Here is a 72,089-nt window from a genome sequence, read left to right as displayed (position 1 = left end):
AACTTTAATATAATTTTGAAAAGCACAATCCCAACTAATTCTAACTTTGAATTCTCAATAACAATTCTAACTTTAATAACTTATGGATTCTAACTTTAATTCTAAAAATTGAAAAGTAAATCTAGTCAAATAAAATCTACATTTTAGTTTTGAGGTTATAGAAATATTATAACTTAATAATTCTAACATAACTTAATAATTCTAACTTAATTTGAAAAGCACAATTCCAACCAATTCTAAAAATTGAAAAGTAAATCTAGAGAAATAAAATCTACATTTTAGTATTGAGGTTATAGAAATACTATAACTTAACAATTCTAACTTTGAAAAGCACAATCTCAATCCATTCTAATTTAGAAAGATCAATAACAATTCTAATAACTTATGGGTTTCTAACAAAAAGCACAATCCAACAACAACAAAAAAAACTAGTCAAATAAATAAAGTATATATTTTTGCACATATTCAACATCAACAATATTACAAAGAATGATAACTAAGCTAACACAAATACATTGACAAAGAATATGAAATATAGCACAATCTCAACCCAAAAAAAAAAAAATGACAAGTAAATTAAACTAGACAAATAAAGTTTACTTTTTTTTTTTCCACAAATTCAACATTAATAACATTGCAAATGATGTTTAACAAAGCTAAATAGACGAGCATTAGGCCTAAAATCTACAAATAAAACTAAGATTAAAAGAATTTTAAATGCCCAAATTTAAGAGAAACTAACCTTCAAAATGGGTTTGGGGTAGGGGGGAAGGAGCTGCGCAGGCAGCGGCGTTGGGCGGCGGCGAAATGGGAGGCGGCGTCGGGCGGAGGGGAGGGGGGCGGCGGCTAGGGTTTGGGGAGGGTGGGTTTAATTTTGAAGAGGGATAGCTGAAATGGGAAAGAATCCCGTTACTGCCAATATATAGGAAAAACCGACGGACAAAACCGACTCTGTCCGTCGGTTTTTTCCGCACATTTGACCGGATTTTGACACCAAAAATTAAAAAAAAAAAAAAAAACGAAACCGACACTGTCCGTCGGTTTCTTCAAAAAAAAAAATGTTTATTATTTTTTTTTAAAACAAAATGAATTGTATATTATTTATAATATTTTTTAAAATAAAACCGACGTACGATGTCGGTTTTATATTATTATTATTATTATTATTTTTAATTAAACCGACGTGGGACGTCGGTTTATTTTGGCGGAATTATATTTTCAAAATTCTGCCAAAAAAACCGATGTTGTCCGTCGGTTTTCTGATTAAAATAATTAAAAATACAAACGACCCAGTGCGTCGGTTTTTTATCCGTCGATTTTTAGCAGTTTTTTAGTAGTGAGAATAGAAACCCTAGTTTTGTAAAGTTTCATACTTTATGGATTAGGAGGCGTGGGGAAGAACAATGATGTTCCCACACGTAGATAGTAACTCTACATACCTGGTAATACTCCAAACTTGAATTAAAGATTTGAACTTGAAGAAGTTTTCCAAAAATCTTGGTTCTTGAACCTTGAGATAGGTTTTCTTGAAAACCCTAGTTTATGAACAATGATTTCTTGCTTAGATTACAAGGATATATTTTAGAATTGACTTGGAATGATTAGAATAGGCTTACCTTAATGTTCTTGATGATGGGAGAGAATAGAAGGTCGTTCTAGGGCTTGGGGGTGTGAAGAATGAAGTGAAAAAGCCTTAGAACGAAGTTTTAAAATTACTTTCGGACCCATTTTACGCCAAATTTTACGTCCCGTATATTTTGTACGGACCGTATATCATACCGTAAAACCATTCCTGTGATTTGGACATTCTGGACCAATTATACGGCTGGAATATACGGCCCATATAATTTTTACGGTCCGTATGTTCCACCGTATAATTTTTACGGTTCGTATGTTTCCACCGTAAACTGACAGAACACTGTTTAGTAAAACGGGCATAACCTTTTGTATACAGCTCCGTTCAAGACCCATAATATACCGTTGGAAATATATTTCAAAGGGGTACAACTTACATCAAGGAAGTTTTCCCAAATTCCAAATTAATAAAGGGGTTACGGTCGTTTGAAATAAGACCTTCTACAAACTCACTTGCAAACATGCCCCGTAGAGTGGCTTTCAACTTTGTTTTGCCCAAAGGCTCTTCTCATGTCTTGATTGGGTTTCAAACACCATTTACACACTACTCAAATTGGGTTCATTATACCTCCGTCTTATGAGACAAATCTTAGCCCGAATGTACGAGGTGTTACAGTGGCCCCAGTCGTGGTCATGGTCGTGGTCGAGGAAGGAATTTTAATCATGATTCTCGTCTTGCACCAAATAATATCCTTCACCACCAGCAGTGTAAAAGGAAGGATGAAAAGCATAAAACTGTGCAAAAGAAAAATTCAGAAAATAAATGCTTCCGATGTGGAGGAAAGGGGCACTGGTCACGTACCTATCGTACGCCAAAACACCTAGTTGATTTGTATCAAGCCTCTCTCAAAAGGGCAGAAAATGATGCCGAAGCAAATTTTATTTCTAAAGATAATGTTGAGCCCATGCATCTAGATGTGACAGATTTCTTTGAACTCCCTGAAGGGAAAATAAATCATTTGATCGGTGATGGATCTGTAAAAACTTAGATATTTCATACGTGTCATTTGTATGTGGTTATGTTTCCATGTTTATATAATAAAATGTGTGTAATGTTTTGTCTAATCATAATATCTACTTCGATATTCACTTATCTATTATTTCATTTTGAAGAATCTATGAAAATTCCTCAAATTTTATTTGGATCAATGACCAATCATGAAGATATTTGTGTGATTGATAGTGGAACAACGCATGCCATATTCAAAGATGAGAAATACGTTTCTCACTTGCGTAGAAAAAGGGGAAATATTAATACAATTTCTGGCAATTCGAAATTGATTGAAGGCTCCGGAAGAGCTACTATATTTCTGACTAAGGGGACGAAACTTGTTATAGAAGATGCATTATTCTCTTCTAAATCCCCAAGAAACTTGTTAAGTTTCAAAGATATCCGTCGTAATGGATATCACGCTGAGACATTAAACGAAATAAATGATGAATATCTTGCCATTACAAAGAATGTCTCCGGCCAGAAATATGTTTTAGAGAAATTGCCAACTTTGTCTTCTGGTCTGTATTATGCAAAAATTAGTACAATTGAAGCACACTCGATCGTAAACCAGAAGTTTAATGATTCAAGTACTTTTATGCTTTGGCATGACCGAATAGGTCACCCTGGATCAATAATGATGAGACGAATTATTGAAAATTCAAATGGGTATCCACTTAAGAACCTGAAGATTCTTGAAAGTGGTGCATTTTCATGTGCTGCTTGTTATCAGGGTAAATTGATAGCTAAGTCATCACCAATTAAAGTTGACATTGATTCTCCTACTTTTCTAGAACGTATACATGGGGATATATGTGGACCTATTCATCCACCTTGTGGGTCATTCAGATATTTTATGGTCCTAATAGACGCATCTTCAAGATGGTCTCATGTGTGCCTCTTATCTTCTCGCAACCTGGCGTTTGCGAAATTATTGGCACAAATAATACGCTTAATGGCACAGTGTCCAGATTATCTCATTAAGGCTATACGCCTCCATAATGCCGGAGAATTTACGTCTCAATCTTTTGATGATTATTGTTTATCAGTTGGGATAAAAGTTGAACATCCTGTAGCACATGTTCATACCCAAAATGGCCTTGCTGAGTCATTTATTAAACGACTACAATTGATAGCAAGACCACTGCTTATGAAAACACGGTTGCCCACTACCGTCTAGGGATATGCTATCTTACATGCAGCATCTCTTATTCGTCTCAGGCCGACTCATTATAATAAATATTCCCCGTCACAATTAGTATTTGGTCATGAAACAAATATTGCTCATCTCCGAATCTTTGGTTGTGTTGTATATGTGCCTGTAGCACCACCACAGCGTACTAAGATGGGCCCCCAAAGAAGGTTAGGAATATATGTTGGGTTTGAATCACCCTCTATTATTCGCTATCTGGAGCCATTGACGGGAGATTTATTCACTGCCCGATTTGCAGATTGTCGATTTGATGAAACAAATTTTCCACAATTAGGGGGAGAGAGAAAAGAAATCAAAAGAGAAATTGCGTGGAGAGTTCCATCACTATCTCATTTTGATCCACGTGCCCTCATATGTGAACAGGAGATCCAGAAGATCATTCACTTGCAAAACATAGCAAATCAAATGCCAGACGTATTTACTGATTTGAAAAGGATAACTAAGCCACATATCCCTGCAGAGAATGTGCCTATCGAATTGATGTCCCAAAGGGACAATCTACTAGTGTCATAGCCTCTGAATCTCATACACGCCTGAAGCGTGGTAGGACATTGGGTTCTAAGGATAAAAATCCTAGAAAAAGAAACACGAAAAATGATCAAAATGACACTACGAAAGAATATCATGAAGATATTCAAGGTCTGACTAATCCTGATACTCCTGAAGATATTAGGGAACTCGAGACTCAAGTAAATAAAGAACTATCATTGAGTTCTTCTGGTGATGGGATAAATTTGAATCGATCGAAGATTATGGTGGATAATGTTTTTGCATATAATGTTGCCCTAAATATTATGAAAGACATTGACGATCAGGAACCCCAATCTGTCGAAGAATGTCGACGAAGATATGATTGGCCAAAATGGCAAGAGGCAGTTCAATCAGAATTGAATTCACTTGCCAAACGTGAGGTTTTTGGACCTGTAGTCCAAACGCCTAGTGGTGTAAAACCAATTGGCCATAAATGGGTTTTTGTGCGAAAAAGGAATGAGAGAAATGAAATTGTGAGATACAAGGCACGCCTTGTTGCATAAGGATTCTCTCAACGACCCGGTATCGACTATGAAGAAACATATTCACCAGTTATGGATGGCATAACATTTCGATATCTCATCAGTTTAGCTGTACATGAAAACCTTGAAATACATCTGATGGATGTGGTTACAGCTTACCTTTATGGCTCACTTGATAATGAAGTCTATATGAAAATTCCTGAAGGATTTAAAATTCCTGAAGCAATTAACTCAAAGTCTCGGGAGATGTATTCAATCAGATTACAAAGATCGTTGTATGGTCTAAAACAATCAGGGCGCATGTGGTACAATCGCCTCAGTGAGTACTTGGTAAAAGAAGGTTATATAAATGATGCCATTTGTCCATGTGTTTTTATTAAGAAAGCAAAATCAGTGTTCGTTATAATCGCTGTTTATGTTGATGACATAAACCTAATTGGAACTCCAGAAGAGCTCCAAAAGGCGATTGAATACTTAAAGAAAGAATTTGAGATGAAAGATCTGGGAAAAGCAAAACTTTGTCTTGGTTTGCAGATTGAACATTTGACAGATGGGATCCTTATCCATCAATCTGCTTATACCGAAAAGGTTTTAAAGATTTTACATGGACAATGCGCATCCTTTAAGTACTCCAATGGTTGTTCGCTCACTTGAAGTGAGTAAAGATCTATTCCGACCTCAAGAAGAAAATTAAGAGCTTCTTGGTCCTGAAGTACCATATATTAGTGCAATTGGTGCACTTATGTATCTTGCTAACGCTACAAGACCTGACATAGCGTTCTCTGTTAATTTGCTAGCAAGATATAGCTCTTCTCCTACACGAAGACATTGAAACGGAGTGAAGCATATATTGCGATATCTGAAGGGAACTAGCGATATGGGTCTGTTTTATACTAACAAAGGTAGTACAGATCTTGTTGGTTATGCAGATGCAGGTTATTTATCTGATCCACATAAAGCTCGATCTCAAACAGGCTATCTGTTTACATGCGGAGGTACTGCTATATCATGGCGATCCACAAAGCAGTCCATTGTTGCTACTTCTTCGAATCATGCTGAGATAATAACTATTCATGAAGCAAGTAGAGAATGTGTGTGGTTGAGATCAGTGATACATTTCATCAAAGAAAGATGTGGCTTGAAGTGTGATACAAAAATACCCACAACATTATATGAAGATAATGTTGCATGCATAGCTCAATTAAAAGGAGATTTCATAAAAGGAGATAGAACGAAGCACATTTCACCAAAGTTATTTTTCACACATGATCTCCAGAAGAATGGTAATCTTGATGTGCAACAAATTCGTTCAAGTGACAATCCTGCAGATTTGTTCACCAAATTTTTGCCAACTTCAACTCTTGAGAAAATGATATTCACGATTGGAATGCGAAGACTCCGACATCTGAATATTGGTCTTCGTCAGGGGGAGTGAAATACGTGTTGTACTCTTTTTTCCTTAACCAAGTTTTGTCCCATTGGGTTTTCTTGGTAAGGTTTTTAATGAGGCAACTCTCAAAGCGTATTACTAGATATGTGTACTCTTTTTCCTTCATGAGGCTTTTTCCCAATAAGGTTTTTAACGATGCACATCATCTATGGACATCTAAGGGGAAGTGTTGTGAAATATATTATGGATGTCCAATACACAAATATAATGCTTCTCCTCCACCATCTTAATGGGTCCTCCATTTTCCTCCACCATCTTAATGGTTCCTCAATTTTCTCATATATTGAATGCATATGTAGCACTATAAATAGAGACATAAGTTTTCATATGAAATACACTTGTAACACATTTTGGAAGAATAGTAAAAATCTCTCCTCTTTTGTCATTCTATTTCTATAGTTTTCATCCTTTAATATTGTGACTCTTTTAGCTTCATTTTATAACACTATGTTTATTTTATTTAATATTTTTATACAATTAAACTTCTATGCCGCATAATTATGAGAATGCCTACCCACGACAAAAAGAAAATAAGTAGTTACAAGCTAACAAAAAGAAGGAATAAGAAGGACCCCAAGGACTACGGCTAAAATGAAATGTGGTCCTGATTTTTATATTCGGCTATTCACTGCCGTCTATATTTCAAAAACCGGTTTCATACTTCAAGCCACTTTATTTTCTATATATTTTTTTCTTGAATTAGTATATGTTTTATCCACTCATAAATTTCTCGTCGAGTCGGTCTTCCTGGACAGATGTTCATCCTCGTCTCTGTACTAGGCTGTAAAGAAAATGCTAGTATATCCTCCGTATATTGTTCCCCATTTCAATTTATTTATCATACTTTTTTTTAGTGTAGCCCAAAATGATCGTCATACTTACTTATTTATTTAAAAATTTAACCTTAACTTTTTCGTTTTACTCTTAATAAAATAATTTATAGCCATAAGAATATTCATAGCTTGTTTTAAAACCACAATCTCTTATAAATATTTTTTACTTTAGTCAACTTTATCACATAAATTGAGACAGAATGGTAGTATTCTTCGGTATAGCGAAAATTCTAAATCAGCATGGGCCTTTAACCCAGCTTATTAGTTACCACCTATGTTGAAGGGTTAATAGCCTGTTTGGCCAAGCTTCTAAAAACAGCTTATTTTAAAAAGTACTTTTGGCTAAAAACAGTTTGTGTTTGGCCAATTAATTTAAAAAGTACTTTTGAGCAGCAATTAGTGTTTGGCCAAGCTTTTAAAAAGTGCTTCTATGTGTATTTTTCTCAAAAGTACTTTCAAAAAAGTGTTTTTGGGCAAAAGCTATTTTTTTAGCTTCTGAAAAACTGTTTCTGCTACTCTCCAAAAACACTTATTTTCTCCCAAAAGCTTGGCCAAACACCTCACTTTTTTTAAAATAAGCACTTATTGAAAAAATAAGTACTTTTGGGGAAAAAATAAGCTTGGCCAAACATGCTATAATTCGCTGGTCAAGCCTACACACTTTTTATTGATGAAGATGTACATATACAACAACAACATAACCCAGTACTGTAATCTCATAAGTGGGCTATGGAAATAGGATGTACACATATCTTATTTCTATCTTTGTGAAGTAAAAAAGTTATTTCCGATAAATTTTTTATTCAAAAGAAATGTAACCAAAGTAGGATTGAAAGAAAAATAACAACAACATATCAAGATGAACAAAGTTAATGAAGATGTACATATAGCATAGCCAATATGTCAGATTGTTTATTGAAGAGATATTATTACCGAAGATCAAGTCGCGGTCTTACTACTAAAAAAATTTTATTTTCCCACTAAAAAATGTTTAGTGTCTATTCTCACTGAATGTTAGTATGGAAAATCTAAAAAATAGTGTTTTCACACGAAAAGAATTAGAAAGATTCCCAATATTTCAATGGGAATCTATTTTTCATCATGCATTTTCCCAATGAGTTGGTTTGGGAGGAATATAATGAGGTAGAAAAATCATGTTTTATAACACAAATTTAGCACTACATGTCGATGGGAAAACCTCTATTTCTAATAGTGTCTATAATATTAAAATCCCACCAATCTGTTCATCCATCACATACTCTGCTAGAAATGCAGTTGATAATTTTTGGGTCTTTTTAGAATTTTTTTATCGACGAGCGATATTCCGCTCAATGAAATTACGGACATATTTTTATGTATACTTATGAATTTTCGACTGAATTAATCGCCGAAAATCCTGATAATATACTAACAAAAAGAAGGAGAAGAAGGACCTGCAAATGAAAAGACTAAGAGCGTGTTTGGATGGGCCTAAAAAAAGCTGACCAGTCAAACACTCAAAAAAATTGAAACAACTTATAAGTTGTTTTTAACAATTTATAAGTCAATACAGACGGGCTCTAAATCAAACGTGGTCCAGAAGTTTTATTTTCTGTGGCTCATCGATATTTAGCTTAGCCAAATTTGTTAAAGTCATCTTAATAAACGTTGTCCACTCAATACAAAAAGCGCGCGCACTTCTCGGCAGATGTTCAACCTCTTAAGTCTTATCCTAGCTAGGATGTACACAAAATAATACTTTTTCTTGCATATATACTACTACTATTCTGTAGGGTGAAAATTTCCACCCAATTGACGGCTTTAAAAGCCAAGGCCTGTTAGCACTTGACAAATTTATTCATTAATAAAAAGAAATCTGAAAATTCTGACTAGTCTGTTTGGAAAAGCAAACACAAATATTTTCTAGAAATAAAACAGTACAATTCAGAAAACGAGTAATTTCCACAAATTGAAATAAACAATTTGGAACCACAACAATCATCCCAGAAAGAAGAATGAGCGTAGATCGAAATTTAGTGACAATCAGTTTCACTTCTGATTTTCATTCCATCACAGTCTAATTCTACACAATAAGGTACTATACATTATTCCTTTTCGGATATATTTAGTCATATGTTACCTCCTCCGCCCTATAAATAATGAAGCGAAAAACTAATAACATCATAACAATATTAGTACCAGTGTTTTAAAAGGCGTTTTTGGGGTGAGCCTTGGGGCGGGGCGTACCAAAAATGCCCCGGGCTGATGGGTCGGGGCGAAAGTCTCCAAAGGCGTACGCCCAGCAATTCGGGGCGTACGCCCAGGCGTTTGGGGCGGTTTTTTTTTGTTGGCGCGTAAGCCCAGAAAACTTCTTCGAACTAAAACGAAATTTGTTAAATAAGTCCTTAATATAATGCCCAAATTCTCAAAAGTCAACATGTAATTACTCAAATGTTTTAAAAAGGAACTGAAACATTAAATTTAAAAGTCAAGATCTTTTTTTATTACTAGAATGCCTAATATATATTCTTTTCCAATTATTTATCGTGTCTTCTACTATCTCAAAAAAGTAACGAGCAGTCACTTGTACTTGTAAGTAGCGTATAATAGATTGTTCTAATTAGTTTTTTTGTGGGGGTGGAGCATATATATATATATATATCACTTATTTATAATTTTCTTGAATTTTTTATGCTATTTCACCTATTTAAAAGTATTTATTATAATTATATCATTTTATAAAATACTAAAAATTAAAACCCCATGGGGCTTACGCCTAGTCCTCGGGGCTTACGCCTCACTGAGGCAGACGTAAAACGCCCCGCCTTACGTCCTCACCTTTTAAAACACTGATTAGTACTATAATATAACGAACTTATATACTCCCTCCATTTCAATTTACGTGAATCTATTTCCTTATTATTCCGTGTAAAAAAGAATGACCTCTTTCTATATTTGAAAACACTTTATTTTTATGCAATGGTTTATAGTCACACAAAATATATGTGACTCATTTAACACCACAAATTTAAAAGTCTTTTCTACTTTCTTAAATTTTGTGTCCATTCAAATGAGTTCACATAAATTGAAACAGACGGAGTATAGTTACTTCAATCTATCATATCAAGCTGGATATTGAAAGGAAAACAAATCAAAGTAGGAGGGAGAGAGAGAGAGGAGAGGACATGTGAGGGGCACGTGATTGAAAAATAAAAGAGAGTGACGTGGGTTGCCAATCAGCAAAAAAACAAGGAAAGTACAGCTAGGAGAAAACCAAAGAACAGGGGCCACGTGGGAAGTACAAGTGTCGGCTACGGTCAAATGCCGGTGCCAAGTAGGGACGCGTGTTTCTCTATACTCCTTTCCAATGGCCTAAATATTTGACTCAAATTACACTCTCTGTTTTAGTCCTCCCGCTGACTTTCTCACCCTCATTAATGTTTTCAACATCACAATATCTTATGCTGTTTTCACAATAACAAAAGGAATATATAGTAGTTGGAGTATTATAGATTTTTAGAGTTTTCACAAGCTATACAACTTGTTTTACTCTTTGCTAGATCGAACAGAAATAAGGAAAATGCAAGTTACCAACAAGAGGTCAGGGGTTTGAGTATCCGATGTCGTCTCTTTGTTAGGGAGCGTTTTGCTATCAATATGGGACTTCTCATCGTAAATCCCGATTTAGTCGGCCCAATGCGGGTGCCGAACCGGATAGGAAAGAAAAAGAAAAGGACAATACAAGTTTGTTGATTTGGAGATGAATGCTGAGTGACTCACATGTTTTTTTTATTTAACTTATGTAAATAGAATTTGTAGCATCGAGCAGTGTATTTAAATCTGTTATGACCAGTAATTTGCTTAGTTTATTAATTCCAGTTTTTAAGGACGATTCCATGTAATTATCTTTATTTAGATATTGTGATAGCGTGAAAAACTTTCACACTGTCGATATACAAAAACTAAACTGTTTTCGAATATTTATAGAGCAAAGTCTAATGATTTGTTATTCTTTGTGTTTGTTAAATAATTATGGACGTAAGAGTGAATTAATGTTGAGACATGAGAAATGGTGTTGAACCAGTCAGAAAATTATTTAACTATATATCATGAATTGTCGTGCTAATATATATATATATATATATATATATATATATATATATATATATATATGTGTGGTTCTCCAGATGTTTACATCGAAATATATTGATGGAGTATCTCTTCTTTTACGTGATCTTGCGTAATAGTCAATGAGCAGAATGTTGTTGAAACTGTCAGAATGAGAGTTCTTATTTTAATTTTCTTTGGACAACTAGATTCTAATCCGATTTTCATTTTAAATGAAAGCTAATTAGGCCTTAAGTTCCCTCCAGGTGAGTTATTTATTTATGAGTTTACTATCTGTCTGGCTTCCATTTTTACTAAACGGCGATATATTTCATCAAACAAAATTTCGATTAAAATTTAAAAGCATAATACTATATTCCAATTTGCTTTCCATAAAGTTTGTATTGTTCACCAAAAAGAGACAAGATACTTATTAGTATCTAACGGTGACAAATTTGACTACATTTGATTTGAAGTGTGAAAGAGTACGTAGTAGATAACACCACAACAGTGTACTACGACCAAAATTTTATTATCACCACATTTAAAATATTTTATTCTCTCTATTCAATATCTATAATCATTTTCGTCTTATTGTCTTAACCCGTAGTTTCAAAACTAATATTGTTTAAAACAATATTTCAAGAAAGAAACTAAAGGAAAATCCAAAGCTAGGAACACAGAAGAAATGCTTATGGTAGCTACTAGCTAGATATATGCCCATAGTGACAAATGACTAGACCCTAACAATGGACTTAAAACTTTGTCAAACCTTCTTTACAAAAGTGGGGTCTACATTCTTTTTTTCAAAACTTATAAATTACCTCTCTTATCACCATTAAAAATTTAAATACATTAAAAATAGACCTTAGCTAGCTCAAACCCACAAAACTTCTTTGTCAAAGTTTAAATACAGCCACATTATCAACCTCTTGTCAAACCCCATCCTCCACCCCCCCAAAAAAAATCCCCTTTTCTTCTTCTTCTTCTCCTCCTCCTCTTCAATGGCTGATGAACTAAGAGATTTCTACTATCACCAGCCATATCAAGAAGATTCTTCAGTGGTTCAAAATATACATATGCTTGATCCATCTTTTATGAGCTATACTAATGAGTATTTACATGGATCAAGTAGTGATTATACTAATAATTCATTTGGAAAACCCTTTGGATTTTCAGCTCCATCTCCATTTTCTTCAATTAAAGATGATCATGATATTATAAAACAAGATGTGAATGGTAATATTAATATTAATAATGATGTTGTTGGAGGAGGAGGAAGTGAAACCCCAGTTACACCAAACTCTTCAATCTCTAATTCCTCTTCTAATGAAGCTGCTGGTGATCATGAGGATTCCAACAAGAAAGATAAGCAAGTGAAGGATGAAAGCTTAGAAGATGGTGAAGATGCATCTAAAAAAGAGTAAGTACTTCAAGATTTCATACCTTTTTATGAGAAAAGTTTTCTTTTTTCTCTCTCTTTTTGTTTCATTCTTTTGATTGATCTTTTTTCATGGAAATGATGATGATAAATAGGAACAAAGCAAAAAAGAAGGGAGAGAAGAAGCAAAGGCCACCAAAATATGCATTCATGACGAAGAGTGAGGTTGATCATCTTGAAGATGGATATAGATGGAGGAAATACGGACAGAAGGCTGTTAAGAATAGCCCTTATCCAAGGTGACTTATTTTTTTGCTCATTTATTTAAATTAAGAATCCTTCAAAACCCTAAAAGAACACATTTCTCTTCCATCAAGAATCCATATAAGATAGCTAGTCAAAGATCTATAGTATTTAACTAGTGATATTGATAGCATTTTTTTTTCTTTTTCTCAGTCCACATGCTTACCTACTAGTATAAAGATTGTGTTCCCACTTCCCTAAGTTATGTTTCCATTTTCTTGTTCAAGAAATTAATTAATCTCAGATTCTAAGTTGTGGATGGTCAATCTTATTTTCTGAACAATCGAAATTTTGTACTTCTGTCAGATCCTTCTTATTTTTAGATTGAGCTTGAGTACTTATATGTTCCTTGGTAGCTAATCTTTCAATCTATCACCAATGTCATGATATTCTTCTTTAAGACGAAGCATCACTTTTGTTTCTTTTCGTTTTTACCTTGTCGAACACACATAATAGTAGAACTATTTCATCATAAATTTCCTCTAATGATGGATTTCTTTTTATTTGTGATTGTAGAAGCTATTATAGGTGCACAAGTCAAAAATGCCAAGTGAAGAAACGTGTGGAGAGGTCATATCAAGATCCATCCATTGTTATCACAACATATGAGGGTCAACACAACCATCATTTACCATCTACTCTTCGTGGGAACGTTGCTAGGATGTTGAATCCTTCCATGTTAACACAACAATCACCATTGATGGCACCACATGCAGCTTTTCATCAAGAACTCATCATGGCTCAAATGCCTCATCAATTCTATGGCCAGGGAAATGCTTTTGGAAATTCCCAAATGTATCATCAAAATCTAACTCATCCACTTCATAATCAACAGATGCAGCTTCCTCCTCATGACTATGGACTTCTCCAAGACATGGTTCCTTCTATGTTTAATCTTAAACAAGAACCATGAGATTCTTGAGGCTTTGAGACTTGTGCTCTAAAGCTCTAATAATTAACCCTACGTGAGACTTATTTATTTATATCTATCTTCCTTTTTTTTTTTTTTGGTAATTTAGAGATATAGAGATGAACTATGAACCTCTTCCTTAATCATCTCATGTATTATATATTTAGTACTACTTCACCATCATATATACACTATCTAATTTTCTAATCTTTGAGCTTATTATATAGATGCCCTTTCGAATGCTTTTAAACTTGAGGTGTTCTCTCATTGGAGGAAGCAAGGGTTCTTGTTTCCTTTAAAGTTGGATTTGATCAACATTATGAGGTAATTAAGGCATGAATTCCTTTTGATCTTCGATTTGTTTGAATCATCTAATTCCTTTAGGCCCTATACGTGCATATTCACATATATATTGAGATGCCAAGAAAAGTTAGAGATTTGTGTACAGATTACAACACATGCATGACCAGAGGCAAATTTAAATTTTTGAGTTCATGAGTTATGTATCTTAGAAAATGGAGTTTAGTAGGTTCTGGATAAATTAGTTATACATATATTAATTGAGTTTTTTAATCCAAATGTATATAATTTTGACCAAAGCTAATATACACATGCATGTTCCGCAGGCACTCTTCGTATTTTCTAATAACTGGTCATAGAGTATCTAAAACATGTAGCTTAGCTGTTTATTGGAGTGCAGTGCATTTTATTGTTCTTATAAATTTCTTCCTTACATTTTGCTCATATAGGACATTATTAAATTATCCAATGTTTAAGGCGATAATCAACCGATTGTAGGCTAATTATAATAATAGATTAACTTCCTAATTGGATATTAATAGAACAAGTCATCATCCATTATAGTTTATGTAAAGAAATTAAAGTTCTATGCATATATGAAACCCCTTTAAAGGAAGATTCTAAAATGCAAGGGTAATATTTGTTGAATTAGACAAGCACGTGGCTTGACTGCAGTTTTTCTTTTCTCTTCCTTTTAGATGCAAAAAGGACTTTTAAATGAACTTTACTGATAATTGCCATTTCAATGAAATGATACATTAATTAGTTTGGGATCTATTTATCCCCAAAAATATGTTGAGACAAATACCATTAATAACACCACGAGAAAAACACTATGCTATTACCTTACGTTCTTCATAATAAGAGAATATTTTAGTTTAGAATGCATTGAAATTCAAACTAACTAGGCCTAACTTAGACATTCTTTTTATTTTAAATTTTTGAAAAATAAATATCGATGGTTAGTTAGTTAACAGCCCCACGGAATCAAAACAATAGTTCTTGGAAGATATGATTTCTTATAATTAATTAATACCTTTATTTGATTTCTGATAGTATAAAATACCAACGTAGTGTGAAGAAAAGCAAAAGTCTAACAAAAAAACAAAAACAAAAAAAAATAGATCCAAAAAATATCGGCAGTCTTTGATGAGAAAAGCTCAACAGTCAACCAATAGCTATTTGACCTGACTCTATTAATGACACAAACGATACAAATGGGATATATATAGATCTTTGAAACTAAGTTGGTTCATAAAAATACAAGTTGCAGCAGAATTTAAGCAAAATTTTGTTTTTTTTAGAACGTTTCCGTAAAATATTGGAAAATTTCCTTATCTGTCTTTAGCTTCAAGAAAGAATCATTCAAAATATATATATGAACTGTTTGGTGTGAAGGCACTGAGGTTTCGTGAAAAACAATGGTTTTATTCCATTGTTTGAGTCTTATATCCTGCTACCCGAGTACACATCTGTTCATATTGACACTTTTGGCATTCAAAATGCATGCAGTTTTAATAGTTCTTTTTCGAAAGAAAACGTTATGCTGGTTCGAGTTCTGAAAATAGAATTGTTTTTGATAAAAAATATTTTATGTAAATACTAATTAATGGAGTTTCAAAAGGGATACAAAACACCTAGTGAGAAACCAGACAATAAAAAAAGATATGGGGCTTTTCACAGTTTGGTTTCTTTGCAATAAGTGGAGTACTTTCAGATATTATAAAGGGCAACTTACACAAATGATTACACTTTAAGTTTTTTTTTTTTTTAGGCATAGTTATAATTTTGCTAATTACATTTTGTAGCTACAGTAACGTGTATTCTAATTCGGCTGTATTTCGTTGTATTCAATTCGGCTCTATTCATTCGTAACTACTTTTACACTGTATTCACCAACTTATTGTATTTAAATTCGGTTGTATTCGAACAACATAAATGCAAATAAATACAGGATATTCGGCTGTATTCAAAATTCACTGCATTCATTTGTATACAAAAAAATCTCATTCGAAATACATGCGAAAAATACATAAAGAAACACTCAGTTTTACGCTAAAAAAAATAACGAATACCCTTAGATCTGAGATACAAGAAATAAAATACACTCAGATTTGAAATACTAGAAATAAAATAGGCTTAGATCTGAGAAAATACACTCAGATATGAGATACACCGTCCAGTGATTAGCTCCGATAGCGTCCCTCCACTGCTCCTCAAACCCCACCATCCCTCCACTGCTCCTCCCTAATTAAGTTTCCAGATTTCATCCCTATTCAAATCCAATTACTACCATACTGAGTACAAGCGTATCTGCTCTAACCATAGTGTTACATTAGTTTATCTGACACATATGATTGTGGACCATTGATTCTAGCTGGCTGCTTGATGGAACCGATGTGTAAAACTTTAATGCTAAGTGTAAAACTTAGATATGTAACTTCAACATTGGTGGTTTGAGGAGCAGTGGAGGGATGGTGGGGTTGGTTTCGTGGTGGCTGGAGATGGAGGGCGTGGTGGCTAGAGATGGAGATGGAGGAAGAAGGACAGTGGTGGAGATGGTAAAATGGGAGAGAAGAAAGATGATTTTTGATTTAGTTATCTTGTGTAATGGAAATACTACATTTAGCTACTAGATGTAATTAAAATAAAATGTAGTTACTAAATATAAATATCTCTTATATGTTCTCTATACTATGTAAAATTCCCTATTATGAAATCCAGTACTGGAGTAATCCATAATATTATAAATCCTTTAGTAACTTTTGCACAATGTATATCAACATGTGGAAGAGATCCTCTAACAAGCTGCAGACCAAGTGATGATATCTTTCCCCCAACTATAGTTTGAAATTTTTAGTACGGATGATAAACTTAGCTCATGAAAATGTGATTCGTTCAACTTATTTAAGTCTGGACGGGTTTATTTAGCTCATGAAAATGTGATTCATTCAACTTGTTTAAGTCCGGATGGGTTTATAATCTGAGATGGGTCTCATTTTGACGTATCCATTCAATTCAGTCCATCTAAAAATTGGGCGTATATGTAGCCCAAATTGATCAATGAGAACCTCATCAAAATAGCTATAAGAAGATTGTTCGATATGTTACGCAAAGTCATAATAAAGAAAGAAAAAATTATTCCTATTATGTAATTAAACAATTTTAAGAAAGTAAAACAAAATAAAACTTGATAATAGTTGGACTGATTATGCTATAAAGTTCAACCATTTTGACCCCCTCAAATTAAACCGAATCCACCCATTTTACATCCCTATTTTCTAGAGGTTCTTTCGTTAAGGTGGGCGTACAAAAATGAGACTGATCTTCCCCTTCATGTAAAATATTTGGATATATTTGTTCTCATGACATGTAAACCCAAGTTGACCCTAATATTGCTCGCATGAAAAACTATTATTTTGTAGAGGCAAGACTTGATATTTGGGTTCAAATTATTATTAAATATTGTATGATTCCAGATGGGGTATAAATTAGAGTGAAATCTAAAATTGCCCGACATATTGAAGATGTCAAATACTATTAAATTAGGTGAAGCACATGGAAGCACTAATCAGTACTCTAAAAAGTCAAATTCAAATAGCCTCTTCCGCCAGATCACGCTAATTTGGAATTACGTGAGTACTATGAAGATCCAAACAGAACAGCAGTCAATTTTGTAAGTATTAGTATTATTAATTATATTTATCACAAGGGAGAATAATTGACCATAGACATCATAGATTTGGCATGGCCATTATATTACATTAAAGAAATACATATTGTAGGGGAAAAAACCTTTTTTTGCAGAAGCACAAGGCAAATGACAACCAAAGGACAACATGTAAGAGAAGATAATTGCATTCATCCTCCTACAAGTAGTTCTATGATAACTATTAAAACGTTTTGTGTAATTAAAATACATACAGCTAGAGACTGCCCCTTTTTGAAAGTTTTGAGCTCACTTGTGATCATTTGGAAACATCAAATAGTAATTAAAGTTACACGTTTAGCTTTTATTTTTTCCATAAAATACCTTCTTGTGTCTTTTTTTTTTTTTCTTTGAAGACCCATAGCCCTTTTTCATCTCCTGGATCTACCTTTAGAAAGAAATTAAAAATGATAATCAAAATGTTTTTTCAACAGAAAATTATATAACAAATGTGTAACGTAAGAAAAAGAAGGCACTTTCCACTATTGATTTATTGCTATTTTAAAAATAAATTGCCATGGAGAGGCCGGTATGCGTGTGGAGTTGGCTCTTTCCACTAAACTCTGCAGAAATTTCAGGCTGATTATCAATAATTTTAATACAGCATGAAGTTTATGTAAATTAAAAAAAAGAATCGGAAAGTAACATCAGATTCATAACCTTCATCATTTGTTGCTTTATGATATACGGCGATCGACTAGCTTAGTCAAGATAATTCATTCACATTGGGTTACAAATTATATCAATCATGTGCGTTAATCTTATGGTATAGTGATCCTGGGTGTGTTATTAGTTACTACTTACTACCCAGTAACGGTAATAACATGCCCGGTACTAATCCAACAAGTGGGGACGTAAGTTATCAAATAGTCCAGGAGAAAACTAAAACTCCAAATTGTGAATTACGAATTGGGGGAGATTTGATTACAAATGTTACTTAGATTATCTGATTCTTTTCACAGGAAATCCATAAAAGATAACACATGAAATCTATGAATAAAATATAAGAGATCTTTATAGAGTTAAGTTTTTCTGTTAAAATTATAAGTGGGTGTAGGAGATCATTTCCTCTAGGGGTCAATTCTTTTGCTCATAAGCTTTTAAAGGGCGAATTACAGCTCCATGGAATTGCAATCTGAGAACTTGCAAGTGTTTCCTCCAAGATTTCACAAACAATAAAAAAGCACTCTGATAGAGATAAAAACAATTGCATTAGCCATGAATAATTCAAGACTGTTGAGTAGAGAACACAAGTACACTTATCATGCCTATAGGCTATAGCCTATATTTCTTTCTCTTATCACTGAGTAACGAGAAACATATACGACTGTGAAAGGCAAAGAGAACAAAAAAAATTGAATATACGTGGTAATTGATATCATACAAATGAATGTCCCTCGGAGACGCAGGAAATTTGAGGCAGAATCCGAAAATAGTTCCTTGTGTACTCGAATTTAGCAACTGCAGGTGCTACTCCACAAAACTGTTGGTGCCAAATCCTTTGCAACCTGGCTTTGAATATCATCTCTATGACTGATTTCTCATTTCCACACCTAGTTTAGATCTTTCTAGAGTTCTCTATGACCGCGTCCGTCCCACCCGAGGCCAACAACCTGTCTCAGAATGAAGCACTTTAGACAAATGGTTCTACCAAATAATTCCAAGCAGGAAAATGCACACTAGGGTGATTCATCTGGGATTATGTATGCAAGCAATCTTACATACTATTTGTTGAGGAAAGGGGGATGAAGTGACAGAGCTGATGGCATTGGAAAATAGAATAAGAACTTGGCATGAAGGAAAATGTTTTCCATAAAAGATTTCTATGCGAAACATTGTTCGATGTTTGATCAAGTATAAGAAACGGTAAGACATGATAATTGTATATGATGGAGGATTAGGTATAAATAGTGTTTTAGTAGTAATATATTTTGAGTACCTAAAGGTTGATAACAATATCTAAGTGTTGGTTGAAACAAATGATATGGTAAGATATGTCATGGAGTATCTATTACTAAGGAAACTGACTTCCGCCTAAGTAAAAGAAATCATTTTCTCCCTTCAGTAGAAAGTATTCTCCTTGGGGAAAAAAACATTTTCAGCAAGGTAAGCAAATACTAAAAACTAAGATTCTTACGAAAAATATTCTTAAGAAAAACATTTTCAATCATACAAACCACACCGTACTTTTTTGTTTTTGAGATAAGCAGGATAAGAACTTACACGTCAATGAGGGATCTGAAGAAGAATAAAGGAAAGGCAATATATGGACACAGAAATCACGACCCCGGCAATGAAGTTGTGAAGCAACTTCTGATTGTCTCTCGTGGGTACAAAAACTGTCTTGAGTGTGTTGGTTAGTTCAAAAAGCCTATATGATATCTGCAGAAAGAAAGTGGAGTGCCCGATTGAGAAATCAGATGAAGAGAAAATGGAACACATAATATCACAGCTAAAATATTCAGGAAAATGAAAAGTGAGAGAACATAAGCTTACCAAAACATAAATTGCAGTGACAAGCATAAAATTAAGCAAAGGATAATCTGGGATAAAGGAGAGAAGCCACTTAGGCTGTCCATTTGGCATGTTTGATCTGCACATGAAGTCAGGAAGCAATAAGAACTCAAAGCATGCTGACCTTATCAACTCAACCAACATATAATTAAAACACTATCTGAAGAGATACAAGCATTGGGAACATTACTCTGACATTACAAGGAAACTTTAGAGACTGGCTGGGAATAAAGTATATAATGTAAGATTAAGGACGTCAATCATTTACAGATATGGAATTGGTACAATAATACCTCTAAGAAATTTAACCACACGGAAAATGCTTTAAGTTTGGCAAAATACTTCGAAAATGTCTTAAGAGGATAGAATCTTTTGTATGGATCATGATTATTAAATTGAGAGGGCAACTATTGAATTGCTCGAACAGTTTCCAGTTAAAAGTTTAAATTGTTAGAGAGGGAAACTTTTGTTTTAATATTTCAGCTTTGCAACATACCCTCTTATGCGAAAGCTGATCCTCTTTTCTTAGGTCAAGCACATGGAAAGTGTTGATGGGTGAGAGTGAGATTCGAATGCAGAATCTCAGAAAATACTACATTAAATTGGGTGAACTGTCTCATCTAAAAGCTCTACCATTGAATGTGGAACAGTTATATTTATTTATTTCAGGTCTGAAACAACAGCCATTATATTTAGAAGAACAGTGAAATACACACACCTCAGCCAGATGTGGAACTGCGAGATATAGGTTTCCAAGGTGATTTTTCCCAGCCACCTAGAAAAATAGAGCACTTAACAGTTAAAAGAAGCGGAAAGAAAAACAGCTCCAACTATGTCTAAAAGAACAAACAAAATATTAATATACTAGACAGGAAAAGGAAGGTATAAAGTCTAGATTGAGCACCACCACCAAATGGGTCAATAGAATCTTACGCAAAGAGAGTCAAAGAGACATTCCGTAGCTCCTGAGTAAAATTTCGCAAGCAGATGTAAACACTGAAAAAAATGGAAAATAAAATGAGAAAGTAGCACAAGATATCCGGAGAGAAATCAACAATATACTTTCTTTGGTTTGGCACATTATAGGCAAGCAATGGTTGGTGTTGTGTACAAGTTCACATTCGGAAACGAAGGGCTAAGATAGAATTTAAAGAGTTTAATACACACGTTATGGGAATCCACGACGTGTAGGGGTGAAGCTTGTTGTATGAGGTCTTGTCCAGCTTGTATATGTATTCATACCACAAGTACCCAACCTGCGGAAGACGAATGGAAAACTTTACAAATTCGACTAAGAAAAAAATGGGAAAAAGAAAGACGCTGCAGCAGCAGATACAGTTGACATTATGTTAGAAAAAGTCCTACTCACAGTTACAGCAACAGCAACAACTGATGCCTTGATTGTTCGCCTCCGCTTAGTTTCAGACTCCTCCAGTTTCTCCATTATCTTTTCAACCTGAAAGAATAAGATATACCAAATATAAGTCCTATCAACAAGTGAAAGACAAAAGACCTAAGAATTAGAGTTCTATTGATATTACATTAGGGTGAAAGTAGGCATATATCATGCCAACAATCCATATATAACGGTCCAGCCCAGATCTGAAGTGCCATTCATGCATCCGAGGGAGATCTGGCTTGCCTGGATCAGTGTACCCTATAATTTGAGAAAGTAGAAAACTATTATCAGGTGACAAGGGGTTAAGCCAGAATCTATAGAATGATACAAAAAGAAAGCACCAGAAATAGGGGGAAAAGATTCTTTAGCAATCACATTACTGCTTGAAACACGATACATATTTGAAACAGTTGTTTAGCATGGATACTACAATTATCTATGTGATTTTTATTGCATGCAATGAATGCACCTAAGATAAGCAACTCTTAGCATGAATATTGGTCCACCATTTTGCTCCATACAGGTGATTTTCATGAAGACATCAAATAATATTCTACAACTATTTCTGAATGATGTCACCAATGGCGATTTTTTTTTTTTTTTTATAAGTATGTCACTAATGGCGATATTAGTTTTGATAACTACTTATAACCAACTTTATAATGACGCCCACTTGCCATTACTTAGAGCCATATGCATTCATCTTGAGCATAATATTGCATGAAAGAGTGGGTAGCATTTTCCACAACATAGTTGAAGTGACTTCCAAACTGAAGTTTTCCTTGTCCAAGCACACAAAACAGTAAGTATTAAAAGTGAATTTGGAGAAAGAAAAAGAGCAAGTGCATCGTAACTAACCTAACATAAATGCAAAAGGACCCCAAAGAAATTCAAAAACTCCAGGAATCTCCCAAATGAGGATAACAACGACAAAGCACATAACAAGCTTCAGAGCCATCACTGATCTATTCTCGTTATAGTTGTAGCCAATGCCAAGGGCTCCATACACCATGAGAGTAAAAAGTGTGTGCATTGGGCAGATGTAATACAGCATGTAGTCATTGTTAAGAACAATACAACAAAATATTACGAAGAAATTCAGCCTCCACATCATCTGCAAACAGGACAAAGTTTACTATATTAACAAGTAACAACATTGAAATTTGAACCTAAGATAAGATGAAACCACCAAGAGTTTTCTAACTTAAGGTAATAGAGCATAATACATAATGTTACCTGAGCAAACCGAGCAAGACTAAAATCTTTTCTGATGTAATAATAGGAGAAGTTCCCAAAACCAGTCATCCACACATATGCAGCAATGAAAACACGAATGGCATTGTATATCTCTGTTGCAGCAAAATAATGATACATCAAAAAGAGGACCTGTTGCAAGCAAAAAATATTGATTATTTAGACTCTGCAAATGTGAAGAACATCATACACTGAAGGAGTATATACAAAGAGGCAGGTCAAATCTACAGGAAACATAAATAGATATACATGAGATGTTGTGTACTTCCTTTTTTTTTTTTTTTTTTTTTTTTTCTAAGGTGCAATTTGAAGATACTATAACTGACAAGTACTGAGTACTGAAAAGAGGATCTGCATGATTTACTGCTTCTTAGTATTAACACATATTAAACAAATAAGTTGTGCAAGAATCATGTAGCTACTCTATAACACACTCACTGGAAAAACAGAGAACAGAGAAACAAAGAGAGCAAATGGAAGCTATTGCTCAAAGAATTTCTGTCCAGATTTACTTCTTACTAAACTGAAGGATAAGTAGATTAAAAAATTCTGCTAGAAAACACTTGCCTGCATCCATCCTTTCCACTCCTCTGTCTGATGACGGTTAAGATAAAGCAAGGATTTTCCAGATGCTGATTTGTCGTTGTGTTTCTTGAAAGAAGTCATTGCTGAAACTATGATCAGAAGACAATACAGAAAGAGGAACAGATCCCGATTGTAGCTCTGTTCAAGGAAAACAATATCAAACAAAACCTTGTTATTTTGAGCTGCACTTGTGGTGTTACAAATATACATCTTATAACTCCGCAATGAGTTGCCATACTTTAAGTATACTCCAGCAATGATGCAGAAATCATATGATGTCCTTCGTTCTAGTCAACTAACAACGCAGATCCTGTACTCTCGATACCAAGAATCATATACAAAACTAAGGGGATGGGAACAAGAAAGCAAAGAAGAAAACAATTTTATCTAGAATGAGTTTGATCCTTGTGGTAAACATGGAAAATTTGAACTTCCAACAAGAACCAATTATAGTAAAGACGACCAAAAATTTACTACAAAGTAGGCCCCCGTTTGGAAAAAGATAATTTTTACTTTTTTTCAAAAAGCTTTTGAAACATTGATGTTCATTTAAACTTGATCAGTTTTTGAAAAAAATTTGGAGAAAAAATTTCTAGTTCCAAAAACTTGTTTGGGCCAGTTTTTGGGTGAAATTTTTCTTCAATTCAGAAAACTTCAACTCTTTTTCAAGCAACATGCATGTCCAAACACAACTTCAACTTCCGAAAACTATTTTTCAACACAACTTCAACTTCCAAAAACTATTTTTCAACACAACTTCAAAAACACCCTTTTTTCAAATTTCAACCAAATCTATGTGCAAACACTAGCTAGGAATGAGTTTACATATTAGCATGCACGTCATATATATGCTAGTACAGCTTAAAAAAAAAAACAATAAATTAGTTCCACTGGAGCGAAGCATGCTATAGTTTTGATAAAATACTTTGAAACAACATTACGACAAAAGTTACACAGCACAATTTCCACATCCAACAGTTCATTCTTGATATTACCTTCAGCGCTGGATAATGCACAAGAAGAATCCAGAGTAATAAATCATTTAGGCTGAACTGGTTGTGTTTATTTAACACAGAGTCCAGACAACAAGTTACTCTAGATGCACCACAAAGTGCTCATGCGCCATTATCCACAAGGTTTGTCAAAAGCATGATCTAGCAAGTCATATCATGATGCATTATTTAAAAATTAAAAGATTATGAACCTTGGTAGAATCAGCGAAGAAGTTTGTGCGGTCACAGATATAGAAATAAAATAGGATTCCCCCAAATTCGGACCTGTATGATTGAAGGAGAAACATGTTAGTATGAGGGGAAAAATGCATCCTGCATAATCAAAACAACCAAGAGACTCACATTGCCCTTAAAGTTGCTCGATTTTCAAGTAAAATGGAGTCCTCCATTGTTAAAAACCTATAAATAAATAAAATATTTCATGAAGAACACATTAAGAAAGTTAAAGGAAAATTCACCAATCTGCACACTGCACTGACCTAACTATATTTGTTTTTATTGATGAACTATACAACTTCGTAGATGCAGATTTTGACAGACCTCCTTCCAGCAAGACAGCTCGATCTTCTTCCTTGATTGTTGCATTTTCCAATTCAACTAGATTATTATCTGAATGGCTGCTGTCACAGAGAAGCCAACAATATAAGATAAGAAAACTTATAATGTTGGATAGTACAACTTTTGTGTAGATAAAACAATCACAGTTGCTTTGAGAAATCAAGTTGCCTAAAGATACTGTTCACTGATTAACAAATAGCAGCCATGGCCCAGTATTCTACAAAAGCTCCATGGCCCAGTATTCATACTCGTTCCTTTTCTTTATCGGATGGAGATCAACCGGGTGGTTATTTCCATGTTGAAAATTGAGTGAGTCAAATTAGTGAGTAAGGGGGGTTGGCTTACTTCATGACAAGGATTGAAGCTGTTTAACTTACACTTTAGATGGGAACAACCACTTCTTGTACTCCAACCACTCAGAGTATAACCATGCAACAAGGACGGGGATAAATCCAAGCAAAAATGACACCTGAGACGTGCAAAGGTAAATGCTTCAGTAGATTCCAGGATAAATTTTCCTTAACAAAATAAAGATAAAACAATCAAACCAACAAAATGATGAATAATGTTCCAAATTGCAGCAGCGCAATGCAGTACATCTTACTCCCATAAAAACTAACACGCAAAGTTAATTCCACAACAACCCGATTCTACAAGTTTTTTATCAATAGTATCTTCCGTCCTCCATGAACCGAATCTCCCACTTCCCCGTTTTTCCCTCTCTCTCTCTCTCTCTCCTCCCCCACCCAAGCAAAATAACCAAAATAGTAAAGGAAAAAGCAGGTTCGTTAGAAATCTAAAGCCATCGCGAGATAAGCCAATTCCGAAAGAGCGAAAATCCACCACCAGTTTATCCCAATTTCAATGATTTCATTCATTAGATTAGAGATTTAAAGACAAACAGCATAAATAGAATCTAAAGTGTACTTATCGGAATGACCATCATCTGTTTTGAATCTCATGGTAACAATCAACATACTTATTTTCTCCCAGGGCCTTCCCCACCAAGAATAACAGCGGGAATCCAGGGTTATCGCTGTTATTAAAAGCCATCCCTTCATTGCTTAAAGTGATGAAGAGATGAGAAGCTAGGGGTTATCACTTCATGGGTAAAGCCATGCGCTTCAGAGAAATATGTGTTTCAAACCATGACGAACAAAGTGATCAAAAGAGAAATAGACAGTTCTTTGAATCTCAACTTTGAGAAGTTGGATAAATATCGGCATAATTACATATCAAATGTTGAAAATAATTAGTTTAATTGCAATTTGAGTATTCTAGTATTTCACTTATGTAAACACAGAGCAGATCAAATCTTTAAAACTATTAAAGTATATAGCAGTTGATAGATGGCACTTTAGAGAATTGTTTTACATTCAGAATTACTACATCGTTTTGATGAAGAACTCAACATCAAATCTTTAACCATCTTATACCGGTTCTAACCACCCTACTGTTTCATCAGCTCTAATAACGAGAGATCAGTATGAAATTCCAAGTAATTGCTTCTACTACACGAACACGCTGCCACCCTCATCGTATAAACATGACCACTCGCACTTTTAATGTAATTTCTAAGTTTAAACCCCGTAGCTAGCATATATAAAAACAATGTAGCAGCAAAATCAAAAAAGAAAAGAAGAAGGATCCACCTCAAAGAAAAAACTTTAAAATCTAACCACTTAATGTACTTTCTACTACTCAAATACACCAATAATTCGTTTACTGTCAGTTACTAATAAACTCCAACAATAAACATGCTTCTACTCTTTACTGGACTAAACATAAAAACTCAAAATCTGCTCATCTCAATGCTCTTACATCAAAATTCAGTAAGCTTCTTATCATTTTAACTGACACACTTGTTACAAGTTCAACTCTTCAAACCGGATCCGATCCGACTGAAAACAACTCACATTTATTATTACTAAAAAATCACACATTTCAACTCATTAACGGATCCAAATCCAAAACTAAACTTGATTAACTTAAAACAAAAGGATGAACAAAAACATTTTAGTACCTGTCCAGGTGTCAAAGGACCGGAAACTGCCGCCATTTCCCCCCACAAAAAATCGCCGACAAGTGAAATATGATCAAAATCTCGGTAATGAGATTTGTGTATTAATTCACATACATTATATGTACGTATAGTGAATAGAGAGGAAGAGATGTATTTTATTTATATAACAGAGAGAAGAATTGTTTGAATCCCCCCTCTCTATATGGAGAGATCTCAAGCAATGGGCGTGGGGGTGGGGGGTGGCGGTGAGGGTGGGGTGGGATGGAACGACGTCGTTAGTGTAGTTTTGTGTTTTAAGTTTTGGCTGCAGATTTAATTACATGTCTTTGTCCCTTCTTTCTTTTCATACCAACCGTTGATGGTAGCGGTTGTGGTTCTAGGTGGTTCCCTTTTTTTTTTTTTTTTTTTTTTTGATTTAGTTGCTAGTACATTGTTTTCGTACGCGTTACCTGTTAGGATCGTTTGATAGATAGTCGAAATTATCTTGGGATTATAATTTCGAGACTGATTTATCCTATCTATTGGATTATTTTATATCATCTAAAAGATGGTATAAAATAATCTTAGTATAAGTGGGTTAAGAAGGTATAAGCTGGGATATCCCAGCACTAATTTTTGTACCATGTTTGGTACAAGGTATAAATTTATCCCAACACTAATTTATACCTTGTACCAAACATGGTATAAAAATAAGTGCTGGGATATCCCAGCTTATACCTTCTACCAAACGACCCCTTAAGGTTTAAACTTGGCAAAAAATTGAATTATTGTTACCAGATTCTATGTACTCTCAGTACACTTAGCACTCATTTGGTACGAAGGATAAGGGATAATTAATTCCAGAGTTAGATTTGAAATGAGTTTATCACACATTTGATTGGGATAAAATCGCGCTATAATTAGTAAAGGGATTAGTTTTCTACGGACGATAGTGTTATTTCTATCCCCGCGGGAGGGTGGATAACAATCTCGGAATAATTAATTCTGAGTTTATCACACATTTGATTGGGATAAAATAGAGATTTTTTCTTTCTGTTTCTTTTAACAATCACTACCATAATTGCTAAAAAGATTAACGAAATTATTAGTATTAATTGAATAGTTAAAAGTAAATTGGAAAGATTTGAATGATTTCTTTTCATTTGATCAAGCTTCGGTGGACATGCATACCCGATATTTGTAATTATGGGAGGTGCGCACAAGTTGGTCAAATACGACTATTATAAAGAAAATGGAAAAAGCTCCGTAGAGAGAAAATAGTTTTGATTATGTTAGGTATTGATGAGGATCTCATTTTATTATATTATGCATTGAACAATACCTAATTTACTAAACTAGGGATTTGCTGATGGAACTCTGTTACATCATTACATGGAAAGTTAATTATTCTGATATCAGTTGTAGAACTACTTAATTTTTTTATCCTCTCGCTTTAAGAAGTTTAATCATGATTGCATTAATAAGCAAGCCAATTAAGCCTTCGTCTCACCTAACCATGTTTAAAAGATAATTACAGTTACAAAATCTTGGTAGATTTGGACTTAACTAGCTAGTTGCATCCCCTTAAATATTCTAAGATTCAGATTTAAGATAACAAGGCTCACGTGGAATAGACAATAATTATAACGATAATTAGCTTAATGCAATGCATATAATCTCATTTAATTACCATGATTAATCCATACTCAAGTTGCTCAATTGAGTACAAATAAAGCACCAGACTTGTTAGGTGGTTTTAAAGAAACTAAAAGGAGATTTTAAGGCTGTTCATAAAATTCAACAGCTAAGCAACTGATTAAAGATAGTGAGATCTACTAGTAATAAGAAACAAATTTTAAAAATACCTTTAAACAGTACGAAGAATAGTCGGTATCTCCATATAATTGACGCGCAGGTGTTTTTTTTTTTTTTTTTTTTTGGGTCACCGTTAAGTGGGATTTTTTGTTTTTATGTTCTAACTTCTAAAGTATACCTTCATATCATTATCAAAAATAGGTAAATATGCTACTAATTAATATTCGAAGTGTGATACTTGTCGGCTGTCACATATGTTTTTTTTTTTTCTTCTCATAGTACATTGTATCATTGTAATCACATCACTATCGGGGAAACATCATTAAATTTACGTAAAAGGGCCAAATATACTCCTGTAAGGGTAAAATATACTTTTTCGTTATATTTTAAGTCTAAATATACCCCCGCCATTATATTTTGAGTTCAAATATACCCCTCATTATACTTTCGGTACAAATATATCCTTAAAGTTAACGGAATGACACGTGTCAAGCCTGGAATAAAAGAACCCATCCCCAATTAATTTAACTCGGCCCATACAACCCGACCAAATACCCTCAAAATTAAATATCACCTGCTCTTCTTGATTGCTTCTCAATTCTCGCCACACTTCACTGTTATTAATTGGGTGCAAGTTTGTTCATTGCCAAAGAAGATTTGCCCTGTAACTCAGCCATACAACTATCATTACTGTCAATACAACGTGTGTAATAAAGGTAATTTTTTTTTTTTTTTCTTCTAGTTTTCCCCCTCAAAATATGCATCTATAAGCAACACCAACGATGAGTATAAGGTAATATATGAGTGAGTTTAAATGAATGAACTTAGCTATTGAATACGATTTGGGAAACAATCAAGAAGAACAGGTGCTGTTTAATTTTGAGATATTTGGTCGGGTTAAATTAATTGGGTCGGGTTGGGTCGGGTTAAATTAATTGGGGATGAGTTCTTTTATTCTAGGCTTGACGTGTCATTCCATTAACTTTAAGGGTATATTTGTACCCAAAATATAACGAGGGGTATATTTGAACTCAAAGTATAGCGGCAGGGGTATATTTAGAACCAAAGTATAACGAGGGGTACATTTGACCCTTTTCCAATAGTACAAGGGTATATTTGTCCCTTTTTCGTTAACTTTAACAGGTGCTTATTTTTCTTTTAGTTCCACTCTCCATCTTTCTCTTCCACCATCTTATTTTTTTTTTCTTATTGTTAAATTATTTTCGTTCCCAAATCTTGTCATAACTAATTCATATAATGCATATAAATTGTGTTGCCATAAAATAAAGGCCAAACTCATCGACAGACACTTGTGGTCATCCACTTCTTTCACTTAAGCATCTAACGTGACCTTTGTTTCATTTAGACACTTCAGGTGAGTCATTCCTATTTCATTTAGACACTTTTTGCACCGTTATCAGAGCAAAACCAACACCAAAAGGGGCGCCATCTCATTGCACATCCAACCAGCCCAAAAGCCTCAATTTTTAATGGCCAAAACTCCACAAATTTACAAATTAGTAAATTTACAATTAAAATGAGTTGGCACAATTTAATTGAGTTAGCACAATTTAAATGAGCTGACACAATTTAATTGGCCACTTAATCCATGTAGGAGACGACCGGTGTTGCTTTTGCTCCGATAACGGTGCAAAAAGTGTCTAAGTGGAATATCAATGGCCCACCTGAAGTTTCTAAATGGAACAAGGGTCACTTTAGGTGCTCAAGTGAAAGAAGTGGACGACCACAGGTGTTTGTCGATGGGTTTGGCCTAGAATAAAATTACTAAGGTTTTGGTGCAAGCTTGGAGAGTTCTATCTCAGCTTGTGAGACTACAAGTGGGAATGTTGATGCGAGAAAATTTCATAGGTGATCATTTAAATATTAATCTATTTTGAAAATTACTATTTTTTTATTTTACCCGCATTCGATATATACACTAAGTGAATAAATGCATGACATATAAATAGACGTTTAGCACTTAATCATAATTAAGTAACATGCATTCTTACATCATTAAATTATTTTATTCTAGTAAATTAATTCGGTTTGGCGTATACACATATATCCTTAAACTTTGATATAAGAGAATATATAAACAAAAATTATTTTCTAGATCCTTTTCAAAGTTAAGCAATAATACAATGTGGATGATATGATTGGGCGTTAATGGTTTTGTGACACTTTTGAATGCTAATTGTTAATAGTAATACTAATCATCATTCAACATAAATGTCACTCTTACCGGAAAAATATATATTTGTATATATCCGATTAAAATTATATTTTTAATACTTTGCTTAAATGGCATGTCACATCACTTATTTGTGGGTTTACTTTCACTTTCAAAAAATATGAAATCCATTTAACTCACCTACCCGATGCTAATAACCCGAAGAAAGAAAAGTTAAATAAAAAAACAGCATTTAATTTGTGTCACGTGAAAACGTGATCTATAATGTGTGAACTTGAGTAGGGTCATTTGCAGGATTGTCCTTCAAAGGCACTGGTCTTTCCCCTCAAGGCCTCAAATTGTTGGTCTTTAAGTTTTGCCTCTTAAATTGTTAGTATTTAATTTTTACTTTTCGCTTAATAATCCGCGGTTCTAGGTTTGAACTCCGGCTCAGTCAAAAAAAAAATCGCAACGCAGAGTTTCATAGCAAAATTAGACTTATTCGGGCAGAACATAGGCCTTAAGGCATAGTTAAGGCAAAATATGCATAGTTAAGGCAAACTATCGCCCAAAATTAGGCCTTAAGTCAAACCTCTACCTTAAGGCCTAACTTTTGCCCGAATAGGCCTAATTTTGGGCAAATGTTAGGCCTTAAGGCATAGGTTTCGTGAAAGTCTTGTCTTGCGATTTTTTTTTTTTTTTACTTAATGGGGGTTCGAACCCAGAATCTCGAAGCATTTCTGGCCACTTTTTAAGCGAAGGTTAAAAATTAAAGACCAGCAATTTGAGAGGCAAAAAATTAAAGACTAGTGCTTTTGAAGGGAAATCCGCAGAAAAATGACTTGAGAAGTGTTCGAGTCGGTTTGTTTAGTGGGAGTACTGTTTTTCATAAGCAAGATTTCCACTGTCATGAGCTTTTTGATACTATTTGCAAAGTTTTGAGTTAAAATTATAAGATCATGAGTACCTATATATTCATGTTCATGGATCCCCGATTCAATTAGTTGGAAAGTCTATGATTGCTGAAAAGTTTGCAATTCGACAAATTGTGGAAAAAAACGATACAAAATGGATGGAGAAAACTTTATATCTTCTCTTATGCTAAAGGTGCGGTAGATATATTGAAGAAATATGTCCAGGCCACTCATAACGTGCATGTAGCTAGCTTGTGAAAATATTTGGAACATGTCTTTATGTCTAGATCAATACGTCTTTGTACAAACTCCTAGAGGTTTAAATTTGTCGCTCATAACTTAGCTAAGTTTTTAATTTCTTTGTTGCATGGTTGTTCTTGGGAGAGAATGTTCCCAAGTTGGATTGGAAATGATGTTGTATGCTCCTTCGCACATATCATGTCCTTGGTGAATTAATAGATGAAGGTTTCTGCTGAAAAAAAACCACCTTATATATCGAGTACTTTGATAAGCATATTTTAATTGGGGAAAAAATGCAAATATGTCATCGAACTATCTGAAATGATTCACACATGCCACTCGTTAATAGTTGGATTCATTTGTACAAACTCCTAGAGGTTTAAATTTGTCGCTCATAACTTGGCTAACTTTTCAATTTCTTTGTTGCATGGTTGTTCTTGGGAGAGAATGGTCCCAAGTTAGATTGTAAATGATGTTGTACACTCCTTCGTACATATCATATCTTTAGTGAATTAATAGATGAAGGTTTCTGTTGAAAAAAAACACCTTATATATTCAGTACTTTGATAAGCATATTTTAATTGGGGGAAAAACTCAAATATGTCATCGAACTATCTAAAATGGTTCACACATGCCACTCGTTAATAGTTAGGTTCATTTGTACAAACTCCTAAAGGTTTAAATTTGTCGCTCATAACTTGGCTAAATTTTCAATTTCTTTGCTGCATGGTTGTTCTTGGGAGAGAATGTTCCCAAGTTGGATTGTAAATGATGTTGTATGCTCCTTCGCATATATCATGTCCTTAGTGAATTAATAGACGAAGGTTTCTGTTGAAAAAAAACACCTTATATATTGAGTACTTTGATAAGCATATTTTAATTGGGGAAGAACTCAAATATGTCATTGAACTATCTGAAATGGTTCACACATGTCACTCCTTAATAGTTGAGTTCATTTATATCATCATCGTGACACATTTGGTTCATTCGTGCCACTAACCACTAACGGAGCCCTACTTCTACCAGATTGTTTCACATTGCATGAACTAACCCTTCAGTACTTACCGACCCCAGACCCTCTCACCCCTTTTCACGAGTTGTATATGTGAGTCGTTTTATTAAGTTTAGTGGCATATTTGGGCCTTTTTCCAATCCCTTATAATACCCAAATTTCACTATGAAAAAATATACACATTTCACTATGAAAAAATATACACAGTCTTAATTCACACACTCATATGTACTTTTTCACCTAGCTATACCTCATTAGTATACTCTCTTTTGAACCCATCTCTTTTTTTCATTAAACAAATTTTATGCGTTTTTTAAAATCTTTTTGAAGAGCCATAATGTATGTGAAAATTATGAATGACGTATAATAAGATTAGGTTCACAATCCAACTAAATCAGAGAGTATAGTTTTTTCATGTAAAATAATAATGTTATTAGTATAAGAGACAAATTTGTCCTTATAAGTTTATTACATAAAATTAGAAAATATAGAGGTTTATGCAGGAATATGATTCTAAAAGGTTGAATGTCATGGTAAACAGAAAAATAACATAAGTTAGTATCGTTATCCAAGAGAGTCATGTATTATTAGGGATTGGGAAAAGACTCAAATATACCATACCACTGAACTTAACGAAATGACTTACATATGTCACTCGTAAAAGGGGCGGAGTCGGCAAGTAATAAAGGGTTTAGATAATATTGTCACGTGGCAAACTCTGGTAGTAGTAGGGCTCCGTTAGTGGTTAGTGACACGAATGAACCAAATGTCTCACAGCGATGACATAAATGAACCCAAGCTATTAAGTAGTGGCATAGATGAGTCATTTCGAATAGTTCAATGACATATTTGAACCTTTTCTTTTTAAATTATAAGTACTTTGATAATTAAGCATGTCTTTTTTCCTACCGATGTGTATTCATTTTGATAAGCATGTTTCGCAGAAATATCCCTCGGGTATCTATCATTGATATAACGCAATACTTAGTGTTGAATGTATGAGAATTTGTTACGTATTATTAACATGACATTTGAGTTTATGATTCTCATGCATTAAGGTATAATAATTTATGTGTACAAATCGTATAAAACAAGATTAATGAAAGAAAAGTATGACGTGAGAAAGAAAAGTTCCTAACTGACAAGGGTGGTGGCAGATTTTAGCTGATAAAAGAACCTTGATAGTATATATTGGAATAAAAACAATTGTAATGAGATCAAAGTCAATGCTCTTTTATTTCTATATGGCTTGCGTTCTTTCTTTCTTAATTTATTTAAAGAAACGATACATTTTTAGACATTGTAAAAAAGATTAACTTCAAACTTCTCAATTTATTTATAATTACATAAGTCTATAGTTACACAAAGATTAACTTCAAACTTCTCAATTTATTTATAATTACATAAGTCTATAGTTTACACAAAGATTAACTTCAAACTTCTCAATTTATAGTTACACAAATGTTATATACATGTTTAAGATAATAAATTTTAAGAATACTTTTAACATATGATATAGAAGGAGAATCGAGGGGTCAACATGCATGAGTGTTCAAGTACGCCGTCAGTCTAAATCTTTATTTCTTAAACTTTATGCCTTCAGCTAATAAAGTGATAGGAAGAGGATGAACTTTGAACAATATGTGGTGCAATCATATATCGGGAAAGTTACACATTTAATCGCTAAACAAAGATAGTTATAACTACTAGTTATATATACAAAACTTATATACTCCACAAGTTATTAAAGTATTTGTATTATATGCATAGACATTATAGAAAGAATTTATATTTGTTGCCTATTATTTAAGTGAACGGCTATACAATGTAACTTTTTTTATTTCTTCCTCAAAAACAAAAACTCCAAGACGATAATGCGAAAGTGGATAGTACTATAGATAGAGAATGACGTTCCGTCGTATTTATAGCACAACAATAGTAGTGCCTACCCAGCTGGATTGGACCACGAAACGAGGTATCACTACTAATTTGAGAAAGGACTTGATGGATACCTATACACCATGTGTCAAAATTTGGCCCAGAACAATGAATTGTTCTGTTCCCTAATGTATCTAATGAGAGTTGAACATAAATTCAGAAGTTGCCATTTGCAACAAGTGGCTATTTAAATCAACTAAGAACGAGATCTTATTATTTTTGCACCTATCTTTTAGCTTTGAAGATACAAATCAACAAGTTTCTTTTTTTATAATAATAATTTTCTCTCTTGGTTCCACAAGGAGTCCTTTTTCTTTTAATTTTTTCCCCTAGTCTATGAGATGGGTGGTTCTCCAGTAGTTGTGCAATCACAAGTACAAGGTGAGCTTAGCTTCTTGTCTCATGATCCGTTTTCGAATTATCAAGTACTCCAGTTTCTATGGTTATCTGTATGTATATATGTGAAGCAAATTAAAATTATATAGACTTACCAAAAAGGTGCTAAATTACACACGTTTGGCTCTCGTTTCTTTATGGGTTTACCTTCATTTCTTCTGGTAGCAGTTGTATCTTTTTGCTATTTCTCACTACTAAAAAATTCAGTAGTTTTCCATTGAAAAGTCTTTAGTAGCTATTTCCACTTAACGTCGGTGGGAAATCTATATAGTTGTGTTTTCACACGAAAAAATTAGGAAGGTTTCCAGCATTTCAACGGAACCTGTTTCTACCATATGTTTTTTCAGTGAGCTGGTTTGGTGAGAATGAAGTGATAACATAATTTTTTCACTAAATGTCGGTGGTAAACCTTTGCCTGTAGTAGTGTTTGTTCCTCTTAGAACTGTATTTGGTTTAATTTCACTGTACCGGCACACTGTAACGGGGTCTCGAAAAATAAGTAATTTCTGCTGGGCCTTTATCCTTTTTTTAGGTTCATTAGGCTTCTTATTAGTTGAAACTTCCAGTTATATTGGTAGAAATTTGATATTTTTTTTTCTGCCTCAGCAAATCATTTTTTTTTTTCACAAGGAATCGTGATGTCTTTCTACGGAATTGCGGGTCTTTTTATTAGCTCTTATTTGTGGTGCACAATTTCTTGGAAAGTAGCTAGTGGTTATGATCGATTCGATGGAAAGGAAGGTTAACTATGAAATTATAAACTACTAAGTACTTGTTTTGTTATAGTACATAGGAAAGTTCAGTTACTTTAGTAAAATATAGGCCCGTAAAGTTTATTTGTGACTTAATTATTATAGAGTAAAATTTATTTGTAATTTTGAGCATAGCACACATAGTTGAGTTACTTTAGTGAGTTAAAAAAATGTTCTCCGATTTTACTATTATAATAATGAGTAACTTTGCGACTTTAAAGTTATAATGAGTAAAGTTACTTGATAAATCAGATTGTTTTCACTTTACTGCTATAACAGACAATGTTCAATGACCATACATTGAAATTAACCACATGCACAAAAGACTGAAAATTGAACCTTTTTATCTGTTCTGCTTGGTCATTTATTATGGGATTTTATTGCACAGCAGGTGACGAATCTAAAAGGGAACATATCACCTCTCAGAATGGATCTGAAATTAAAGCTCCAGCTTTCATTCAGTACAAATGGTGGATCCAAATGGGCATTTATTCAACATTTGTTCTATCTGGCCAAGCTATAGGTACACTCTTAGGCAGATTATATTTTGACAAAGGAGGAAATAGCAAATGGTTAGCCACATTAGTACAAACTATAGGCTTCCCAGTTCTCATCCCTTTCCTCTTTATCACATCAACAAAAACTAATAAAGTTAATGAAATAAAAAAACCATCTTTCTTAGTTGTTGCTTCACTTTACACTTTACTAGGGTTATTCATAGCTGGAACTTGCATGTTATACACAATAGGTTTACAATACCTCCCTGTCACAACTTATTCACTGATTTGTGCTAGTCAATTGGCATTCAATGCCCTTTTCTCCTTCTTCCTAAATAAACAAAAATTCACCCCTTATATAGTCAACTCATTAGTAATTCTCACCGCATCCTCTTCCCTTCTTGTTCTCCAGAAGGACGATTCTGGAGTCCAGTCCAATAAAACGTCTACAAAAAAATATATATTCGGGTTTTTGTCCACCGTTGCAGCATCTGCTGGCACTGCATTGCTGCTCTCTATTACACAACTCGCTCTTCAAAAAATCTTTAAGAGGGAGAGTTTCCGTTTAATCATAGAAATGTCAGTTTATCAGTCATTAGTGTCAACATTGGCAATATTAATAGGGCTTTTCGCTAGTGGGGAGTGGAAAAAATTGGACAAAGAAATGAACGAGTATAAATTAGGGAAAATTCGATATGTTTTAAATCTGATTGGAACAGCTATTTCTTGGCAAGCTTTCACAGTTGGTTCAATAGGGCTGATTTTCAAAGTGTCTTCATTATTTTCAAATGTGATAAGTATTTTAGGTCTGCCTGTGGCTCCTGTTTTGGCTGTGATTCTTCTTCATGACAAGTTGACTGGTATCAAAGTGATGTCAATGTTGTTGGCTATATGGGGTTTTGTGTCGTATATGTATCAGCATTACCTTGGTGATTTGAGACAAGAGTGCAAAAAGGACTCAATTAGTGGAGCTCTCTGAAGTTTCTAGATCTCATTGAAAGAAGTTAAATTTGTAAATTAAATAGTATAAAATTTCGTGTATATATATAGTTCATAAAGATCATAACTTTTTTCACTCTCATGTTGTGTTATATGCACTTTTTGGACGAATATGTATTATTCCATATATGCAGTGTATCGGTTCGAAATTTACAGCTGAATTTGCGACTGGACAAAATTCGAGACATAAAGATTTTGGCCTTAGGGTGTTCAAAAATCAACTCAAATCGAATCAAACCAATGTAAGAAATTAGACCTCTATTTTGGTAATTTGATTAGCATGGTTTTTAGATTAAAAAAAAATTGATAATATTCATTGTGATTTGATATTAAACATAAAAAGTTCGAACTACACCGATACACACACTCTAAGTAATAATATAATATAATTTTAAAACTGTTTTCATTCTTATTAATATTCCTTTTGTAATGATGTGTATACATAATCATAATATTTGCACGAGATATAGTGTTTATGCATGACTACTCTAGAGGAATTATATTTGTTCTTGTATTTATGTTCTTTATTTCAATGGGTTTGCGCTTAGAATCTTAGTACAGGTTTGTACTAATTCTGATATTAGCCACGGTATTAATAAAGATATGAATGTAAGGTTTCAATTTCTTAGTCAAGTTAGTTTAATTAGACGGCATTGAAAATCCAACTCATAAGGTAAAAAATAAGAAGTCCAATAGGTTTGCACCTTTTAGATTTACGCACTTCTTTTTATTTTAAAAAATGTCAAACTGCTTCTTTTTCATAATTAACATGAAGTTCAAAAAAAAAAAAAAAAAAACAACAACAACAACAGCAAGAGCAGCCGATTATGGTTAGGGAATTCACGCTTTAGGGTTCCTTACTAGATAAACAAATTCACACGGATAAAAAAATAAAGAGATAATATCAAACTCTATACTAAAATCATCAGATCCTTGGTTGTTTCATACGGACGGAAAACTTTTTCGGCGGTTTTCATTTTTTCTCTGATAATCCTTGCTTGCGTAAATATTGTATAATATGTGTATCATTAGTGTGTATATACATACACATTATATGTTAATTATATATTTATTATACACAAATTACACAATTCTATACGTATGATACATTTTTTATACATATACAACAATGATATAGTTTATATACATACGCTAAAATTAGTTGAAAAATGAAATTATTTTGAAAAGGCTAAAAAATATATGTTAAGACTCTCGGGTAATCGGGTGTCAATAGTTTCACCGGCATGGCTATTCGTGTCCTTTTCCCATTAAGAATCCCAATAATTAACACCTTCAAAATCATTTTAAAGATGGCCATATTGGGCCGAGTCTCATCACGGGCCTACGTCCTCAACAGATCTTTTTTCTGTGCGGAGTGCCCTTCAAATGCACTGCTCTTTAATTTTTATCCCTCAAATTGTTGGTCTTTAATTTTTGTCCTTGGCCTAAAACTCATAGGTTCTGGGTTCGAATCCCTGCTCAGTAAAAAATTTAAAAAAAAAATCACCAAGTAGAACTTGGATTCGCAAGGCAGAATTTTGTCCAAACAAACTCTACCTATATATATATATATATATATATATATATATATATATATATATATATTAGATAGAGTTTGAAACTCTGCCTGAAGCAGGTAAAATTTTTTCTGCAGGCCTAAGTTTGCTATTAAACTCTGCCTTGCGATTTTTTTTTTTACTGAGCCGGAATTCGAACTCCAAACCTCATGGTATTAAGCGAAAGGTAAAAATTAAAGACCACCATAAAATAAGGCATTCCTGCGAATTGCCCTTCACCAATTCATTAAAGAACTTGATCGATCTGTTGAGGGAAATTCACAGGAATGCCCTTACTTTGGGGTGATCTTTAATTTTTGCCCAGCAAATTGGTGGTCTTTAATTTTTGCCTTCGCCTAATAACATGAGGTTTGGGGTTCAAATCCTGGCTTAGTCAAAAAAAAAAATCGCAAGGCAGAATTTTGAATGCAAAACTTTACCTGCAGGCAGAGTTTTGAATGCAAAACTCTACCTGCAGGCAGAGTTTTGCAAGCCAATGTTAGGCCACAGGCATAGTTTTGCAAGCCAAAGTTAGACCTCAGGCATAGCTTTGCAAGCCAAAGTTAGACCTCAGGCATAGCTTTGCAAGCCATCAGGCATAATTTGCTTGCAAACTCTACTTGCATGCAGAGTTTTGCAAGCCAAAGTTAGGCCTGAGACATAGTTTTGCAAGCCATCAGGCATAGTTTGTTTGCAAACTCTACCTCAAGGCAGAGTTTACCTTCAGGCATAAGACAAACTGTGCCCACTGCCTAGCAAATCTAAACCTCTGACTTGTGATTTTTTATTTGATTTTTGTCTGAGCAGGAGGTCAGACCCGAAACCCATGAGTTTTTAGGCAAAGGACAAAAACTAAAAATTTTAAATTTGAGGGGCAATAATTAAAGACCAGTGCTTTTGAAGGGCAATCCGCACAAAAAAAATGTAGTAAAACGAAAAATGGATGAAATTACTTTGGGATGCAGTGGTTAACGTAAAACTAGAAAACATAAGTGAATAAAACTAAAAGAACAAGGAGTCGTGTGATAAAATGAAATTTGAGAACTATGACACGTTTTTCTGTTCTTATTTGTTATTGAATTATATAGTTGTTCCCGTAAGGAATTAAATGGGATTTTTTTATTTTTATTTTTAAAAAAAGATTATAGCTACAGTTACAATCTTGTAATACTCGTCGAATGGTGGAACTTGGAAGTCGTTTACATAGTTGGCGCATGAGTTCGATTCTCATTATCCATTTTCCCTTTCTCTTCCCGATCTCCCTATTTAATGGAACTTTATTTTTATTTTTTAAAATTACGTTACCTATGGCCTAAAGTTTTTGAATTAAACGATCTAGCCTTTTTTACACACTATCATAACTTGCTTTTCGTACTCATTCTCACACTCGCAAAACATTAATTAAAAATCTATATATAATATAAAACTAGGCATAGATAAGGTGATGTGGCACCTCTCTATTACCTCCATTAGTATTTATTTTTTTCTCAATTTTTGACTTTTTTCTCTTCGTTCTCTATTTTACTAAATAAAATAAAATAAAATAAAGGCTCATCCTCACACATAATAAAACTCACTCACCATTTAATAGCATTATTTGTCATTACTTTCCTTAATAATTATTGTAATTACATTGTATTAAATCTATATATCTATACATTACTATAAAGCTGTTTTTTTTTTTTTTTTTTTTGGGTATGTTTTCCTTCCGTCTTGTGTATTTACTTGCCCATCAAATTTTGAGTATTAAAAAGTAAAAACTCTTGCATCAGTTATAATTTATCATAATGAGTTAAAAAAAGTGTAACGCTATTTGAAGCATTTTGGTGATAAATTCCTCAATTGTTACAGCTAATCATCTTTTAACTTAAAAAATACTAACGCTATTAACGTAAAACATGAGTAAAGTTTTGCTCCTGAAACGTTACAGCCAATTTCCATCCTATATTTAGGATCATCACCTACATATATATTTGACTACCTCATCTTCTTATTTTTGTAGTAAATTTGACGCTGATTGATCATCTGATTACAAAGATAGGTGCTTGTGAGTATTTTATTCTTCTTATTTGTATCATTAAATTTTATTTTATTCATTTCTCTTTCATTTTCCTCTAAACAAGCATGATCATTTAAATTTATTTTCCTCTAAACAAGCATGAATTTAAATTCGTCCATTGAATTTTATCGGGGAACAAGTGACAATATTGTTATGGGATCATAGAAAATACAACTCCACCTCATAATGAAGAGGTGAGATATGATTTTTAATTTCTTAATGAAAAAATTTGGTGAGTGATACTGTTTTGTAACATAATTTGGTGATTCTCCGGTGTTGGTGATGATTTCTAATTATTTTTTACAACAACCCAATAGGAAAACAATTGAAATATTACATTTGAAAGATTTCAATCTCAGAATACATAGAGTTGTTGATTTTCTGGATCATTTAATGGCAGCCTTATTGTATTTGACGTTGTGTCCCCTACCAATTAAAATACCTCATAAGCAATGCAATCAAGAGTTCTCGTGAAGTAGACCCATGAGGTTAGAGTTTAAGCTCATTTCTCTCTTCCGCACCCTCTCTTATTATGTGATATTTGGTCAACTTAAGTTAGGAGTTTTTGCTGCAGGTTGATGGAAAGTAGGGAATTTGATTCCATGACATGATACGTAATTGATTGTTCTTTTTCTCTTTTCATTTATTTTCTTTTTCGTTTCTTTTTGTGCTTCCTTTCATTTTTAGTAATTTTGAAATTAGGGAATTTGATTCCATGACATGATACGTAATTGATTGTTCTTTTTATGGAAAGTAGGGAATTTGATTCCATGACATGATACGTAATTGATTGTTCTTTTTCTCTTTTCATTTATTTTCTTTTTCGTTTCTTTTTGCGCTTCCTTTCATTTTTAGTAATTTTGAAATTGTTATATGAGAGATATGAAAAGATGTCAACCTTGTGAAGCATTAGAGATTATATTTTCTTTTCATTCGTCCTCCTGTAATTGTCTGTTGAGGTTATACATTTTCTTGAGATAAAGGAAACTAATTTTTTTGGAGGTTCGTATTTATATTCAACGGAGAAAGAAAGGTTTGTTATTTCTTATGTTCACTTTTGGTCAAAAATATATGAAGTGGACAGGACTTCATTGAGAACTATTAAAATGAAGTTTTTTTTTTTTTTTTTTTTTTTTTTTTTTTTTTTTTAATTTGAGTTTTGGAGATGTGGAGTTGTTTTATTTTATAAGAATATCATATCAACAATTTTCTCATGCCACAAAATCCACTATTGATTTTCATGTACCACATATCAGTTTTTTTCACATTTTTTTGTTATTCTTGAAGCATGTTTGACAAGGTAAATAAAAGAAGGGAGACCTAGCTCTTTATTGTGGTGTTAACTTCATCCGGAAAAAAATGCAAAATTCCAGCATATACTAGGAAGTCAAGGTAGCTATTATGAATTAATAGCGAAATAAACTTGAAAATATTATTCTACCTCCCTTCACAATTATAAGGGAGGAGATAAAATAGAGCCAAGTTCATTTCACAAACCTCAAATTCACTGTATTATCGTACATACAAGAATAAAATTGATATTTATTTCACAGTTACTTAATTTTTTTAATTCAGTGATAATACTACTCATGATAATTATTTATGACATTCAATCTCTTCATATCCACTCATGAATTTCTTCGCCACAAGTATTGAAAAAGAATTAGGTACTATATACATTTTGCTTGCGATGAAATTTCAGTATTGATATAAAGACATAATAGTTATATTTGTACGTCGTAAAGCTGAGGGTTTTGTGATCATATGTACATGACACTTGAATGTTTTAGATGACAATTCTAATGAAAAGATTTATATTTATGATTTTTTAATATATAATCTTAGTTTGATATCCATTTACATATATCTTTTCCTCTTCAATCTCAACTAAACTTGAAAAATTACTTTCACGTATTCACTAATGTCCTTTATAACTGCGCGAAACAGGGACATATTCACTGATCACATATGAAGTGAATCGCAAAATCATGTTATAACCATTGCGGATAGGATATTGAGTTACTAAATAATAGTACCACCTGATTTATGGAAGAGCTTTCAAATGAATATTTGATAGGTTTTGTGTTACTACATAATAGTGTCACCCATTGCTTTATCTAGTCGTCACATAGTGAAAAGAAGGGTGTCTATGAGACAATCAAGAAATTACAACACAGCCACTTGAATGGTACTCACAACTCACTCCATAGTTATGTTTAGACAACGAGATTCAATTTTTTTTTAACTTTTTACGTCAATTCTGAAAGTGCAAGAGGGGGGTGAATTGTAAATTTTTCAATCTGTTAGTCGACTAGGTTAAATCGGTAGTCGACTGTTTGCTCAGAGAATGCTAAAGTAAAGTACAGATAAATGACACAAGTATTTTATACTGGTTCAGATTCAATGTGAATCATAATCTAGTCCCCTTGGGTTGCAAGGGTGTTCTCTGCAGCTCTTTGTTAAAGGTTTGGTACAATAGAGGTTTGAATGGAGTTCCTACGTCTACACACTCAAATAACTCTTAGTCTTTTTGATACAAAGCCTCACAAGCTATATTATAACTCTCATTTTATTTTTCTTACACTATAAATCACTCAGACATATAATGTTTATGAAAAGTAAAGCAGAGCACTAAGGTAATGAGACTAAGCATACTGTTGTTTTTGTGAAGCAGCCCTTTTATAGCTGTTTAGGCTCTTCACGCAGAGAAATCAACCCAAGGGATTTGATCCTTGGAAAAAGGAATTAGTGATCCTATTTCCAAGAATAAGGCTGGAGCTGTTGCTTCTTTCCTTGTGCGATGAGGCCGCATTAATAGTCATCAAGATCGTTACACGCCTAGAATATTCCTTCTTTAATGCGCAGATATCCTTTCCTTCCTTGACCTGATTTTGTACTGCTAGAGCGTATCTTGTCAGCCACCATAATATTTGTAATATCGCAGTATCCAATTGTAGGGCTGGGAAGTTTTCACTGAGTTAAACTTGTGTAAGCCCATCTCGTCTGATCAGTTGACTTGTCCTTGCAAGCTCCCCCTGAACAATTGACTCTTTTAAGCTCATCTCGTTTGGGCTGCCTTGTGGGCTCTTTTATTCCTTGTGTGATTCAATTACTATAGCTGCACAAATAAAATTGTCATCATAAAAACTTGATACTAACAAATTCAGACATCAATTCTTTAAAATTATTGTGACGCATAATCTAATATTTAAAAATCATATAAAGGGTATTATAAATACTCATTTTCTTTAGTTAAACATAAGCAAAAATATAAGATTCTTTTTTAAAAAAAAAAGTAGAGAAAAAATTGTTTGTTTTTTTCTCAATTATTAAGGGTGTTATTCTTCTTTTGGACCACAATAGGCGTTTGGCCATAGATTTCAAATGTTTTTCACTCTATTTGAAATTTATGAAATTAGAGTTACGTTGAAGAAGAGGTGTATTTGGTTATATTGCAAAGAATATTTAGAATAATGCTTTGCTTGAATATAATTAAATACAACTTTCAAAGTGAAAAGTGAGTTAGAAAATAAGTTATAAGCTGTTTTTCAATTTTAAAATATAACTTCAAGTTTGACTTGAAATTTTCATGGCCCTGCACTGATTATCAAATAACAGAAAATAATTATTTTAGGAAAAAATAATACTATTTTTATGGCCAAACGGGTCCTAAATTTGGTCATTTTCTGAGTGATACATATGTTTCCGATATCTTTGCAAAAGCTATCTATCACTGAGCTTGCTATTTTTTATGTTAATATAATTGTAGTGATTTGAACTTTTGGGAATTGGGCAATTTGCCAAGTGTTTTGTTTCTCGATGGTGCATTCGCTGCTGTCCACTTCATTCACTTCCGTAATAAAGTGCTCATCTTCTTTTCTCAAAGTTATTTCTTTTACCTATCCACCTAGCTTCTTGAAATCCTACGAAGATTCTCCTCAATAAAAACAAAAAAACAAAAATAAATAAAAGAAAATTCGTTGTTTATAGCTGTCCCATGAAAAACTTAATTTGATCCAGGATTTAACATGACGGATACAATAGTTAAAGAATTTAATATTAAGCTTCTCATATCAAAATTATAATTTTATATATAGTACTAATATTTATTAAATTTATTATACGTTACATAGAAATATTTATTCGCGTTAGAAAAACTGAATTTAGATAACGAAACCTGCATCAACCACACATCCATGACAATGATTTCTAAAATTAATCTGTTGTGATGCGTGTACAATATTTCAGTAGAGTCATGTGCTAGATGAGTGGCTAGAGCATGTAGCGCCTGATCGTTCACTAACGCCACCAATTAACATATCAGTAATAAAGAATTATGGTGATATGGATAAAAAAAATCATTTTTAGTTAAAATTTTTGGGTTTAAACCATAAAGATTAAAAATATTCAAAAAAATATGTTTTTATTTAATGAATTGCATGTTGTGTATATCCGAATTAATCAGAATTTTAAAGCAAATGCTGACCCTCCGATAAAAAATTATAATGTAACCATCAGCAAAAAGATTACTTGTAACCAACTTTAGAATCTTTTCAAGATACACTTCCATGAGATTCCTTCGTGCTTGGGCCCCACAACGTACTAACTTTTAGACTTTTCCTTACTTGGGCTTTACCTCCTATTCCAGTGGGGTCATCTGCACGATTGACCTTCAAAGGCACTGATCTTTCATTTTAGTCCCACAAATTGTTGGTCCTTACTTTTTGTGCTCCCCATAATATCTTGAGGTTTTTGATTCGAACTATTATTTAGTAATAAAAATAAAAATGACAAGACAGAGATTTGTAGCAAAATTAAGCTTATTTAGGCAGAGGTTTGCCTTAAAGCAAACTTTTACCCAAATTACTCCTTAAGGCATACCTCTGCTTTAAGGCCTAACTTTTCGGGCAAAGTTAGACCTATTCAGGCAGAGGTCTGACTAACTTTATCCAAATAGGCCTAACTTTGGCCCGAATAGACGTAACTTTGCTACAAACTCTGCTTTGCGATTTTTTTTACTAAGCCGAGATTCGAAATCCAAACCTCATGGTATTAGGTAAAAGGTAAAATTAAAGACCACCAATTTGAGGGACAAAAATTAAAGATCACCCCAAAATAAGGGCATTCCTGTGAAAGTGCCCTTTTATTTTTTGGTAGAAGGATCTTTTCTTTGTTGATAGTTGTAGGAATCATAATATTTTCGGGAATCTTAGCCCCCATTTGGCCATAAAAATTATTTACTTTATTCCCGATTTTTTTTTTCACTTTTTTCTGGAATCAGCATTTGGTCGTAAAAATTCTGAATACAACTTGAAGTTATATTCCGGAATACCAAAAACTCAAAAAACTTATTTTTCAAAAAAAATTCACTTTTTTCACTTTTTTACAATTACATTTCACCAAAAACTACAATTTCAAAAACTATGGCCAAACACAACTCCAACTCCACTCCAAAATTTCAAAAAAAAAGTGAATTGTTTTTTGGTATCTATAGACAAACAGGGCCTTAGTAGCTCAATTGGTTAACTATTCACCTTATTGGTGAGGGTTTAATTTCCACCTTATAATTCTCTCTCCATTTCTCCTTAGAAAAAAGATAATAATAAAAAAAAAAAATCAGAATAACATTTCACTAGTTAATTATATGGCTCGGGATTTAACATTTATTTCATTAAATGAAAGCCATTAATTTATTTTGAAAATGAAGAACCACTTTACTCTATGGCTGATTTATGCAAATATTCCTTTTAAGGTTATTATTTAGATTTTATTCATAGTTTTAAATGTTTTGGAAGTACAGTATAATCCTTAAAAATTATTTTTTCAGTAACGTTAGATTTGGTCCTAATATTTGTTCATATTGTCTTAAATTATATATAAAATATTAAATTACTGTCTAAAATTTGCAATAACTGACAAACAATTTTAGATCGTTCTAACATTTTCAGTTTATTCAAAAGAGATGTTTAAATAATGTTCCAAAAAATCCAGAACTTACAAGAAAAAATAATAAGTACACCATTTATTAAACAGGTGCCCCATAAAAGGATAGCCGACAGATTTTTTGACCTTTTCTACTTATATATATGAAACTCACTACAATATTTTTCATAACCAAAAAATATCAATTTTTTCAAGGTATTATAGAAGATTAGGAGAAACCAAGGAGATCATCTTCCATAATACTTAAGGCAAAGTTTTCTAGCTTTTTGATTACATGAATTTAATTATTGTTTTTTTGTGAAAATTAGTTAAATTGAATTATCTTTTAGTTACAAATGAAATAATAGTCTAATGACTTTAATATAGTAAAGAAAAACTTTTATTCGGGATATTCAAATGTTTAAACTATATATAAAAAAAAAGGCACTTGAAAGTATCAAATGAAGACACACACAAACACTGTAGGCATTGTAAAGTCTGTTTCGGCCAAACTTTTAAAACTTGATTATTTTGAGAAACAATTTTGTTAGATAGCTTTTCTAAAATGTAATTTTGAGAGAAACAGTTTTTTTTTTAAACAATCCATTTGAGAATTGTTTGATGTACTTGAGTAATCTTTTCAAAAAATGTTTTGGAGTGTCACTTTACGAAAGAAAAAAAAGACAATATTGATATTCATTTTACATATAGTATCACTTAAATAGAGAAATAATTTTCAATTTTTTTGTATGAAATACTTTAATTAGGTTAGACATAAATAACTAAATAAATATAAAATATATAATAACGTTTTTAATTAATAGAAATATAGTTTAAAAAAAAAAAAGATAAACGGAGAAGAGAGCTTTTTTATATTTGAGAGATATCGTAACATCTTTCCAACTTTTTAAATATTTATTTAATGAATGTATTTGTTCTTCTCAACATTTATATGAATGGCTTAGCTCATTTGGTAGTAGATGAAATATCATTTTCCGTTCCCCACCTGCTAGGCTGCGAGTCCTTTTAGTGATGCCCAACTTGCTTCTGTCTTAATTAAATCCGTTCCCACTATATGCGTTTTAAACCAAGAAAAAAAACATAGTTGCATACGTTATCCACACTCTATGAAATTCTTCACAAGCTAGCAACAGAACTGACACCTTGCATGATTTAAAATCGTTTCGTCAAACAGCATTTAAATTTTGGAATAATTGCACATCTTACTGCACTACCCTCTCTCTTTTTTATCATATAAAAAAACACTTGACCTCATGACTGAGAAATATATGAGATGATTTGACTTGAGTCAAGAGGTGTCATGGGACTCTGCTTCGTCAATTTTTGTTACTAGACGCACATATATACATGATAAATAAAACTAAAATAGAAGGTAGAAATATTAAAAGGACACTACTTCTAATAAATGTGGTTGTGCACTAGCTTAGTGTTTAGGCGCTCCAACTTCATGGGAGAGGGCGCAGGTTCAAACCCTCTTAGCTTAGCCTCATTTTTTGCTCTCTTACACTTTAAATCCTAGCACTGTGGGCACAATTTTTCAATAAGTTTTTGACTCATAGCCTTAAAAACCTCTATATTGATTTATTCACTTGTTCATTACTTTACACGGTGACACCGCTAATGAAATATCCTGCGTACGCTACTGTTTGCTATTATCAAGGTATGAATTAATTAAATATGTAATGAATAGCAAAATGAAGCAATTTCTAATTAAGAAATAAAGGTAAAATTCTGGTCGGCAGATCAACTGATGATTCAAGTCTAAAAGAGTTTTAATCTTAAAAGATTCTTCATTAACTGGCTAGTTTCTTTAAATTGTGCAGTTAATATTCAGATTCTCCAATCTAATTATCACTTGACATGCAACTTCTAAAGGAAAACGAAAAATAACTTTTCTTAGGGAGACGATTTTGGTCCGTGTCACCTCACCGTTGGAGAAATGTTTTTTAAAAATATTTCTATTAAGGCGTTAAAAGATGTATACTGGCCAGCAAAAACAAGAGAAAAATGTTCAACTTGAAAGTTGTAGTACTATGTTTTTGAGTGGCACACAACAGCTTAGTCAAAGAAATCGGTGTGACATAATTGCTACGTACGAAAAACGTAGTTCCTAACCTAACCATTCATGACAAGTCACCCTCGGAAAAAATGGAGGGGTTGCTTGCATCTGTGAGTGAGCCTGTGACCGCTATTTCTTAAATTTTTTGCCGATTGTTCTTTTTTGATAGCCATTCAGTACTAGTCTTTTGAGCAAATTAAATTTTTAAGAGAAATGTTAATCACTCTCTAAAATATTATAAGTACGTAATTGTAAAAGTTAGACGAAGTCCAATATTTATCTGTTGATTAAGCAATATATGAGCAAAACACTAGACTCGAGTTTAACGTTGTCACGAAAGATAATTTTTCGGAGCTATATTTTCATAACTTGTAGAAATAAGAATAAAATCTAAATGATTGACTTGAAAAAGGGACATTTGCGCAAATCAAGCCTATTTCTTGGAGTTTACTCCTATTTCAAGCAATTTTAGCCAACATTGCGTTGCAAGTTGAGCTTTTGTCCAGTCACAGCTGAGATAGCATTTCCTCTCGAAAAGTTTCTTACTGTTTAAGTTTTATCTTTGTTTTCTTTCTCTTAGTTTTGTGCTCTTTCTATTTTACACGCATTAAAACTTTAGTTTGCACTTTATTCGCTGTTTTATTCTTCTTAGTGGTATACAATTAAAGCTTTTTAAATTTGCACTTTAAGTTTGTTATATTTAAATGTTTGTTCGCTAATGTATGCATCATTTTTTTAAAATAAATTTGTTCTTATCCTTTAACTTTTTTATGATTTGTCTGATGATGTATGCACTATTTCTTTTTTTATTTACAACACATCCAACGTTTTTGTATTTTTTTGAAGAGAAAAATAGGAATCATATTATTAAGAGCATTGTATCACTATATGATGTCTACAATTATTTGGCTGGTACATAGTATCGTTTGCTACCTCTCTATTCTCGCTCTGCGTTATCTTTTAACTCTTCTTCTTTTAATCAATAAACATAATTTTCCAGGATTTGTTAGTTGAAGACTATGATACGATCTTTGCTTTATGGAGATCACTTACCCACGAATAGAAGGGCATTAGGTATGAAATTTTGTGAATATTTATAAGAAACTGAATGCCATTTTTTAAATAACAATTTATCGAGATTCATAAAGCTGAAAAAGTCGGCGAGGTGAATTAGAATATTTCAAAAAACATATTCCGTGATCTTGTAAACCGAAGGGTACAAATTAAATAAATGGGGACATATATTATTGAGCAAATCGAAAAAAGGAGAATGAGTCACATATATAGCGCAGAATATAAAACAATGATGCACACATTAAGGAGCAAATCATTAAGAAAAACTTTATCGAGGGGCAAACAGTTTTTGAGAGTGCATAAGTTTATATTTTCGCATCATGATATCTCACAAGTTATGCCCTACGCAACTCTAAACATAAGTTTAATTTTGAAGGGCAATTAGTGCAATTTCTTCATTTTTCATCTCGTGTTCAATACCCATTTTAGGACCCCAATTAATATGAATAACCACACTCGTAAAGTCTATTAAAGAGAAAAGCGCTCCATTTCATAATTCTTTTTATTCCCAGAACTCCAACCTTTGGTAGTGCAAATGAAGGCAAACTAATATAATAAGGAAGCAAAGTGTAGAAAAGGAAATGTTGGTGTACTTATAGTAAACATTTGTCTTTTTGCTTCTATAAGTTATACTAATTGGGTGTCCTTCACTGAATAAAAGAAGATAGCGGCTCTCCAACTTTTAAGGCGTACGTTACCATGGAAGGAGCTCACGAAAAGCTGTTGCATCTCACTTGTCAGTTACTCTTCTTCTTCTTCCTAGTTATCCTTTGTACTGTCTATGTTAAATTAGACAGTGCAACTGTATATATTTCTTAAGCAAAATTAGACTTTCACAGATTTTGAGAATTCGAATATTGTTTTTTTCGTGTGTTTATAAGCCTGTTTGGATGGGCTTATGCCTATAAGCTAAAAAAAAAATAAGTTGGGTAGTCTAACTTATTTTTTTTGGTTTATAAGTTGTTTTCAGCTTATAAGCTGCTTTAGATAAGCTAAGTTAAATGGGCCCAATTATTTTTTTGAGCTTATTTTAAGCACAAAATGACTTTAAGCTGGCCAGCCAAACACTCAAAAAAGCTAAAAACAGCTTATAAGTAACTTTATAAGCCAATCCAAACGGGCTCTATACCCTCCCCAGTTCAACCTTTAATTCACAGAAAAATCCTATCACGAAGTAGCTGAAAAGTTTAGGTTGTAATTCTTTGTACATGTAAATTTTTTTCCTCGGACTTTTTTATTGTCATCTCCGGCTGATAATAAGAGTAATTAAAGATCAACGAGAGAAAGAGAAGACAGAGTGAGTGCTCAATTACTTGATCAGTGTGAAGTAAGAATTTTTTTAATGCATCGGGCTGTCCTTTTTATCGGGTACTTCACTAAGGGTAAAAATTCATTAGTATAGGTTATAAGCTCGAATTTGAGATTTCTGATTTGATGAAAGAAAAAAAATTAACCATCCCGCCCTACCCTCCATGATATTTCTGTTTCTCAAAATATGGCAGAAATGTTCAGTTTTCTCCCTCTCCTTCGGAATCTGACTGTACTTGTTTTCTTGTACAAATAAAATACTACTGTACTTGTTTTCTTGTATATATATTATTATTATTATTATTTATTAAAAGTATTGGATAAGAACTTCTGAATAGATCAAGTGATCTTGATCGATAGTCCAAAATTTTTAATGTATTCATTCAAATATGCTCTTTGTTCTTTGGCTTACCAAGAATTAATTTAGTATTATTTTTAACACTGTGTATCGAATAGAACATTATATTTTATTTAAAGAATTGAATTTAGTATTCGGAAGTTAGGTAAAGAGTACCAAAAGTTTTATTCTTCGTGGTACCAACTGCTGAGGTAATGTATTCAAAAGGATTTACCTTATATAAAGTTTTATTCTTTTCGATACTAAATGCTGATGTAATATATTTAATTTATATACATCAACAATATTAATGTATTTGAAATTTTATTTGTATATAGGTAAAGGTTAGAGCATATTTTTAAGATTACTATTATAATATTTGTTCTAGATTATCTTAACCTGATAATGTAAACAAGATGCACATTGGTATGTACAATTTACTGGAAAAAGGACAATTGTCTTGAGATGAAGAAAATATGGATAGATGCTTGATGCAATATGATTCCGAATTGTTTCACTTTAGTACTCTCTTTTTCTTAAACTTATGACACATGAGTTAAATCTTCAAATCTGAAATGGTTTAGAGGAATAAGAGGGCTTCAATTAAACAGTACTACGCTACAATTCTAAACCCTGATATTATAGTGCAGATTTTGTCCATTAGGTTGTCCTTATGGACTGTCAGTTACTCCTATTAATATCAAGACTAATGATTAAGGAATAAGGAAGTATATAGACTAGATTGTTTGTTCACAAATCACAAGCATTCCAAGCCAATGTTTATTGAAATCTCTCTGGTTTTGCCCTGTTTCATTTGGCAGTTGAAGAAGCAGAAGGATCAGAGTCATCTGAAAATGCAAAAACAAGCAGCCTTCAATCAAGTAAATTTATACTATGGTTCCAAATATTTATCTTCACATTTTTTGCTCTAGCTGGCCAAGCAGCTGGCATTCTATTGGGCAGAGTATACTATGAACAAGGTGGCCAAAGTAGATGGATTGCTACACTGGCACAAACTGCTGGATTCCCAATTCTTCTGCCTTTCATTTTCTATCCTTCAACCAAAAATCACAGAGAAGAAAATGAACTTAGCATTCACAAGCCTTGTTTATTAATTCGCGTTTCGGTTTACATCTTCCTTGGTTTATTTCAAGTAGCAAACTCTATGTTATATACTGTTGGTGTACAGTATCTTCCGGCCTCTACCTATTCCCTAATCTCCGGTTCACAATTGGCATTCAACGCGCTCACTTCGTTCCTCCTCAACGGACAAAAGATAACCCCGATTATACTGAACTCCGTCGTGCTTCTCTCCTTTTCATCCTCTGCCATTATTTTCCAGAACGAGACGGGTGTTAGCGGAGAAATATCTCAGAAATCTCTGTTAATAGGATTTGCAGCTACCACTTTCGGGTCTCTAGGCTATGCCTTGCAGTTCTCGTTAACAGAACTCGTGTTCCAAAAGGTCTTCAAGAATGGCAGTTTAAATGTCGTCATGAAAATGTCGTTTTTTATCGGTCTTTTTGTGACAATTGCTTCTTTAACGGGGCTTTTTGCGAGCGGTAATTGGAGGAATTTGGAGAAGGAAATGGGAGAGTACAGAACAGGGAAATCGTCGTATATTATAAATTTGGTTTGTACGGCCATTTCTTGGCAGTTATATGCTGTTGGTTCAATTGGATTGGTATTCAAGGCTTCTTCTTTGTTTTCTAATGTGATCATCAATTTAGGAAGTTCAGTTGCGCCTATTTTTGCTATGGTATTCTTGAAAGATAGGATGACTGGGTTGAAGGTTTTTGCACTCTTGTTGGGATTATGGGGATATGTATCCTACATCTATCAACACTATCTTGATGATATAGAGGCAAAAGCAGGTGAAGTTAAATCCTCAACTGAGGATGATGATTTTTAAGTATCTCTCGTTTAGCTTTTATTATTATTTAGATTGACAGTTCAATATGTAAATATAGCTTATTATTTGATCATGTAAATTTGATGTCTTCCGTGTTAGTTCAATATGTAATGTTAAAAATTATTGGATATTGAGTATTCTTTCACATGAATGGATGAACGTGCACTGCTGTTTGTACATTGGATTGATATATTTGGGGATCTTTTGTTCTTGATATATTCTTTCCTTTCTCTTGTTTTATCCTTTCATGTATGTATTTTTTATCTGCAATGGAGAAGGCAAAACACTTGTATTGAATTCCTAAATCAAATAAATAAAGTACTACGGGGTAGTATTTTTGTGTTAGGTTTATCACTTACTATAGTTGATTAATCTCTAATAAGACAAAAAGGTTATAACTTGTAATAATTCACTTCAGAATCTTCTTCGAACCACAAAAAAAAAAAGAATAAAAAATTGTAGGATCTTTCATTTTCAGACTTTTTCTATACTTGAACTGTGGCTCCAGATCCTATTCCAGCCTTAGATCTTTTCTTTGTTGATGTCCAGAGCCTGTTTGGCTAAGCGTTTTGAGGCTAAAAGCTAAATAAAAAAAATTGGACATGTTTGACCAATCAGTAGAAGTGTTTTTAAGTAGAAACAGAAATAATTTTTCAGCAATTTTTCTATGGTTGGAAAGCAGTTAAAAATTCATGCTTCTCGAAAAAAGCATAAGCAAAATCAAAAATTTTCTTCAAGATAAAAATATTTCTATCATAAATACATATTTACATATAGCAACTCATTTTGATTCTTAATGATATCTCAATCATACATTTAAATGTTCCAAATAAAATTAGAGTTACTTCAATTCATGTTACAGTTAACAAGTCGTATTTTTATATATTTTAAATTTTATACTGCAGATATAATTCATTTCTTGTCCGAAAAAAAGACATTTATTTTTCTTTTAATCTTCAAGCAGCCATATTACTGTTTTTGTACTTAAGAGAATGACAAAATTATTTTATTAAATGTCATTTTGGTTGAGGTTTTTAGTATATTTAATCATCATGTTGATATTATGTCAATTTTTTATTTTTTTATTTATCTATGTATTGTATTGATTCAAAATTTTAATATGTACTTTCAAAATTTTAATTAAATAACAGTAAAAACTTAATTAAAACCTTTCATGATAGAAATTTAATATAGTTTCTCTCTATAAAATAATCTTAATAGTAATCGTTTATTGATACTTGTCCTTTTTCATAAGTTGATACTCAAAAACACTTCTTAAAAAAGATTAAACACAATCTGATTATCAAAACACTTTTCAAATGAATTATAGCCTATTTGGCCAGGTTTCTAAAACCATCTTATCTTGAAAAGTGTTTTTTTTTTTTTTTTTTATAAAAGTGCTTTCAAATCAGTACTTTTGGTGAGAGTTAGTTTGTGTTTAATTAATTAATTTAAAAGACACTTTTGAGCAGCAATTACTCCCTTCATTCCGAAATAAGTGTCTCTTTTAGCTCATGCACACCCCTTAAGAAATTGCTCACTCCTAGAAAATTAGCAGTGTTTTTTACCCCTAATTAATGCTTAGAAAAAGAAAAGTTATTTAATGATTCTTGATAATAAATAAGGGTAAGTTTGGAAGAATAGAATTAATTTCTTCTTGAAATCCTAAAGTGTCACTTATTTTGGAACAAAATAAAAAGCCTAAAAAGACATTTATTTTGGAATGGAGGGAGTAGTATTTGATCAAGCTTTTAAAAAGTGCTTATAATTGTATTTTTCTCAAAAGTGCTTTTTAAAAAAGTACTTCTGTGGAAAAATTACTTTTTTTAGCTTTTGAAAAACAGATTCTGGTACTCCCCCAAAACACTTATTTCCTCCAAAAGAAGGCCAAACACCTCACTTTATTAAAATAAGCACTTTTTGAGAAAAAATAGTCTCTATAAACGTTCAATTGCACGTTATTCCCATCAATATTAGTAAAAAAATATTAGATAGTATATATATATATATATATATATATATTTGTGAGTTACAAAAATATTACTATAATGAAGGATTGCATCCACTTAAGACTTCTTTGGAATTAATGTTCTAGGTATGTATGTTTTTCTTCTCTCTCTCCAAAAACATGTTACGACTAAGATAATCCAATATTGCGTTAGTTCAATACTCTTATTCTAGTTTACCTATGCCTGTTAGAATGTGGTCATATTCTATGTTAAGAACTAAAATTACACGCACAAACTGCAACTTTCAGTCACAAAAAGACTCCAAGGCATATGAGGACTCGTTTGATGTTTCCTTGCTCTCTAATTTTAGATTCGAAATCGAAATCCAGAGGTGGTATTTGTTTTAAACTCTATTTTTTACTATAATAGTTTTTATCTATCAAAATAATCAATAGAAATATGATAAAATTAGATTAAATGAGTCTATAAGTCTATCAATCTTTTAGGGTTATTTTTGTCGTTCAACATTGTTATTTGTGTTTTTATAATAACAGTCTCTATAAACGTGCAGTTGCACGTTATTCTTAGACAATGTCAATCATAATAAGAAATATTAGATAGTATTATTTTTAATTATATACATTTATTTATGAGTTACTCCTCCACCATGTGGTGATTCGTGAGAGTCGATTCTATATGTATTTTCCCTCCCCCTAATACAATAAATAAAATTAAACAATAATTTAGGGCTAGTCAGTTGACCAATGTTACTCCTTTCGTTTTAATTTATGTGAACATTTTCGGAGTAGGAGAGTCAAACTTTATATATCTATCCGTAAATTTTGACATAAAATTTTCAAGTTTATAAAGATAAAATTCAAGTATTTAGAAACTACATAAAAAGTACTATAAGCCATGATAATTTATAATTCAAATAATTTAAAAAAAGTTATAAGAAAAACATGGTCAAAGAACTATCTTGTAGATTCTCTAAATAGTAATAGGTTCACATAAATTAAACTGAGAAAGTATAAACTTTGATCTATTTAATTGAATTAAAAAACTTTTCATACAGTTCATCCAAAAGAAATGTTATTATTAGGCAAAGTTCTAAATATTACTCAACTAACAAAAATTACCATGAAATAACAGATAAGCTACAAATGTCTTAGGGGTCGTTTGGTAGATAGTCGAAATTATCCCGGGATTATAATCCCGGGACTAATTTATCCCAATAGATGGGATTATTTTATACCATCTAAAAGATGGTATAAAATAATTCCAGTATAAGTGGGATAAAAAGGTATAAGCTGGGATATCCCAACACTAATTTTTGTACCATGTTTGGTATAAGGTATAAATTTATCGCAGGATAAATTTATACCTTCAGTTTATTAGACTTGTTCACTACATTTTGAGGGACACCACTAAATTAGAATATACAATGGCCTGCCCGAAGGGGGTTTATTGTGAGTTTTAATTTGGTGTTGTGATGAGGCCCATTATGTGAAAATATTTTAATTTAGTGAATTTGTCTGTCCAGAGGGGATAGGTTTCTAATGTTGAAATATTTTCTTGCCCTGCCCAAAGGGGGGCTACTTGTTGATGCTGAGGGACTTATCGTTGTGATAATATTATTGTTCTTATGCCTTGCTATTCTAATAAAATCCATTCATGTTGTGTTGTGTACAGTTATCATCTCTTTGAACAACAATAATGCCGAAGTTATGGTCCTGTCGGGCTCTAACTTTAAGAGATGGAAGGAAGACCTTGAATTTGCTTTAGGCACGGCTGACAAAGATCAAGCTTTGCGTGAAAATGAGCCACCAGCTATTATTGACTCTAGCACTATTGCTCAATAAGAACATTATGCTAGGTGGGAGAGATCTAATAGGCTACGCATCCTTGCCTTTAAGAGGTCAATCGCTGAGCACCTCAAGAGTGGCTTGCCTGTAACCACCAATGCTAAGAAATTTCTTGCCCAAGTTGAAGAAAGGTACCTTGTATCCAATAAGGCTGAGACTGGAGATCTAATGAGTAAACTCGTGGGGATAAAGTATGACAATGCTGGAGGGGGGCGGGGGGTTAGAGATCATATATTTAAGATGGTTCACATCCAGTCTAAACTGAAAGCCCTTGACATAACTCTTCCCGATCCTTATATTGTTCACTCTACTCTTAACTTCTTGCCTGTTGAGTTAGCCAAATGAAAACTGCCAATAATACTCAAATGAAGCTTGGTCAATTAATGACCTCATCTCTAAATGTGTTGTTGAAGAGGAGAAAATTAGAAGAGAGAAAGGTCAGATAGCCTTGTTTGTTTCCCATGATTCCAAAGCTAGCTCTAGTAAAGGGCCTATGAAGTTTCAAAGATCTAATAATCATACTTTTAAGAAGGGTCAGGACACCAAAAGACATGGTAAAGATCAGACCGAATATCCCGAGGTTAATAACGCGGTTTTTAAGAAAAATAATAATTGCTTCTTTTTTAAGAAACCTGGTCACAAGCAGAGAGATTGTGTCAAATTCCATGCCTGGATAAAAAAGAAGGAGTCAAAAGAAGGTAATCATCTTGCTCTTGTTTGTTTTGAGTCACACTTAGTAGATGACCCCATTAATTCTTGGTGGTTTGATAGTTGTCATTTCCTTGTAGGGGTTCACAAACAAAAGGAAGCTAAAACGGAGTCAAAAATTAGACTTGCTACAGATGTCCAAGTTGAAGTAGAATTCATAGGAACAGTAGTATTAGACTTAGAAACTGGTTTTAAACTTGTTCTGGAAATCAATTTTTATGTACCGTCTTTCAGATGGAATCCGATTTCTCATCCTCTTTTAGATAGAGTTGGTTTTGGTTTTAGTTCTCTCAATGGAAAAGTTAATTTGCTTTTGAAATCTGAAGTTGTTGGTCATGGAATGCTATCTGATGGTTTGTTTAAAATTTTCTTGGCTTCTGATGTTGAACACAACTCTTTTAATTCTGAAATTGTTGGATCTAAACGTCCTCTTTTAAAGGAAAAGTCAGGTATGTTGTGGCATAGGCGTTTGGGTCATATCTCTAAAGACAGAGTTGATAGATTAGTCAAGTCCAATATTTTACCTTCTCTTGATTTCGGGGACATAGGAACATGTATTGATTGCATTAGAGGAAAGTTGACTAAAACAAGAAAAAAGGGTGCTACTCGTAGTTCTGGTTTGCTGGAAATTATTCACACAGACATAAGTGGTCCATATTCTACAACAATCTGTGGTTCTACTTATTTTATCACCTTCATTGATAACTTTTCTCGGTATGGTTATGTTTTTCTTATTAAAGAAAAATATGATTCTCTTGAAAAATTCAAAGTGTTTAAAACTGAAGTAGAGAAACAACTAGGAAAGATCATTAAGATAGTGAGGTCTGATCGTGCGGGTGAGTACTATGGTAGACACATCGAGGCTGGGCAACATATGGGACCCTTTGCCAAATATCTGCAAGATTGTGGCATAGTTGCTCAGTATACCATTCCTGGTAGTCCTGATCGAAATGGTGTAGCTGAAAGGCAAAACCGTACTTTAAAAGACATGATGAGAAGTATGACGAGTAGATCTAACTAACCTAGTTTCCTCTGGGGTGAAGCTATTAAAACAACCATGTATATTGTTCCTTCCAAGTCAGTTCCTAAAACACCTTTTGGGTTGTGCACAAATAGCAAACCTAGCCTAAACCATTTTCGGGTTTGGGGATGCCCTGCTGAGGTGAGAATTTATAATCCTTCTGAGAAGAAAACTGAACGTAGAACCTCGTGTTGTTTTTTCATTGGTTATCCAGCTCATTTTAAGGGATACAGATTCTATTGTCCTACAAGGGGAACAAGAATAGTTGAATCACAAAATGCAAAATTTCTTGAATTTGATATTGCAGATAAGGATTGTTCGCAGAATGTTGTTGGTGAGCCTGCTGAGAATGTTGAGGCTATGAGAATCTCTCTCCCCATTGCCACAGAAACCTTTGTGTTTTCACCTGTACACATTAAGCATAATGAATCTATACCTATGCAAGCTGAGGATCCTATACTTGCAGACATTCAGGCACCTGCGGTTGTTGAATAAGTGGTTAAGGCACCTGTTATTGTTGAACAAGAAGTTCAGAATTTAAGGAGATCAAGTAGACCTAGAAGATCAGCGCTGCCTGATAACTATTTGGCATACCTTGCTGAAGGTGACGTTGTGGATCCTGTGACATATTCTGAGGCAGTATCATGTGCTCAATCAAAGATGTGGTTTGATGCTATGACCGAAGAGATGAACTCCATGAGTAAGAATGACGTGTGGGAGCTTGCTGAACTCCCTAAAGGACATAAGGCTGTCGGTTGCAAATGGGTCTTTAAGACCAAGAAGGATTCAAAAGGAAATATTGAACGCTTCAAGGCAAGATTTGTTGCTAAGGGGTTTACACAGCGAAAAGGGGTTGATTACAATTAAACCTTTTCACCTGTGTCATCTAAGGATTCTTTTAGGATCATTATGGCACTGGTAGCCCATTTCGATCTAGAATTGCATCAGATGGATGTGAATATAGCTTTTCTGAATGGTGATCTTAATGAAGAGGTTTACATGGAACAACCTCAAGGTTTTTTTGGTACAAGTGATGAGCATCTAGTGTGTAAGTTGAAGAAGTTTATCTATGGACTGAAGCAAGCTTCTTGGTAGTGGAATTTGAAGTTCGAGGAAATTGTCACTTCTATGGGTTTTGTGGAGAACAAGATTGATCATTGCATCTATCTCAAGATCAGTGGGAGTTAGTTCATCATTCTCACTCTTTATGTTGATGATATTTTATTTTCAAGTAATAATTTAGGACTACTTCATGAGACTAAGCAGTTATTGAATAGTGTTTGATATGAAAGATTTGGCAGAGGCATCGTTTGTTCTAGGTATTGAAATTCAACGAGATAGGTCTCGCAAGTTATTGGGACTTTCACAAAAGACCTATATTGATCGTATTTTGAGCAGATTTCATATGGAAAACTGTAAGGCTGGAGGTGTCCCTGTTGTGAAAGGTGATAAGTTAAGCCTAGACTTATGCCACAAGAATGATCTAGAGAAAGAGTATATGAAAGATGTGCCCTATTCAAGTGTTGTTGGGAGCCTTATGTATGCACATGTTTGCACTCGCCTTGACATTGCCTTCATTGTCAATGCTCTTGGACGTTATCAGTCCAACCTAGGAAGAAGCCATTGGGTTGCTGCCAAGAAAGTAATGAGGCATTTGAAGAAAACAAGAGATTATATGTTAGTGTACAAAAAAGTTGATGATCTTGAGGTGATTGGTTACTCGGACTCAGACTTTAGTGGATGTCCTGATGATTTGAGGTCTACTTCTGGTTTTATCTACATGTTAGTAGGGGGTGCAATATGTTGGAGGAGTGTGAAGCAAACTATTACAGCATCTTCGACTATGCAAGCAGAGCTTGTAGCTTGTTATGGTGCAACTACACAAGCTATTTGGCTTAAGAATTTTATTTCAGGACTTGTGATAGTTGATTTCATATCTAGACCTTTAAAGATTTATTGTGACAACAGGGCAGCTGTGTTTTACTCAAAGAATAACAAATCCTCTTCAGCTTCTAAGCACATGGAAATAAAATATCTAGCTGTACGAGATATGGTTAGAGGGGAGGATATTGTGATTGAACATATACATACTGATTTGATGCTTGCTGATCCACTAACCAAGGGACTAAGACCTATAGTTTTTAAGCAGCATGTTGATAACATGGGTGTTGTTGAGTCATTTGATTTGTTAGGTTAGTGCGAGTATTCAGTATTGTTATTTTCATTCGTTATTAGACTCTTAACCCTATTGTTTAGGGGCTTACGGTGATATTATCTCGTTGAGACATTTATACTATGGTGGATTTTGCTATCATTTATGTTGTTGGTTATTATTGTGCTCATTTTAATGTTGATTTATTATCTTAAGGCTTGTTGTCTTATGTTTTGCTTATGTCTCATGTTGATAAGATCATGTTGTTGTTTGGATCTTTTTGGAGACGTACATATTATATCATTCATACCTTGTGAGTTTTCTTGGCTGTTGCGCGATATGATGCACATGTTGAGCCTTGAAAATTAAGATTTTCTGGTGGAGCACATTTTGTTTTAGTGCTCACATGTTGTAACAGAAAATCGCGATGACGGTTTTTCGATGGTGCGCATGTTGAATCAAAGCGTACATGTTATGAAAAATCGTTTGAAGGACTGACAAAGAAATTGCCTTGATCTGGAGTCCATGTTGGCTCTTTCTTGCTACACTACCACACCTTTGGGTTTATGCTTGCAGAACTTCATTGTTAGTGATTGTGGACTAGTCTTGTGTCGTTGAGTGATGCAGGTACCACACCTATGGCGGACAAAGGTACACAAACTATTTTAGTGTATTTTATTATTCTATAGGTGTTCTTGGTCTGTGTAAATATGTGATTGTGTTTCTCATTTAATTTAACAGAGTATACTATGAACAAGGTGGCCAAAGTAGATGGATTGCTACATTGGCACAAACTGCTGGCTTCCCAATTCTTCTGCCTTTCATTTTCTATCCTTCAACCAAAAATCACAATGAAAAAAATGAACTTAGCATTCACAAGCCTTCTTTATTAATTCGCGTTTCGGTTTACATCTTCCTTGGCTTATTTCAAGTAGCAAATTCCAAGTTATATACAGTTGGAGTACAGTACCTTTCGGTTTCTTGGCAGTTATATGCTGTTGGTTCAATTGGATTGGTATTCAAGGCTTCTACTTTGTTCTCTAATGTGATCATCAATTTAGGAAGTTCAGTTGCGCCTATTTTTGCTATGGTATTCTTGAAAGATAGGATGACTGGGTTGAAGGTTTTTGCACTCTTGTTGGGATTATGGGGATATGTATCCTACATCTATCAACACTATCTTGACGATATAGAGGCAAAAGCAAAAGCAAGTGGAGTTAAATCCTCAGCTGAGGATGATGATTTTTAAGTATCTCGCCTTTAGCTTTTATTAGCTAGATTGATATTAACATGATTTAAACTTTAGAGGTTCAACGTTATAATTTTTTTAGCATTGAACCATTATATTTCTAAAGTTATGGGTTCATATCTACTATTTATTGTAATTTTAGTAAATTTTTACACATAAATTTATACTCCGCATCGAAAGTTTGGGGTTCAATTGAACCCAAAGTTATAGTGCTCCATCCGCTAGTTGAATGTCCACTGCTGTTTATATATTTGGGAATCTTTTGTTTCTTCAATATACTGTATATATTCTTTCCTTTTCTCCTTTTATCTGTTTCTGATTCTATATTTATCTGCAATGGAGAAGGCAAAACACTTGTATTGAATTCCCACATCAAATCATGAATAACTAATACTTTTGTTGTTAGGTTTATCACTTATGTATAGTTAATTAAAGTAATCTGTAATGATATATACGTTGTTTCAGGATAAATTTTTAATGTGCTAGATGCATAGATGGAGTTCGAATTTTTTGCTTATGTTAATATCGCGTGCTTTATCGTTTACGCAACTCACAAGTCAACACAACAATTTTGCCCATCAGCCAAAAGATGGGATAACTTGTAATACACTAACCAACTTGAGAATCTTTTTCGAACCAAAAAGGAAAAAAAAAAAAAAACATTAGGATCTTTTCAAGATACAATTCCTGAAGATCCCTACGTGCTTTGGGACCCATGGTACTGTCCTGTTAGATTTTTTTTCTTTACTTGGACTGCAGCTCGCCAGCTCCTATTCTGGCCTTAGATCTTTTCTTTGTCAGATATTTGTTGAACCTGTTAATTTTACTAATGATCACTTATCTTTTATTTTAGAGTAAATAGGTTAAAACTCAATGAAACTATTACTATTTTGCGAGTTTCATATCTAGTGTTTATACTACCCTCTAGATTTATTAGATTGAAACCCGCCCGCGGCCCGATTGAATATGTAAAAAAATATCTGGGATAACTTGTTGAGAAGTGCGTGAGAAATGAAAAAGTTCTTTAAAATTAGTCCACCTAGCACAATGATAGTTCAAGGAGGTTCTGTGAGTACTCAATAGTTTATGGGAGCTTTTAACCTAATCACTCAAAAAAAAATTACAAGTGCATTGCCACTTGGAACTATTTGGAGTGTGATGTTCAGAGAAAAGGATCAGTTCATTATCTTTGGATTTGAACCTAAAACCATACATGTCCTTTTACACGGAGCATTAATAGTCCATTATGTTTGCATAAGTGGTGCACTTTTAGTCAACTCCAAAATATTTTATTAAACAATTAACGGAAAAGGGCAAGAATGCCCCTGGACTATTAGTTCATCTATTTTGCTAAAAATACCTCTCGATTCAATTTTTTGGCTCATGTATGCCCTTTGAGTAACGGTCAACACTATTTTTTTTTTGTAAAAGAAAAAATCTGGAAAATGGTTGTTTTTAGAATTTTTCAGAAAAGAAAAAAAAAACTGGAAAACTGGATTTTTTTAAATTAAAATATCTGGAAAATTGATTTTTTTAGTCCTAAAATTTTTAGATTTTCATGATTTTATTTTTAGAATAATTTTAAAAAAAATTGGATTTTTATTCAAAATCTGAAAAGTTGGATTTTTATAAAAATTTGGAAAAAATGATTTTTTTACGAAAAGTGTGGAAAAATTATATTTTAAAAAAATAAATCCAGATAACCATCTTTTTTTCTAAATCTAGAAGAAAATTATGGAGTATTAGTTTTGCACATTTTACTTAAAAAATACAGTTTTTCAAATTTAAAAAATCTAAATTTTAATAAAAAAATTCAGTTTTCCATATTAAAAAAAAAAAAAAAGGGTTTTCCACCCTTTTTTAAAAATAAAAATATTTTTCCATATTTAAAAAATTCCACATTTGTTAATAAAAATCCAATCCTTATTTATAAAAAATAAAAATAAAAATAAAAAGGGCTGACCACATTTTTTTTTAAAAAAATAGTTGTTCCAGATTTTATAAAAATTCAATTTTTTCAGATTTAGAAAATTCGATTAATAATAAAATGTCATGTGTAATTTAATTTAGTGTTGACCGTTAAAGAGCATAAATGAGCCAAAAAGTTGAACTAAGGGGTATTTTTAGCAAAATAGATGGATGAAGGGTATTTTTAGACCTTTTCTAATAGTTCAAGGGCATTTTTGCCCTTTTCCATTACATTTTTGACAAAATGTTTGGGAGTTGACTAAAAGTGCACCACTTATGCAAACATAATAGACTATTAATGCTCCGTGTATAAGAACATGTATGTTTTTAGGTCTAAACTCAAAGATAATGTACTATTTTGATCCTTTTAAAAAGTATTTTAATATAAATTTATGATAGTTCAGAGGAGTTACGTGAACCCCCAATAATTTTGCTATCACTCAAAAACACTTGATCAAATAGGCTAATCCATCAATTTTTGTGGCACATTCATAATGAAATGTTTCAATGGCAGTTGAAATATCAATTTCCCCACCTGCCAGGTATAAGTGCATAGTAATAATTGGTGCCCATCTTGTGTCTGCCTTAATAAAATCTATTTATGTCCCAGTCCCACGAAATGCTTTCTAAACCACACTCTATGAAACTCTTCCCACATCTTTTTATTAAACAGCATTCAAAGTTTGGAATATTTACACACGTCACAGCAATACCCTCTCTCGTTTTCTCATGTGGGTAAAAATACACTTGAGCTGCGAAATCTTTTGCTAGAGAAGAAAAGTGAATACAAATAGAGACTAAGGAATTAAGTATTCCTCCGTAAACCTATGTGACTGGGCACAAAATTTAAGAAAGAAGGGAAGATTTTTGAAACTTGTGGTTTAAAATAAGTCATAGATATTTGTGTGACTAAATCACTTAAAAAGGTGATTTTGTTTCCAAATTTAGAAAGTGGCCATTTAATTAATTTTTCCTCCTTTCAGGTATTAGTACGTTTTTTTTTTTTTTTTTGTGAACAAATTAATAAGAAAATTGAGTCAGATAATATGAGACGGAGGAAGTATATATTAAGGAGATCATTTTGGTACGTGTCACTTCACAGTAAGAGAAATGTTTAAAAATATATTCAAATTAAAAAAAGTACATGTCTCAATCTAAGCAATTGGTGTAGCATAATTGCTACGTACCAAAATGTACCAAAAGTCGCACTCCAGAAAAGTGGAGGGATACTTTGTGACTTGTGATTAGGTTTCGGCATAAACAACGAAAATCAAAAAATCGGACTGAACGGAATTAATTCGGGTTTTCGATGTTTCGGTTGGATTTTGATTTTTTTTATAACAAATCCGGTGTTTTGGTTTGTTGTTCGGTTCCGGATCAACAGTTCTTCGGTATTTCAGTTTAACCAAAGATTTACTACTTTTTTTTTTTTTTGAGATTTACTACATGAATACAATTTTTTTTTACAACACTCAGTCCACTCTCTTAGGCCCAAATTAATTTATCCAAGCCCATCCCTATAGAGTATAGACCCACCCTAATTTCATTCACTTAACATAAGTCCTAACTTCATTTCCTCAGTTCCTCTCCTCTGTCCTCAGTTTAATGAACTGATGAATTGCAGTCAATTTAATGATCAGCTTGACATTCATAATACAAAAGATTACATCACAAGTTCAAATTTTCTAGTATTAATTCTTAAATGTGATGTCTGTCCCGAATATAGCTATTATTGGTACATCTTCAGTTGTTTGGTTTATGTATATCAGAAGTTCAGAACCTTTGGTAACTGTTCTTCATGTTGGCCTTTGATAGACTTTGTTCATGATCCATTTTCTTGTTGCTTCTTAGCTGCTTAATATTATTTTCTCTATGATATCAACTTCTATGTCCTCTTATGTGTTTAAGGCTATGTAACAAAACAATGTGGTATTGGAAGTTAACATAGAAGTCAATATTTTGGTGATGATGTTTACTTATCTATCTTCGTCATATATATATGAAGCATCTCATTTTGAAACAATCAATAAGCATTCAATAATCAATACTCTGCCGTCTGCGCAGAGCCATCAAACTAAATTGACCTTGCTCGATAAAACAATTATTAACTGATAAAAACGTCCACCCCTAATTTGACAAGCAGAAATTAGCCCATTTCAGGCCCATGCTGAAAAAAACCGAATTAGAAAAACCAAAATCGAACCGAACCGAACCGAACTAATTCAGTGCGGTGTTCGGTGTCCACTTTCAAAAAATTGAAACCGAAAAACTGACCCGAAGAACCGAACGCCCACCCCCAGTTGTGATGACAAGTACTACTCTGTCTCCCAATTTATGTAAAGGTGTTTAACTTGAAACAAAGTTTAAAAATGAAAGGAAGACTTTTGAAATTTGTGGTCCAAAATAAGCTATAGATATTAATGTGACTAGAAAGCATTTCATCATTAAGATTAAGAGTAAAATAGGAAGTTTAAAATTAAATCGTTACTACTAAATATAGAAATGTATCATTTTTTTCGGGACTGGTCAAAAAGAAAAGAGTGTCACATAAATTGAAACGGAGAGGAGTAGCGGACTAGCGGTTTAGTAAATGATCATCTTTTTATTTCTTTTGCAACTTATGAACCTTTTAAACCATGGTCTAAAAATTTTTTTGAGCAAATTAAAATTTTAATGAGAAAATATTAGACCACGACCTAAATTTTTATAAGTACATAATTGCAAACATTAGACAATAGTCGAATCTTTTGTCCGTAAAGTTGCACAAAATATTAACAATTCTTAATAAACTCAGTCTAACTTTTTTAAAATAGTACCGTGTAAAACAATAACATATTATTGGACTTTTCTCTAAGTTATAATTAATTGGTTGTCCATAGTTCACTCAATAAAAGCAGATAGCGGTTTCTCCAACTTTTCAGGCAGTACGTTTCCATGGAAGGAGCTCATGAAAAGCTGCTACATCTCACTTGTCAGTTACTCCCTCTCTTCTTCTTCTGAGTTATCCTTTGTATTGTCTATGTTAAATTAGGCATGTACAACTGTATATATTTCTTAAACAAAATGGGACTTTCACAGTTTTGGGAATTTAGGCAGTATTTTTCATGTGTATATAACCTGCCCACTTTCACCTTTAATTCACAGGAAAAATCCTATCATGGAGTAGCTGAGGAGTCTAGGTTGTAATTCTTTGTACATGTAATTTTTTTCTGAACGTCTTTATAGTCATCTCCAGGTGACAGTAAAGAGTAATTAAAGGTGAACACGAGAAAGAAAGAGTGAGTGCCCAACTTGATCAGTGTAAAAAAGGAAAGATGTTTTTTGCTTATAGCAGAATGATACTTTTGTTACGAATAGATTAGTAGTTTTCTGTTAAACTGGGATAAAGTTGAGTATTTTTTATGTTACAACAAAATTTACGTTGCTCGGACTCGGGTGCGGATCCTTCCATAATCTAAATTTTAAAATTTGAAGGTACGAATCTAGGTATGGATACAAGTGCGACGATCCGTCTAAAAGTAATTCAAATATCTAAAAATAAAGCTATAAATATTATGCCTAAACTATGGCGGACTATTTGGAAGGAAAGGAATGCACGAGTTTTTGAGAGCAAGTTTGAATATGTAATTACTCCATTAAATATTTTGGGTGTAACATGGCTATTGTAAATGATATAAGAGGTCATGATAGACTATCTCGAGTCAATTGCATATTCAACGGTGATATTGACCTGTAAATATCTTTAAAGAATCTTTTGGTTGCCGACTTTTTAAAACAATTATATGTTAACAATAAAAAGATGTGCCTAAATTATAATTTCACCTCAGCTTTTGTTATGACTTTAGAAATCATTATACCTATATCGAATTTCTCTATTGATTTTGGTCAAGAGTATCCATAATTGTTTGACCATAATTGAACACCCACACCCACATAATGTTGACATGGCTGCGGCACCAAACATTAAGAATCCGCCAAACTTAGAACAAAATAGTTTAGTAACTTTGGTACAATAAAAGTTGAGTTTCATTGCTCAAATCTTATGTTGCCCTGTTTATGACCATTCTGTTTTTCTGCTGCCTTATTTCATTTGACAGTTGACGAAGCAGAAGGAATAGAGACATCTGAAAATGCAAAAACCAACAGCCATCAATCAAGTAAATTTATACTATGGTTCCAAATATTTATCTTTACATTCTTTGCTATAGCTGGCCAAGCAGCTGGCACTCTATTGGGCAGAGTATACTATGAACAAGGTGGCAAAAGTAGATGGATTGCTACATTGGCACAAACTGCTGGATTCCCAATTCTTCTGCCTTTCATTTTCTATCCTTCAACCAAAAATCACAATGAAGAAAATGAACTTAGCATTCACAAGCCTTCTTTGTTAATTCGCGTTTCGGTTTACATCTTCCTTGGCTTATTTCAAGTAGCAAATTCCATGTTATATACGGTTGGAGTACAGTACCTTCCGGTTTCTACCTATGCCCTAATCTGCGGTTCTCAATTGGCGTTCAACGCGCTCACCTCGTTCTTCATCAACGGGCAAAAGATAACCCCAATTATATTGAACTCAGTCGTGCTCCTCTCCTTCTCTTCCTCAGTTATTATTTTCCAGAACGAGACGGGTGATGGCGGAGAAATATCCCAGACATCTTTGCTAATAGGATTTCTAGCTGCCACTATGGGGTCTCTAGGTTATGCATTGCAGTTCTCGCTAACAGAACTCGCGTTCCAAAAGGTCTTCAAGAGTGGCAGTTTAAAAGTCGTCACGAAAATGTCGTTTTTCATCGGCCTTTTCGTGACACTTACTTCTTTAACGGGGCTTTTCGCGAGCGGTAATTGGAGGGATTTGGAAAAGGAAATGGGAGAGTACAGAACAGGAAAATTGTCATATGTTTTAAACTTAGTTTGTACGGCTATTTCTTGGCAGTTATATGCCGTTGGAACGATTGGATTGGTATTCAAGGCTTCCTCTTTGTTCTCTAATGTGATCATCAATTTAGGAACTACAGTTGGGCCAATTTTTGCTGTGGTGCTCTTGAAAGATAAAATGAGTGGATTGAAGGTGTTTTCATTGTTATTGGGATTATGGGGATATGTATCCTACATCTATCAACACTATCTTGATGATATAGAGGCAAAATCAGGTGAAGCTAAATCATCAGCTGAGGATGATGATTTTTAAGCCTCCTCCATTCATAGAACTTGCATGATAGTTTGACTTATTGTTTAGACTGATAGTTCAATATGTAATGTTATTAAAAACGGTTGGAATTAGGTTCTCCTAAAAATATCGCATTATAATGTATGTTGTGTATTCTTTCAGAAGAATGGATCAAAAGTGTTCCTATAAACTTGTTATTAGATAGTGGTTGCACCCATTGTTGGAATCAGGATTTTTCACTAAATGAATTTAAAATACAAAGATATAGACTCACAAAAGAAGTCAAGAGAATTCAAAATCTACTATAAATACGTTGTAATTTTCAGCACAAAGGGGTTAGGTCCACCCATGGTTGCACTTGCACAACTGTTTCACTATTTAAAATAGGACTTAGCGACGGACACATGATTATGTAGAAACAACAAAATCATTGTTAATCTTATTTAGAGACGGATTAGTGACAGATTATCATAAAATTTTATTAACTCCGAGCAATTAGTGACAGATTATCATAAAATTTTGTTAACTCCGAGCAACGGATTTTTTTTAGCTAATTCCAGTTTTTTTGTAGCGTTATATATTGGAGTTATATCTGGAAATATTTATAATCCTATTCATCAAACAAAAACAGCAGTGATAAGCTTCATTTATTTCTTAATCTCTCTGTTTTCATGTCTGTTGAAAGTATAAAATATTCAGATGCTAACTTCATCCTTTTTTTTTTTTATAGGATGCTATCAAACCTCAAAACTTCATGAAAATTGACATTAATGTAAGGCTACGTGCTGTCTTACTTGTCTGTTTTCCTGACTTACCTGTTGATTTGCTCGGGGGTGATTCGATTATAAGGCCAATAAAGCTATGCCTTATTAAAGATGTATTATATATATATATATATATATATAACTGTTGTCTCGGCCGAGCAAAGTTTTCCAAAATTAAAATTGATAAAATCTTATCTAAGATCAATAATGTCTCAAGAGAGATTGAATGAATTAGCTATATTATCAATTGAAAAGGAATTGATAGAACAAATCGATTATAGAACAGTAATTAGTGACTCCGCATCTTAAAAAGCTAGAAAAATAGGCTTTAAATAAAAATATATATGACGATCTTTCCTTTTGAAAAAAAAAATAGGGCATCTCTCTGAAGTTTGACTTTAGGCCTCCAATATTGTTGAGACGGCCCTGGATTTGCCTCTGGCAATATTAATTATACATCCTACTCATTAGACAAAAGCATCAATCATAATTCATCTATATTTCTTAATCTGTCTCTTTTCAAGTCTAGTGAAAGTATCAAACAATCAGATGCTATATCTTGTTTTATATTTGTTGAGAAAATAATTTTAAAATCTCAAAAAGAAGTGGTCAACATTTCTCTAGATTCATATTCTGAATATCATATTAACTAATTTTAATATACTACTTAATTATTTTTAATAGCTACTATCATTTATCATTATAGCCGTTATCTCTATTAGCTAGCATATTGATGGCTAGGTAATTACTATTTATAATTCTTCATTACGAGGTAATATTAATAGTTTCAAACGTTTTCTTCCGGCACATGAAGTTTTAACTATTGAATGCGTTTAAATGTCCATGTTTAAGGTGCCATTACACGCTAATAACCTGATAGATACAAGGGGCTAATGGTTTCTCTCCATGTAAATATATATTATCAGCTCTTTCCATAGCAGACAAAATATATACAAAGACGTATTTTTCCTTCTTATATTTTTGGGCTGGGTTTTCTTTCTTGTGAAATCTTTATTAGATTTTAGCTCCTAGTTTTATACTAGAAGAGCTTGTTGAATCCTGGGGGATAGACCCAAACCGGGTGAAATATCCTTAAAGACAGTGTCTTAATTG

At 33.1% G+C, this 72,089-nt stretch overlaps 5 protein-coding genes across 7 annotated transcripts; 4 read left to right on the top strand and 1 right to left on the bottom strand.

Moving 5' to 3' along the window:
• The first annotated feature begins 12,082 nt into the window (after positions 1 to 12,082).
• On the top strand, positions 12,083 to 14,155 carry LOC132623527 (WRKY transcription factor 71-like). The gene is made up of 3 exons (XM_060338300.1): positions 12,083 to 12,644; positions 12,758 to 12,901; positions 13,422 to 14,155. The coding sequence occupies exons 1-3, from the start codon at positions 12,226 to 12,228 to the stop codon at positions 13,816 to 13,818; spliced, it is 960 nt and encodes a 319-aa protein (XP_060194283.1). The 5' UTR covers positions 12,083 to 12,225; the 3' UTR covers positions 13,819 to 14,155.
• A 4,861-nt stretch (positions 14,156 to 19,016) lies between these two features.
• LOC132621711 (protein REDUCED WALL ACETYLATION 1-like) lies at positions 19,017 to 27,412 on the bottom strand. 2 transcript variants are annotated; one of them, XM_060336067.1, is made up of 16 exons: positions 27,171 to 27,412; positions 25,525 to 25,616; positions 25,069 to 25,209; positions 24,932 to 24,988; positions 24,781 to 24,853; positions 23,559 to 23,714; positions 22,974 to 23,123; positions 22,596 to 22,851; positions 21,880 to 21,995; positions 21,708 to 21,794; positions 21,506 to 21,594; positions 21,272 to 21,334; positions 21,057 to 21,113; positions 20,321 to 20,417; positions 20,048 to 20,206; positions 19,017 to 19,437 (listed from the first exon to the last, which is right to left on the bottom strand). In XM_060336067.1, exons 1-15 carry the CDS (start codon positions 27,204 to 27,206, stop codon positions 20,051 to 20,053), a joined length of 1,626 nt encoding a protein of 541 aa, XP_060192050.1. In that variant the 5' UTR covers positions 27,207 to 27,412; the 3' UTR covers positions 19,017 to 19,437; positions 20,048 to 20,050. The 2 variants fall into 2 exon arrangements, with proteins under 2 accessions (XP_060192050.1, XP_060192051.1); XM_060336068.1 differs by having other exon boundaries at positions 25,069 to 25,206.
• Positions 27,413 to 35,348: 7,936 nt separating this feature from the next.
• LOC132622969 (purine permease 21-like) lies at positions 35,349 to 38,046 on the top strand. 2 transcript variants are annotated; one of them, XM_060337660.1, is made up of 2 exons: positions 35,349 to 35,622; positions 36,778 to 38,046. In XM_060337660.1, the coding sequence occupies exons 1-2, from the start codon at positions 35,583 to 35,585 to the stop codon at positions 37,863 to 37,865; spliced, it is 1,128 nt and encodes a 375-aa protein (XP_060193643.1). In that variant the 5' UTR covers positions 35,349 to 35,582; the 3' UTR covers positions 37,866 to 38,046. The 2 variants fall into 2 exon arrangements, with proteins under 2 accessions (XP_060193643.1, XP_060193644.1); XM_060337661.1 differs by having other exon boundaries at positions 35,352 to 35,622; positions 36,781 to 38,046.
• A 13,064-nt stretch (positions 38,047 to 51,110) lies between these two features.
• On the top strand, positions 51,111 to 54,323 carry LOC132622107 (probable purine permease 10). Its single transcript, XM_060336641.1, has 2 exons — positions 51,111 to 51,312; positions 53,043 to 54,323. Exons 1-2 carry the CDS (start codon positions 51,276 to 51,278, stop codon positions 54,131 to 54,133), a joined length of 1,128 nt encoding a protein of 375 aa, XP_060192624.1. The 5' UTR covers positions 51,111 to 51,275; the 3' UTR covers positions 54,134 to 54,323.
• Positions 54,324 to 67,858: 13,535 nt separating this feature from the next.
• Positions 67,859 to 70,402, top strand: LOC132623790 (probable purine permease 10). Its single transcript, XM_060338605.1, has 2 exons — positions 67,859 to 68,016; positions 69,143 to 70,402. Exons 1-2 carry the CDS (start codon positions 67,980 to 67,982, stop codon positions 70,231 to 70,233), a joined length of 1,128 nt encoding a protein of 375 aa, XP_060194588.1. The 5' UTR covers positions 67,859 to 67,979; the 3' UTR covers positions 70,234 to 70,402.
• The last annotated feature ends 1,687 nt before the right edge of the window (positions 70,403 to 72,089 follow it).

This window comes from Lycium barbarum, chromosome 12 (genome assembly GCF_019175385.1).
Source record: "Lycium barbarum isolate Lr01 chromosome 12, ASM1917538v2, whole genome shotgun sequence".
In the NCBI taxonomy this organism is placed as follows: Eukaryota; Viridiplantae; Streptophyta; class Magnoliopsida; order Solanales; family Solanaceae; genus Lycium; species Lycium barbarum.
Note: the sequence above shows the minus strand (reverse complement) of the source record. Positions and strands in the feature narration are given on the sequence as shown.

Coding starts and splice junctions, on each gene's coding strand:
- LOC132623527 (XM_060338300.1), top strand. CDS start 12,226: ATGGCTGATGAACTAAGAGATTTCTACTATCACCAGCCATATCAAGAA. Junction 12,645..12,757: donor GAAGATGCATCTAAAAAAGA/GTAAGTACTTCA, acceptor GATGATAAATAG/GAACAAAGCAAAAAAGAAGG. Junction 12,902..13,421: donor AAGAATAGCCCTTATCCAAG/GTGACTTATTTT, acceptor TTGTGATTGTAG/AAGCTATTATAGGTGCACAA.
- LOC132621711 (XM_060336067.1), bottom strand. CDS start 27,206: ATGGCGGCAGTTTCCGGTCCTTTGACACCTGGACAG. Junction 25,617..27,170: donor GTCCTTTGACACCTGGACAG/GTACTAAAATGT, acceptor TGCACGTCTCAG/GTGTCATTTTTGCTTGGATT. Junction 22,852..22,973: donor GTCTTGCTCGGTTTGCTCAG/GTAACATTATGT, acceptor TCCTGTTTGCAG/ATGATGTGGAGGCTGAATTT.
- LOC132622969 (XM_060337660.1), top strand. CDS start 35,583: ATGGGTGGTTCTCCAGTAGTTGTGCAATCACAAGTACAAG. Junction 35,623..36,777: donor TGTGCAATCACAAGTACAAG/GTGAGCTTAGCT, acceptor TTTATTGCACAG/CAGGTGACGAATCTAAAAGG.
- LOC132622107 (XM_060336641.1), top strand. CDS start 51,276: ATGGAAGGAGCTCACGAAAAGCTGTTGCATCTCACTT. Junction 51,313..53,042: donor AAAGCTGTTGCATCTCACTT/GTCAGTTACTCT, acceptor TTCATTTGGCAG/TTGAAGAAGCAGAAGGATCA.
- LOC132623790 (XM_060338605.1), top strand. CDS start 67,980: ATGGAAGGAGCTCATGAAAAGCTGCTACATCTCACTT. Junction 68,017..69,142: donor AAAGCTGCTACATCTCACTT/GTCAGTTACTCC, acceptor TTCATTTGACAG/TTGACGAAGCAGAAGGAATA.